This window comes from Mesoplodon mirus (assembly GCF_964341445.2).
Source record: "Mesoplodon mirus genome assembly, chromosome: 6".
Lineage (NCBI taxonomy): Eukaryota > Metazoa > Chordata > Mammalia > Artiodactyla > Ziphiidae > Mesoplodon > Mesoplodon mirus.
This window is the reverse complement of record NC_138982.1, coordinates 102,832,326-102,904,414: the sequence shown is the minus strand read 5'-3', so window position 1 is coordinate 102,904,414 and position 72,089 is coordinate 102,832,326.

Here is a 72,089-nt window from a genome sequence, read left to right as displayed (position 1 = left end):
AAGACCACTATTGCAAATATATCCTTAGGAGTGAGAAAATACCTGTTCTTCTTTCTAGTAATGACTTGAAATTTTTACATATATTGAAAGAGTTCTGTTAAGTTTCCATTGTCAGATCCAGAGTTTCTTAGCTGCATCTCTTTGATGCTCTACACAAGCTCTACACAAGCTCTCACCTGGCAGTTTGCTTTTTTTCTCCATCTGCTGGGCACCAGTGTTGGCTGTTCAGCAAAGGATCATCTGAGGGAATGGCTAGCAAAGATAAAAACAGTGGAGTACAGCAGCTATTAGGGAAACAAACAGACCAGCAAATCCCATAGTAGTGCCAAGATATTTTATTAGAAAAAGGTCTATGCCTTCTACCTTACTCCAGAATTTCCCTACAACATGCCCATAGATAAAATCCAAAATGAGTTTTGTAAGATAAATTAGAAATTCTTAATATAAATTAATATGAAATATAGCTGCATTCCACTCTTATTTTGGTGGGAAACATTTAAGTATATCAAAAACTTATGATGGAATAGAAGCAGTTAAAATGTGACTCAAACTTTTGTATACTGAATATGACTATCTTGTCTCTTGCAGCACACTTATGAAAGAAACATTAGTTTTCATAGCTGAAATAAAAAAGAGACATGAAAAAAAAGGAGTTTGATATTTGCAAGGGCAAATATTAGGAATAATAGTGATAACATCTAATATTTATAGAGCACTTCTATAAGACAGACTCTGTGCTAGATGCCTATCATATATTATTTAATGTAAACATGACGACAGCACCACAAAATAACATCTTAGTTTTCTAGAAATGCTGTAACAAGTTAGCACAAACTGGGTGGCTTGAAAAAATAGAAAATTATTGTCTCACAGTTCTGGAAGCAAGAAGTGCAAAATCATGGTGTCAGTATGGTCATTTCACCTGAAAATGTAAGGGGGAGTACTCCTTGCATCTTCCTAGCTTCTGGTAGTTTGCCAGCAATTCTTGATGCTACTTGGCTTACAGCTGCAGCATTTCCATCTCTGCTTTCATAGAGACATGGCATTTTCCCTGCATGCCCATCTTCACACAACATTTTCCTCTTTTTCTTAGGACACCAGTCATGTGGGATTAGGGATTCACACTACTCCAGTATGACCTCATCTTAACTAATTGCATCTGTAATGACCTTATTTACAAATGAAGTCACTTTCTGAGGTATTGGGGGTTATGACTTCGACATATCTTTTTAAGTGATGTAATTCAACCACAAGTATTAAAGTACTCCAGATTATCCATTTTCTAGATGAATGAACTGAGGCTTCAAATGGTTAATTTCTCCAAAATATTAGACCATGTTTTCAAACTCTGCAATTTTGTCAGTAATATATATGTGTTTGATCTCTGTTACATCCTGATTAAAGCCATGGCCCTAAAAACCATTAGGTTTCCATAGAAATCCACAATGCAAATGTAATCATACTTTCATGGTGGAAACCAGAGAGATTAGTGGGGATTGAGAGCAAGAGGACACATAGCACATTAAGAAATGGGTCCAAGAAGATAGATAGATAAAAGGCCAATCTGTTAGGAGACCACAGTGTGTAGTATATCTCCACATATGTGTAGCCAAGACTAGGACATCCAAGAAATAAGACCATGAAAATAATGGGACTCATATTATGTGGCTCAGAAATAATGACCTCCTTAATGGATTAGGGTAGAGTGGGAAGAGGTTGAAGAAGATAGGATCTGCAACAAGATGATCAAAGAAAACATAAAATCTTGAAAAGATATGTAAAGAAATATAATAATTGTGAGCTCCGATTAGTGAACCAAAAGGTCAGGGAGTACTGCAACAACTAGAGGATGAAGGAGATAACAAATCTTTACTTGCTATGGAAATACAAAATTCTAGAAGTAAATAATATTTTATAAATTAACATCAATAGGATAATAGCAGTAGAAACACAATAACACAGTAATTTAAACTACATTTGAGTAGTGCAGTAGGTTTCCTGCATGTACCTTTCTTCTAGTGATTTCTGTTATCAAATAATGTGTATCATTTTTGTAATACTTTAGGTGACACTATGCATTAGTCCAAGCAAAGTGACCAAACAGATTAGGGTGACCAGAAGCAGGAACAGCATGTTGTTTCTAATAATTAATAGCTAGAATATGTGCTACATTCCTTATTAGGGAGTTGGTGGTGGTTTAAAATAAACCATTATCTGTTAAAAGTCACAAATATGTTTTAAAATGTTTCAAATGATTCATTATTTAATCATAAATTTATGTTATATCTTCTAAAATATTTAACTTGTTTCTGAGGTCCTGAAATGATGAAATAGATTCACATATTATCAAAGTAGAAACATTAGAATGAAGAAAAACCCAAACCACCACCTTGTAATGATGAGTATTAGTAGGAATTAGCCAGGATTGGCAATGAAATCATTCATGACCAGGCTCTTGGTGGCTCCTGATAGTGTATTATCCCTAACATTTACCTTACTTTACCTAGGCATTTCTAATTGTTACTCCTGGAGTTGTATTTGCACATAAGTGTGATTTTCCAAACATTCTAATTTGATTCCTTTTTTCTTTTTTTGCATTTATTAGCAATGAGGCAGACTGGATAGATATATGCACTTAAAAATCCTATTAATAACCAAGAGAGTCTCTGATACTGGGCATGGCCACCTCCTCCCACCTCCTATCAGTTCCTCTCCTGCCCTAGGTTTGAAGTTTACTATTAGCTTACTGAAAGCATCAACAACAAGATCATCATGATTCTGCATCCTAGAGCAGAAAGATGGCTAGTTTGAAAGCCATAGAAAGTGAATATCTCCCTTTATTCTCAAATGTATGATGACACTTAATATGCTTTCAGTGTTTGGTAAGCTAGTTTACTAAACTGCTGCTATTCTAATCTATTCCATTGCTAGCTGGAACCTATTGATACCTATTGATTTCACTGAACATTTAAAGTAGTAAATGTTGTTATCAGGAGACCAAAAAGAAGATATAGAATGTACTAAAGAGTGTGATGAATAACACTTATTGGAATCTAGCTTTATTGTCATGCAAAGATTAAGGTTTTGGGGGGGAATATACCAGTCAAATATTAGTATAGTTGACATATCTAAGTTGAAGAATTTAGTGGGTAGCACAGTGCCTAATAATAAACATCATGTGAAGGTGACAGGTAGTGGCAAAAATTAAAATTCAAATACAGGCAATTAGTTTTGGAATTCTCATGCATAATGTATCATAGAAAAAGGACATAAATAGCATGTGAAAATTGAATAAAGGTAATTGGTTAAAGATACCATAAGGGAATTTCCATTTATGGATAAAAAGAGATGAGAGTGATCAGATTTACCTTCCTGCATGAAAAAAACAAACAAAACCCTGAAACAATATATAAAAACCTGGTTCTCATGGTATGGTACATCAGGCAACAAAAACCAGTGATTCATAAGGAACAAAAATAAATAAATAAATGAGCAGTATTATCACCCAAGACTACTCCCTCAAGAGAGGTTCCTGGTCATTTGCTGGAAGGGCAAACCAGGCAGAGCTCAGTTGTCTTCCTGAACTGTAAAGGTAGAGCTGGAAATATAAGGAGAACAAGGCAACTCAAATACAGTATACTAAAGAGGGAAAAAGGATGTCATCAAAAGAACACAGTCTCTTCAATAAGTGGTACTGAGAAAATTGGACAGGTACATGTAAAAGAATGAAATTAGAACACTCCCTAACACCATCACAAGAATAAACTCAAAATAGATTAAAGATCTAAATGTAAGGCTGGACACTATAAAGCTCTTAGAAGAAAATACAGGCAGAACACTCTCTGACAAAAATCGTAGCAAGATCTTTTTTGACCAACCTCCTAGAGTAATAAAAATTAAAAAATAAAATAAACAAATGGGACCTAATGAAATTTAAAAGATTTTGCACAGCAAAGGAAACCATAAACAAGATGAAAAGAGAATCCTCAGAATGGGAGAAAATATTTGCAAATGAAGCAACTGACAAGGGATTAATCTCCAAAATATACAAATAGCTTATGCAGCTCAATAGCAAAAAAACAAAAAACCCAATCAAAAAATGGGCAGAGACCTAAATAGACATTTCTCCAAAGAAAACACACAGATGGCCAATAAACACATGAAAAGATTCTCAACATTACTAATTATTAGAGAAATGCAAATCAAAACTACAATGAGGTATCAACTCACACTGGTCAGAATGACAATCCTCAAAAAATCTACAAACAATAAATGCTGGAGAGGGTGTGGAGAAAAGGGAACCCTCTTACACTGTTGGTGGAAATGTAAACTGATACAGCAACTATGGAGAACAGTATGAGGTTCCTTAAAAAACTAAAAATAGAAATACCATATGACCCAACAATCCCACTCCTGGGCATATACCCACAGAAAACCACAATTCAAAAAGATACATGCACCCCAATGGTCACTGCAGCACTATTTACAATAGCCAGGATATGGAAGCAACAGAGGAATGGATAAAGAAGATGTGGTACAAATATACAATGGAATATTACTCAGCCATAAAAGTGGGTCATTTGTAGAAATGTGGATGGATCTAGAGACTGTCATACAGAGTGAAGTAAGTTAGAAAGAGAAAAACAAATATCGTATATTAATGCATACATGTGGAATCCAGAAAAAATGGCATAGATGAACTTATTTGCAAAGCTGAAATAGAAACACAGATATAGAGAACAAACATATGGATACCAAGGGGGAAAGAGGATGGGGGGCTGGATTGGGAGATTGGGACTGACATATATACACTACTATGTATAAAATAGATAACTAATGAGAACAGACTGTATAGCACAGCACAGGGAACTCTACTCAATGCTCCGTGGTGACCTAAATGGGAAGGAAATCCAAGGAAGCGGGGATATATGTATACATGTGGCTGATTCACTTTGTTGTACAGCAGAAACACAACACTGTAAAGCAACTATACTGCAAAAAAAAAAAAAAGAAAAAAAGAAGAACACAAATAACAAATGTTCGTGAGGATAGTGGAGAAAAGAGAACACTTGTAGACTGCTGATGGGAACGTAAATTGGTACAGCCACTGTGAAAAACAGCTTGGAAGTTTCTCAAAAATTTAAAAATACAACTACCATGTGACCCAGCAATTCCACTTTTAGGTATGTATCTGAAAAAAACAAAAAAACTAATTCAAAAAGATATATGCACCCTAGTGTTCACAGCGGCATTATTTACAATTGCCAAGATATGGAAGCAACCTAAGCGTCCATCAACAGATGAATGGATAAAGAAGATGATATATATATATATATATATATATATATATATATATATATATATATATATATATACATATATATATATAGTGGAATACTACAGCAACATGGATGGACTTGGAGGGTATTATGCTAAGTGAAATATGTCACATAGAGAAAGACAAATACTGTATGACAGCACTTATACATGGAATCTGAAATATATAGCAGACTGGTGAATATAACGAAAAAGAAGCAGACCCACAGATACAGAGAACAAACTAGTGGTGGCCAGTGGGGAGAGGGAACTGGGGAGGGACAATATAGGGGTAGTGGATTAAGAGGTACAAACTATTAGGTATAAAACAAGCTACAAGGATATATTGGACAACATGGGGAATATAGCAAATATTGTATAATAACTATAAATAGAGTATAACCTTTAAAAATTGTGAATCACTATATTGTGAACTTGTAACATATAATATTGTATATCAACTATACTTAAATTAAATTTTTTTTTAAAAAGAGAGGGAAAGGGATAGATAGATGATAGATAGATGATAGACAGATAGATAGATAGATAGATAGGGAACCATGTATATATACAGAGAATCCTTGTTGAGTATACAGCAGAATAGCATCAGTGTATATGAAGAAACTACCTATGAGAGGGCAAAGAAATATCCACAAATATCTAGAGGAAATTGTACATGGCACTCACATAGAGGAAGAAATAGTGTTTGTCCCCACTAGACATATTAGAAAACCTAATAACTAACAGGGAATTGGGTAAAATAATGAGGAAGGCCTTGTCTCAGTAGTGGGGAACAGTAAGCCCTAGATAAACACCACTATGTTCTCACCTAACAAATTTTAAAAGAACTTAAATGATCAAAGTGTTCCCAATTAAGTACATCCAAAAACCAAGCTCAAGATTATTTATAAGAAAACAAGCATGTCCAACACCCAGTAACGTAAAATTAACAATGTCTAGAATCCAATCCAAGATTATCAAACATTCAAAGATGCAGAAAAATATAATTCTTAATGAGGAAAAAAGGTCAGTTAATTGAAACTGACTCATAGCTGGCAAAAATGATAGAATAAGCTGACAAGAATGATAACACAGTTATTATAATTGTATTCCCTATGCTCACAAATTTAAACGGATTCATGGAAAATATAAACAAAGACTCAAATTGAAATTTAAGTGATGAAAACTACAACATGTGAAATGAAAAATACACTGGTGGGTTTAAAAACAGATTAGACATTGTAGAAGAATATATTAGGGAACATGAACACATAGCACCAAAAAAACCCAAAATGAAGCACCGAGAGAGAGAAAAAAAGAAGTTAAAAAATGTAAAAGGATCACTGAGCTTTCGGACAACATCAAGAAGCGTCATATGCATATAATTGTTATCCCTGAAAGAAAGAAGACAAAAGGGTATCAGAAAAATATTTGAATAATAATGGCCGAATATTTTCCAAATTAGGTGGAAAATATAGTCACACAGATCCAAAAGCTCAGTAGTCCCAAGCACAAGATAAATGTAAATAAATAAATAAATAAACCAATACACACATACTCAAATAGTACAAAACCAGCTATAAAGAGAAAATCTTTAAAGGCGTCAAAGTAGAAAGCCATTAGATACAGAGAATCAAAATAATTATGACACATTTCTCTTCAAAAATACAGGAGGGGGCTTCCCTGGTGGCGCAGTGGTTGAGAGTCCGCCTGCCGATGCAGGGGACACGGGTTCGTGCCCCAGTCCAGGAAGATCCCACATACCACAGAGCGGCTAGGCCCGTAAGCCATGGCCGCTGAGCCTGCGCGTCTGGAGCCTGTGCTCCGCAACGGGAGAGACCACAACAGTGAGAGGCCCGCATACCACATTAAAAAAAAAAAAAATACAGGAGGAAGAGCATCTTTAACATACTGCTAAAAAACTTAAAGTGTCAATCTAGAATTCCATTACCAGAGAAAATATCTTCCAAAAATGTGCACTGAATAAAAATGATTTGAACATACAAAAAGGAAAAGAATGAATTATAAGAGGCCTGCACTATAAGATATGTTAAAGGAAGTTCTTCAAACATAGAAAAAGTACATCAGATAGAAATACAGGTTTGTACAAAAGAATGAAGGATACAAAAATGGTAAGTGCTTTGGTAATATATAACATATATATTAATATAATAATATAATATGTAATATACATATTATATAGCTTTTTTATTATTTAAGTATTTTAAAATATAATTGACTGCTAAAATAAATAGAATAATAATGTTTTTTGGAGTTCACAGTATATGTATAAATAAGATATATGGCAAAATGGCATAAGGCCTGGAAGGGAAATGCAATTATACTTTTTTATTCTTAATCTATATTCATTTTGATAAATATTTATTTGCTTAAAGTTAAACTTTGGTAAGTGAAAGAGGTATACTATATACCATAAACCCTAAAGTAACCACCAAAATAACAAAACAAGAAATACAGCTTATAAATCCACAAAGACAATAAAATGAAATTACAAAATTATTCAGTTAATCCAAAATTCTGTAGTGAAAGAGTTAAAAATTTTTAGAAAACGGTGGGACCAATAAAAAACAAGCAAGATCATATACTTAAATCTATATAAATAATCACATAATTACAAATGAGGGTTATATATATGTTCATTATCTTGATTGTGTTGGTATTTTCATAGCTGTATACATATATCAAATATATCAAATTATACACTAAATATAAGTGTGATTTATTGTATGTCATTTATAGCTCAATAATAAGGTGACCTAAATATTTTGCAGACATATCAATACTGGAAGAAGTCAATAAGGCAGTCCTGCAGCAAGAAATGTTAAATAAAAGTCTTCAAGAAAAAGGAAAAAGATACCAGATGTAAATGTGGATATATACAAAGGAATTAATAGTATCAAGAATGGTAACAATTTTGGTAAATATAAAGTCCATTTTTATTATTGAATTTACCTATAAAATTGACTTCTAAAGAAAAATGATAAAAATAAATTTGGGGAATATATAAACTATCAAAAAATGTTTGTTGATTATAGCACTATCAACAAATTTGACTTAATTGGCATCTACCGAAAAGCCTCAAATCAATTACCTTAGCTTACAACTTTAGAAACTAAGAAAAGAAAATAAACTGCTTTTTTCCTCATCTTTATTCATTCACTTTTCAACATTTATTGAACAACACAGTAGGTAGAATTCACTGGTGTTATGCCCTGTATAACCCACGCCACCTTGAGTGCGGGTGGAGCAAGTCCACTGAGTCTGAGTTAGTGAAAAGTGAGATAATCCTGATTGGGCATGACTTTAAGCAAGTGAAAACTTTAAAAGAGAGACAGGGTTCAGGTGGACTTGAAGGACCCAGCCACCATGAGTTCTACAACCATGAGAAAATGAATTCTACCAACAACCTGAATGTGACTGGAAGTCAAAAATTCCCTAGTTGAATCTCCAGATAAAAATGCATCACTCTTGGGCTTCCCTGGTGGCGCAGTGGTTGAGAGTCCGCCTGCCGATGCAGGGGACACGGGTTCGTGCCCCAGTCTGGGAAATCCCAAATGCCACGAAGTGGCTGGGCCCATGAGCCTGCGCATCCAGAGCCTGTGCTCCGCAAAAAAAAAAAAAAAAAAAAAAAGCATCACTCTTTATACACTGACTTCAGCCTTATCAGACCCTGAGCAAAGAATTCAGTTAAGCCATGCCTAGAGTTCTAATCTGCACAAACAGTGAGATAATAAATGGGTGTTGTCTAAACCAGTAAGTATTTTGATAATTTGTTACACAGAAATAGAAAACTAATACAAGAAAGTACTCTGCTTCTTGCACTGTATTCTAGAGTTTATGAAAACAAAAGTAATAAGGAAAATAACTGACGTTATCTAAGGGGTGAGCACAGACTGCTCCAGAGAGAAAAGAGAAGAGGACCAAACACATTAGACCCTGGGTCACTCCAACTTTAAGTAGAAGATCTAGGAACAGATAATTAGAACTAGGAGGAAGAGGAAGATCCACGAATAGTGGGTTAAAAGTAGGAGTTAGTGATGTCCTGAGAAAACAACTCTAACAGTTTCAGAATCTATAGACGAAGTTATGTTTTGTTAAAAAAAAAAAAAGAAGAGGAACAACTGTTTCAAATTCTACTGAGAGGTCAAGAAAAATGAGCAGTTTTGTAATATGGACATAATTAGTGACTAACAAGAGAACTTTCTAAATGAATTGATAGGGATTAAATCCTGATTGGATTGGATTCAAAACAGGATACAAGTGGGAGGAGTAGATAAGGAATATTAAAATTACTAGTAAGTGTTTCCATATATATTACATGCATTCATTCTAGTAAATTTTACTAGAAAGAATTATTGGAAAGTTTCTTCTTTTTCTGTCTTATGATGAATTCATTTCAAAGCTGTAACATGAGAAATCTGTTACCTCATAATTTTATATACACTTGATGTATTCTTCAAAAATGAAGGCAAACTAAAGAAAATTTCAGTTAAATAAAACTGAAAGAATTTATTGCCAGTAGATCTATGCTGCAAAAACATACTAAATCATGTTCTTAGCCCAAAGAAAAATGACAAAAAGATGGAAATTCAAGTCTTCAGGAAGTAATGAACAACAAAAATGAGAAATTTGAGAGCAAATACGACTGCTCATTTTTCTTCTCATATTTTTAAAGAACATAAAACTCTTGGCAAACAAAAATTGTAACACTATTTCAACATTTATAATGCATAAAGATTATATGATAATGACACCACAAAGGTCAGAAGTAGATGAATGAAACTATACTATTGCCAATTTTTCACATTTTATATGAAGTAGAATAATATTAACACTAAATACACTATAATAATTTAAGGGGACATAGTCAATTCTAGTACAAACACTATCACATTAAAACAATAAACAGCTAAAATATAATTAAGACAATATAATTACAAAAAAATACTGAAAAATGTTGTGATTAAAAAAATAAATACATGAAACTAAGGAGAAAGACAAAAAGCTGATGTCAGAATAAGCAGAAAAATAGTAGAAAAATAGACAAATCTAATCTTATCAATAATTATATTAACTATAAATTGACTCAAATGCAGATTGTCAGAAAGAACTTAAAAACAAGACGTTGCTATGGAATGTCTACAAAAGATACATTTATGGTACAAGAACACAGAAATTTTGAAAGTTAATATCAGGCTAGGTAAGTTCAAGACAAGTAGCATTACTGGAGGTAACAGAAAACATTTAATTATCATAAGAGTGTTCCACAAAATGATTTTAGAGAAATAAATGTTTTCTGAACAATTACTTCCCCGAACTTCTGCTGCCAGTGTCCTTGTCCCCGCAGTGAGACACAACTGCCCCCCTGCCTCTGCATGAGAGCCTCCAACTCTAACAGTCATCACGTAAAAATGCATTGTGAAACAAAAACCACATTCACAGAAAGATAGACAAGATGAAAAGGCAGAGGGCTATGTACCAGATGAAGGAACAAGATAAAACCCAGAAAAACAACGAAATGAAGTGGAGATAGGCAACCTTCCAGAAAAAGAATTCAGAATAATGATAGTGAAGATGATACAGGACCTTGGAAAAAGAATGGAGGCAAAGATCAAGAAGATGCAAGAAATGTTTGACAAAGACCTAGAAGAATTAAAGAACAAACAAACACATATGAACAATACAATAACTGAAATGAAAACTAGACTGGAAGGAATCAATAGCAGAATAACTGAGGCAGAAGAACGCATAAGTCACCTGGAAGACAGAATGGTGGAATTCAGTGCTGAGAAACAGAATAAAGAAAAAAGAATGAGAAGAAATGAAGACAGCCTAAGAGACCTCTGGGACAACATTAAGCACAACAACATTCGCTTTATAGGGGTCCCAGAAGGACAAGAGAGAGAGAAAGGACCTGAGAAAATACGTGAAGAGATTACAGTCAAAAACTTCCCTAACATGGGAAAGGAAATAGCCATCCAAGTGCAGAAAGTGCAGCGAGTCCCATACAGGATAAACCAAAGGAGAAACACACCGAGACACATAGTAATCAAATTGGCGAAAATTAAAGACAAAGAAAAATTATTGAAAGCAGCAAGGAAAAAATGACAAATAACATACAAGGGAACTCCCATAAGATTAACAGCTGATTTCGCAGCAGAAGCTCCACAAGCCATACTTAAAGTGATGAAAGGAAAGACCCTACAACCAAGATTACTCTCCCAGCAAGGATCTCATGCAGATCCGATGGAGAAATCAAAAGCTTTAAGGATAAGCAAAAGCTAAGAGGATTCAGCACCACCAAACCAGCTCTACAACAAATGCTAAAGGAACTTCTCTAAGTGGGAAACATAAGAGAAGAAAAGGACCTACAAAAACAAATCCAAAACAATTGAGAAAATGGTCATAGGAACATACATATCGATAATTACCTTAAACGTGAATGGATTAAATGCTACAACCAAAAGATACAGGCTTTCTGAATGGATACAAAAACAAGACCCATATATATGCCATCTACAAGAGACCCACTTCAGACCTAGGGACACATACAGACTGAAAGTGGGGGAATGGAAAAAGATATTCCATGCAAATGGAAATCAAAAGAATGCTGGAGTAGCAATACTCATATCAGATAAAACAGACTTTAAAATAAAGAATGTTACAATAGACAAGGAAGGACACTTGATCAAGGGATCAATCCAAGAAGAAGATCCAACAATTATAAATATATATGCACCCAACATAGGAGCACTTCAATACATAAGGCAACTGCTAACAGCTGTAAAAGAGGAAGTCGACAGTAACCCAATAATAGTGGGGGATGTTAACACCTCACTTACACCAATGGACAGATCATCGAAAATGAAAATAAATAAGGAAACAGAAGCTTTAAATGACACAATAGACCAGAGAGATTTAATTGATATTTATAGGACATTCCATTCAAAAACGGCAGATTACACTTTCTTCTCAAGTGTGCATGGAACATTCTCCAGGATAGATCATATCTTGGGTCACAAATCAAGACTCAGTACATTTTAGAAAACTGAAATCATATCAAGCTTCTTTTCGGACAACAACACTATGAGATTAGAAATGATTTACAGGGGAAAAAATGTAAAAAACACAAACACATGGAGGCTAAACACTATGTCACAAAATAACCAAGAGATCACTGAAGAAATCAAAGAGGAAATCAAAAAATACCTAGACACAAATGAAATGAAAACAAGACAATCCAAAAGCTATGGGATGCAGAAAAATCATTTCTAAGAGGGAAGTTTATAGCTATACAAGCCTACCTCAAGAAACAAGAAAAATCTCAAATAAAAAAATCTCACCTTACACCTAAAGGAACCAGAGAAAGAACAAACAAAACCCAAAGTTAGCAGAAGGAAAGAAATCATAAAGATCAGAGCAGAAATAAATGAAATAGAAACAAAGAAAACAATAGCAAAGATCAATAAAACTAAAAGCTAGCTCTTTGAGAAGATAAACAAAATTGATAAACCTTTAGCCAGACTCATCAAGAAAAAGAGGGAGAGGACTCAAATCAATAAAATTAGAAATGAAAAAGGAGAAGTTACAACAGACACTGCAGAAATACAAAGCATCCTAAGAGACTACTACAAGCAACGCTATGTCAATAAAATGGAAGAAATGGACAAATTCTTAGAAAGGTATAACCTTCCAAGACTGAACCAAGAAGAAATAGAAAATATGAACAGACCAGTCACAAGTAAGGAAATTAAAACTGTGATTAAAAATCTTCCAACAAACAAAAGTCCAGGACCAGAAGGCTTCACAGGTGAATTTTATCAAACATTTAGAGAAGAGCTAACACCCATCCTAATCAAACTCTTCCAAAAAATTGTGGAGGAAGGAACACTCCCAAACTCATTCTATGAGACCACCATCAGCCTGACACCAAAACCAGAGAAAGACATTACAAAAAAAGAAAATTTCAGACCAATATCACTGATGAATATAGATGCAAAAATCCTCAACAAAATAATAGCAAACAGAACCCAACAACACATTAAAAGGATCATACACCATGACCAAGTGGGATTTATCCCAAGGATGCAAGGATTCTTCAATCTACGCAAATCAATCAATGTGATACACCATATTAACAAATTGAAGAATGAAAACCAGATGATCATCTCAATAGATGCAGAAAAAGCTTTTGACAAAATACAACACCGATATATGATAAAAACTCTCCAGAAAGTGGGCATAGAGGGAACCTACATCAACATAATAAAGGCCATATATGACAAACCCACAACAAACATCATTCTCAATGGTGAAAAACTGAAAGCATTTCCTCTAAGACCAGGAACAAGGATGTCCATTCTCACCACTATTATTCAACATAGTTTTCGAAGTCCTAGCCACGGCAATGAGAGAAGAAAAAGAAATAAAAGGAATATAAATAGGAAAAGAAGAAGTAAAACTGTCACTGTTTGCAGATGACATGATACTATACATAGAGAATCCTAAAGATGCCACCGGGAAACTACTAGAGTTAATCAATGAATTTGGTAAAGTTGCAGGATACAAAATTAATGCACAGAAATCTCTTGCATTCCTATATACTAATGATGAAAAATCTGAAAGTGAAATCAAGAAAACACTCCCATTTACCACTGCAACAAAAAGAATAAAATACCTAGGAATAAACCTACCTAGGGGGACAAAAGACCCATATGCAGAAAACTATAAGACACTGATGAAAGAAATTAAAGATGATACCAACAGATGGAGAGATATACCATGCTCTTGGATTGGAAGAATCAATATTGTGAAAATGACTATATTACCCAAAGCAATCTACAGATTCAATGCAATCCCTATCAAATTACCAATGGCATTTTTTACGGAACTAGAACAAAAAATCTTAAAATTTGTATGGAGACACAAAAGACCCCAAATAGCCAAAGCAGTCTTGAGGGAAAAAAAAGGAGCTGGAGGAATCAGACGCCCTGACTTCAGACTATACTACAAAGCTACAGTAATCAAGACAATATGGTATTGGCACAAAAACAGAAATACAGATCACTGGAACAAGACAGAAAGCCCAGAGGTAAACCCATGCACCTATGGTCAACTAATCTATCACAAAGGAGGCAAGGATATACAATGGAGAAAAGACAGTCTCTTTAATAAGTGGTGCTTGGAGACATGGACAGCTACATGTAAAAGAATGAAATTACAACGCTCCCTAACACCATACACAAATATAAACTCAAAATGGATTAGAGACCTAAATGTAAGACCGTACACTATAAAACTCTTAGAGGAAAACATAGGAAGAACAGTCTTTGACATAAATTACAGCAAGATCTTTTTTGATCCATCTCCTAGAGTAATGGAAATAAAAAACAAAAATAAACAAATGGGACCTAATGAAACATAAAATCTTTTTCACAGCAAAGGAAACCATAAACCAGATGAAAAGACAACCCTCAGAATGGGAGAAAATATTTGCAAATGAATCAACAGACGAAGGATTAATCTCCAAAATATATAAATAGCTCATGCAGCTCTATATTAGAAAAACAAACAACCCAATCCAAAAATGGGCAGAAGACCTAAATATACATTTCTCCAAAGAAGACATACACATGGTGAAGAAGCACATGAAAAGCTGCTCAACATCACTAATTAGAGAAATGCAAATCAGAACTACAATGAGGTATCACCTCACACCAGTCAGAATGGGCTTCATCAGAAAAACTACAAACAACAAATGCTGGAGAGGGTGTGCCGAAAAGGCAACCCTCTAGCACTGTTGGTGGGAATGTAAATTGATGCAGCCACTATGGAGAACAGTATGGAGGTTCCTTAAAAAACTAAAAATAGAATTACAATATGATCCAGCAACCCCACTACTGGGCATATACCCAGAGAAAACCACAATTCAAAAAGACACATGCGGGCTTCCCTGGTGGCGCAGTGGTTGACAGTCCGCCTGCCAATGCAGGGGACACGGGTTCGTGCCCCTGTCTGGGAAGATCCCGCATGCCGCGGAGCGGCTAGGCCCGTGAGCCATGGCTGCTGAGCCTGTGCATCCGGAGCCTGTGTTCCGCAATGGGAGAGGCCACAACAGTGAGAGGCCCCCGTACCACAAAAAAAAAAAAAAAAGACACATGCACCCCAATGTTTACTGCAGCACTATTTACAATAGCCAGGTCATGGAAGCAACCTAAATGCCCATCGACAGACTAATGGATAAAGAAGTTGTGGTACATATATACAATGGAATATTACTCAGCCATAAAAAGGAATGAAATTGGGTCATTTGTTGAGACGTGGATGGATCTAGAGACTGTCATACAGAGTGAAGTAAGTCAGAAAGAGAAAAACAAATATCGTACATTAATGCATATATGTGGAACCTAGAAAAATGGTACAGATGATCCAGTTTACAGGGCAGAAATTGAGACACAGATGTAGAGATCAAACGTATGGACACCAAGGGGCGAAAGCTATGGGGGGGTGGTGGTGATCGTGTGATGAATTGGGCTATTGGGATTGACATGTATAAACTGATGTGTATAAAACTGATGACTAATAAGAACATGGTGTATAAAAAATAATAAAATAAAATTCAAAAATTATAAAAAAAGAAAAACATTTTCTTCTAATACTAGAGCTTTAAAATACAGGATGCAAACAGACATATATTTGGAAAGAAAGTGAATTTCAACTTTAATCTCATTTTATACAAAGATTGACTTGTAGACAATATTAAATCATAAACTTTAAAATTTGATGAGAACATGAAAGAAAATCAGGACTTATATAATAAATGAATATGAACATAAACATAAGCATTAAACATGAATATATTAATGTATAACATTATTATATCCATAATATTGTGAATATATATAATATAAATATAATATAGTTATAAAATACATTATACTCATATTGTATAATATAAATGATGTATGAATAACTCTTACCCCTCAATGATAAGACGACAAACCAATTAAATGGGTGATGCATTTAAAAAGATTTACAGAAGGAATTCAAATGTACAAAATATACATAAAAATTCTCAACTCTAGGCACAACAGAAATAAAAATTTAAGTCTACATGAAGTACTAACATATACCTATCAGAATGGTCAAAATTTTAAAGGACTGAAAATGCCGAATGTTGGCTAGTATGTGAAGCAGCTGAAACTCTAACACATGGCTGATAAGATTCAAAATGGAACAAACTTTCTGGAGAAGAGTTTGAGAAGGTTTATAGAGTTAATTACACACTTAAATTGTTATATTGGTATCTAATTATACACTTAGGTCTTTACCAAAGAGAATCAAAAACATATTCCTAGAAGAAGGCTTGCATATGAGTGTTTATAGTAGCTGAACTTGTAGCAGCCCAAACTGGGGAATTCCAAATGTCCAAGAGCAGATAATGGAAAAACAAATTGTGGTATGAAGAAAGTCATACTGATAGACAACATCATGAACTAATTAAGTATATATATATATACATGTATATAGTGAAAAAAAAGTATACACATACTCCATCATTCCATTTTTATAAAATTACAGAAAAAGCAAAACAAATGCATAATTAAAGAAAACAACACTTTGTGGCCTGGATTCAGTAGGTGTGAGTGTGATGGACAGAAAAGGGGAACATTTTATTATGTATAACTTATATAGCAATACATTTGATTTATGTACAAACTCTTGAAGGCAAAATAGACGGAAATTAGTGGAGGACTAGACAAACTCAATCACAGTTGGAGATTTTCATGAAACTTCCTCAATAAAGGATAGAAAATAAGCCGAAAAAATCCAGTAAAAACTTATACCAAGTGTACATCTCATTGACTACATTGATCTAATTGATATTTATACTACAACCAACAACTGTAAAATTCTTTTCAACTGTACAGGGACTATTATGAATACAATTTATTCTGGGTCATAAAACACATGTTAATAAATTAGAAAAGATTGAAATATTACAGAGGTTGCTCTCTGCTCACAAAATAATTAAACTTGTAAACAATAATTTTGAAATAATTTTTAAAAGTCAAAGTATGTGAAAAATGTGAAAATTTTATATCACACTTAGTAAAAAAAATGGGGCAAAGAAATACAAGAGAAATTAGGAAATATTTGGAACTGAGTGATTTTGAAAATTCAACCAATCAAAAATTGTGTAAAGAAGTTAAAACAGTGCTTGGAGATAAATTTACAGATAAATTTTAAGAGAAATCAGTGATATGCATTCGTTTTTTAGGAACAAAAATAATGAAGAACAAAAAACAAAAGCTGGTTTTAGTAAAGAAATAACACAGACAATAAAAGAATCAGTGAAATAGAAAATAAAATAGAAAACATTATGCTAAGTGAAATGTCAGATGCAGAACAAATACTGCATGAGCTTACTTATATGTGGATTCTAAAAAAGTCAAACTCATAAAATCAGATTGTAGTATGGTGGTTTCCAGGGTCTGGGGTGTGGGAGAAACTGAAAGATGTTGGGCAAAGCGTACAAAATTTCAGTTATATGGGATAAATGTTTTCTGGAGATCTTATGTACACTCTGGTAACTATCATAGTGGTGAATACATGAAATTTCCTAAGAGAACAAGTCTCAAATTAAAACTTCTGAACACAGAGAAACACACACAAGAGGGTAACTATGTAGAGGTGATGGATAACTTATTTAGGTTGATTATGGTGATTCTTTCACAAGGTATACATATACACAAAAACATCAAGTTGTACATTTTAAATGTATGCAATTTCTCTTTGTCAGATATATCTCAATAAAATGATTTTAAAAAGAAAATAAGTCTAAAATGTGTTTCTTTGAAAATATAATTCAAACTAATAAAATCAAATCAGACTTATAAAGGATGAAAGCTTACAAACACAACAGCAATATAAGAAAAGAAAGAAGAGAAAATGTGGACCCTGTAGATGTTAAACATTAATAAGGAAATATAATGAACAACTAGTTACCAATAGACTAAGACGTAGAAGAAATTGACAAATTCTTTGAAAAGCTTAACTTACCAAAAGGGACATAATATGACATAGAAAACCCAAACAACCCTTAACTCTGATGCAGACAGTATTTTAAGAAAAGTTTCACACACACACGTACATACATACAACTAAAAAAAAAACAAGCCAGGTAATTTTACACAGAAATTGAATCAACATATGAAAAAGAAATAATACCAATGTTACATATAGTCTTTGAGAACAAGCATTTAGTATCATTAACTATCATTAAAATCCCAGTGAGATTCTGCTATAAGTCTATCAGAATGGCTAAAATTAGAAAGACTATTCAAATCTCGTGTTAGCAAGGATATGGAACATCAAGAACTTTCTTATATTGTTGGTGATACTGTAAAATGTTACAACCACTTTGGAAAAATACTTAGAAATGTCTCATAGACAAGCATAGACCTATTCTATGATCAAATAATTGTATGCCTAAATATTTACCCTAGTAACTTAAAACGTGTGCCCATAAAAAGCTTGTATCATAATGATTACGGCAGCTTTATTTATAACAGTCCAAAACAGGAAACAACTAAAATGCTCATGAAGAGAAGAATGAGTAAAGAAATTGGCATATATTAATTAAATAAAATACTATTTAGCAATACAAAGAAATGATTTACTGATATGTGCATGATACCGTATCAATTTATCTTTAAGCAAAGAAACCAGACACAGAAGTGTACCTACTGTATTATTCCAGTTAAATGAAATTCCATAATGGGAAAGACTAATTTATCAGGAAAAATCAGAAAAAAACTGCCTCTGTGTGGAGAGTATTTACTGAAAAGGCATGAAGAAATTTTCTAGGGTGATAGAAAATCCTATATCTTGACTATACACCAAGCTCATCCTTATCAAACTCATCAAAGTACACATTTATAATGTGTGCAGTTCACTATATGTAAAGTTAAAAAAATAACTGTATTGAACGTAAAAACCCTGGGGGTCCCTAGAGTTTTAAGGAAAATCAGAGAGAAAGTTTGTACTCAGTAAATTGATATAGTCACTTTTTCTTTCTCTACACACACACACAGAGTGGAAATACTTAAACCCAATATTTTCACTAGGTTGACCACTGGAACTGAATCAACAATTGAATTCTAGGAAGTCCTTATTAATATATTAGGTGATTATCAGATTTTGAAATTGTCAATATTGAAAATATCCATATATTTTTTTGAAATTCGTTGCAAACCTGCTGCATTATGGCATTGGGCAGTGACATTTAATATAGGAAACTCTAGAACAGTGCTATATAGTAAACGAGTGGTTATTAAAATAGTAACTTGAATTTTCCAATTTTTCAAAACTCTAATATTGACTAAGATTTAAAATGTTTAAATTCCAGAAATGTTCAAAGACTGTACCTTAAATATCCCCTGAGAATTATTACAAGGAAATAATAGAGAAATGTTGGTGGAAGTAGAGGGAAGCTTCTATTTAAAAAACCTGTGAATGTTTATTAGGAAGAAAGTAATAAATACATCCAGGGTCACAGGACCATTGTATAGAACAGTGGGATAATAATGCTGAAATGATTCACAGAAACTAGCAATAATGAGCCACAAAATTAAGCCCAGTGGAATTAACCATAAAATCCAATCAATGGCTCACTCACTGAGGGTTAATGAAGAGTTTCGTACAGTTTCAGGTTAAGTCTGAGAGATTTATATCATATAGGGTGCACATATATGTAAGAGAAAATTCCAACAAACAAAAGCAGGGATTGTGGTAAAAATTACAGACAAAAAAAATTAGTGGATTGGATTGACATCATATTGGGAAATGGCATGCCACAATAAAGATATAATAGTCATTACTTTTTTTCCATTCACATATGATATTATTTTACTATTTTTTGAACAATTGCTTTTTAAAAATACATTACTACATCTCATAAGAAACGTGATAAATAACAATTTTGAAGATCAATTTTGAACATATATTTAGGAAATGCTTTTGATTAAATTCCTTGAAATGAAAACTTAATAGTAGAAACAAAATAATAAAAAATGACCTCAACTTAATTATGTAGTAATACATAGTTGTATAGTTATGTGATAAAAACTATGTAATAAAATTTCCTAAATGGAAATACCTAACCATATCAATACTCTATAGATTGTAAACTAGCATATTAACAGAAAAAATATGACATGCTCTTCAATATTTTTCATAGATGAACTCATCCCTATCTAGGTAAATTTTTAGATACCAATTTATAATAATTCATATTGTAATTTAGATTTAAAATATTTAATATATAAAAACAAAGGTATAATATTAGTAGATAAACCATATTAGTGCATAATATAAAGTTTTATGAACAGAGAAATCTCATCGTACATTCAAAGACAACTATAAACATAATGAAAGCAACAGTGTAACTATGATTACATTCTAAATGAACTGTACATGGTGGTACATTCAATTAGACACAGTCTATCATATAAATTCCATTTGCTCATTAACTTTATCCTTTAATGCTAAATTACCCCATTTAAGATCAGCAGGGAAAACCTGTATATAGGAAACTATTGACCTAGTAGAACAAGTAGAATATTGTGTCTTAAATTTTATTGTCAGTTACCTGCTAGTTTTAAAAATATGTCATTTATGTGATATATTTTGTCCCACCGAGTTTTCGCCTTTGTGAAATTCTTCTATCCTTTCACTAAAATCAAAATCATCCCGTTGATTCATACTTAGTAGGAAACTTGAATTAAGTTCAGTAAAAGTTTCCATACAGCTATTATACACTGTCTATTCCATTTGGAAAAACAAGGCAGATACAAATTCATGAACTTTTCTCCCTTTTTTAATTCCACTATGCAGTGAGTTGTGTTTATTTTACTTATTGTAAAGGACTCTAAGTAAACCTGGTTATGTTGGCCTTATTAACTTTAAAAGTGTATCGTCGGGCCTCCTTGGTGGCACAGTGGTTAAGAGTCTGCCTGCCGATGCACGGGACACGGGTTCGTGCCCCGGTCCGGGAGGATCCCACATGCCGCAGAGTGGCTGGGCCCGTGAGCCATGGCCGCTGAGCCTGCGCGTCCGGAGTCTGTGCTCCGCAATGGGAGAGGCCACAACAGTGAGAGGCCCGCGTACCGCAAAAAAAAAAAAAGTGTGTATTGTCAATCTCACTGCTCTGCTGGATTAGTCATAGCTAGCTGACAATACTCCACCACCCATCTTTTAAAATTCATATGTTGCTGAATTTAGCGTTGTTTTGAATTATGCATGATATATTAAATAATTTTGGAGTGGATCTCCTTGTCCTGATAGTAGCAGCTATTCTATCAGGAAATTACTCTTAAAGTTGTATACCAGTTATTTTTCTTAAAAAGCTTATCACTATGGGCTTCCCTGATGGCGCAGTGGTTGAGAGTCCGCCTGCCGATGCAGGGGACACGGGTTCGTGCCCCGGTCCGGGAAGATCCCACATGCCGTGGAGCGGCTGGGCCCGTGAGCCATGGCTGCTGAGCCTACGCATCCGGTGCCTGTGCTCCACAACGGGAGAGGCTACAACAGTGAGAGGCCCGCGTACCGCAAAAAAAAAAAAAGCTTATCACTAGCTTGATTCACAGCAAATTTTTCCTCCTTGAGGGTTTCTTTGAATCTGCTCTCATGTCTTGTGTGAATTCCTTATTTCTTCTTACTGTTATAACACTGTAGCCAAATTTTGACAGGGGAGGTTATTACTAAGCATTCTGTCAATTTATAAAGTAATTTCATTACTATAAAAATAATATGATTTAAAAAGTAGTTTTCTTTTTTGACCCAGCATTTCCACACATATTGGGATATAATGAGATACCTCCCATAGCAAGTAGCTCCCTACTATAAGTTAAGTGAGATAACTTCGTTCTTATGTTTTTTTTTTCAAATGTCAATTATTTGGAGCAGCTTTAGATTTACAACAAAATTAAGAAGAAAGTACAGAGATTTCCCATATACTCCTTACCCTCACACAGGCATAGTGGCCCTATTACCAACATTATTAACCATAATGATACTTTTTTTTTTTTTTTTTTACCAAGGATGAACCTACATTGACACATCCAGTGTTTTGGATTTGAGACATTCTAAGAGGTGTGCAATGATATCTAATTATAGTTTTAATTTTCATTTTCCTGATGATATAAGATGTGGAGCATATCATCATATGCTTTTTGCATCTTTATATCTTTGGTGAGCTGTCTGTCAAGGTCTTTGGCCCATTTTTTTATTGGTTTGTTTTTTATTTATTGTTGAGTCATAACAGTTCTTTATCTAGTTTAAATAACACTCTTTTATCAGATGTGTCTTATACAAATATTTTCTCCCAGCCTATGGCTTGTCCTCTCATTCACTTAATATTATTTATAAAATATTAGAAAAGATAATCTTCACTTAGGACTGTTGATATTCTTAGAAGTAACTATGATTTATATAAGAAGAAACTTACAGAATTAAATAAAAACTAATAAACATGAAAGAATTATGTTATATGGTCAACTTCAAAGATTAGAAGAAACAGAAAATTGTATGTGACCAGAACTATAACCAATCTGATATTGCAAGGTGAAATATAACTTTCAAATTAATAACCAGAATTTTAAAATATAAACTCTGTAGAATTAAACATAAATTAAAGCAGAATTGGAAAAAGTTCTTTATACATATAGTTCTAGGCATGTATGTAATTCTATATAGAAAGAGAAATTTAAAACTTACCTGCAAAGACATTTACTTGAGTAAATGGTAAATGGAAAGAAATACTAGGATACTGCACTTTGCTGTTTGGAAAGAATTAATGTACAGTTGACCCTTGAACAACTCAGGAATTGTAGTCTGCCCTTTGAATCCTTGGTTCCTTCACATCTTTGGATTCAATCAATGACAACAGACTGAGGAGTAGTGTAAAAATTTACTAATAGAAAATGTCTGTATATAAGTGGACCCGTACATTTCAAACCAGCTTTGTTCAAGGGTCAACTATAACATATATATGTCAGTTCTGCTAAAATTAATTTGTAAATTTAATTCAGTACTACTAGTTTCCAATTGCAGTTTTACTCTATTTTTAAATTCTTATTTTAAAATAACTTTAAATTCAAAAGAAATGGCAAAAATAGTATAGAGAATTTATTTGTACATTTTACCTATCTTCCCCTAATAGTATCATCTTAAAACATTGCATTGTCAAGATCAGGAATTTGACATTTTTAAAACTATTAACAAAGCTAGGAACGTTATACAGATTTTACCAGGTTTACTTGCAATCTTTTTCCTTTCTAGTTATATGAAATTTCATTACATGTATAGATTCCTGTACAGTCAGATTACAAAACTATTTAATAATCACAAATAAACTCCTCTTTGCTACCCTTTGTCACAACCTTCCCTAAATTTAAGCTCTGTCAAACACTAATCTGTTCTCTATGACTACTATTGTGTCACATTGAAGAAGTTATATAAAAGGAACCAAATTGGTATTTTTGCTCAGAATAATGCCCTTGAGATTCACAAAATTGTCTGAATCAATATTTTGTTCCTTTTTACTGCTGAGTTCTATTCCATTATATGTATATACCACAGTATGTCTATTTACCTGTTAAGGGAAATGTATGTTCTTTTTGTTTGTTTGTTTTTGACTATTAGAAATAAAATGGCTATGAACATTTGTACACAGATTTGTGTTAAATATAGGTTTTGATTTCTTTAGGAAAAAAACCTGAGTGTAACTTTTGTGTAGTATGGTAAATATAGCTTTAACTTTATAAGAATCTGCCAAACTATTTTCCAGAGTGACTATGCTATTTTACATTTCCACCATCACTATATGAGAGATACAGTCCTTCTATATCCCCATTATACTTTGTATTCAATGCTACGCTTTTGACATATGTCCATAAACTGCATATGTTACTGCTTCTAGCCAAATACCATAGTATCCTACGGTAACAACTATTATGTTTTACTTATCTGTTCTCAATGTTCTCTTAACTTTGCCCTGTCTTCTCATTACTAAAAAATTACTGCAAATTAATGCTGTATAAAATATGTATATGTAAACTTCACTTGTATATAGCCTAGTAATGAGATCACAGGATAAGTATAATCTTAATAAATAGTGCCAGATTTCTTTCCAAAATAGCTGTACCTGTGTACTTCACTAGATTGAATTTCTATTTCCCATCTCCTAACCAAAACTTTCACTGTCTAATTTTTATCATACTGATTTCTATAAATTAGTATTTTTTTGTTTTTGTTTTAATTTGAGCACCTCTGACTGCTAGTGAGTTTGAGCGTTTCTTTATAACTGCTGCACTTCAGATGTCCCCTTCAGTGAATTGTGTGTTGACTCATACACTGACTATATTTCTCCTGGGTTTTGTAACTTTTTCTTATTTTAAAGGACTTCTTGGAATACTCTATCATCCCCTTGTTTCTTCTAGATATTGCAAGAATTTTCTTCCAGTATGCCACTTTGCTACAATTTCCGTTGCAAACAAATTCCTTAATTTGTATTTAATGAATTTCCATTATTTTATACACCGAAAAAAGAACATTTTGGATATCATTCAGTAAGGTGTTCTACATCTTAATTACAAAACATTCTGTCTGCATAGTTGGGGCTTATATAAAAGGAACATATTTAATGACTGAGAATTATTTTGTGGAACTCTAAGCCTTTTCAATACTGTAAGTTCTGCCTTTGGAAGAATTAAAAACTAGTTACCTGCCAGTTTAAAATATTTTGACACATATTTTTCATTACAATGTTTTCCATTCTCAATCATTTTTGTAGGAGTATTGAAATTACATTTTCTTACTTTTATTTTCATGTCTGATTTTAAAGTGTGAAACAGCACTCTTGAAACTTTACATCACACATCTCATATTGTGAAAAGTTGAATTGATATCAACGAGAAAAATTGTTATTTCTTTCCTCTTAGAAAATAGCCTTTGGGCTTCCCTGGTGACACAGTGGTTAAGAATCCGCCTGCCAATGCAGGGGACATGGGTTCGAGCCCTGGTCCAGGAAGATCCCACATGCCGTGGAGTAACTAAAAGTCCATGCGTCACAACTACTGAGCCTGCGCTCTAGAGCGCACGAGCCACAAATACTGAACCAATATGCCACAACTACTGAAGCCTGCACACCTAAAGCCCGTGCTCTGCAACAAGAGAAGCCACTGCAATGAGAAGCCCGTGCACCGTAAGCAAGAGTAGCCCCCCCTCGCCACGAGAGGAAGCCCACACACAGCAACGAAGACACAACACAGCCAAAAGTAAATAAATAAAATAAATTTATAAAAAAGAAAAATATCCTTTCCTCATAGAGATCCTGACCCAAGATGACACACAGCGTGGAATGCTGTGTTACAAGAGCAAAGCTGCCTGTAATTTAAAATACAATACTGAGACTCACTTCTCTCAAAGAGGGTTTCGCAATCACTGATGAGACTTAACTTAGAGAGATAGGAAGGAAAATAAATAGGTAGATAGGTAAAAAAGCAAGACTTTTATTTTGTCTTTCAAAAACTAATGTGGAAAATAAAAGTCTACTCTACACAGTAGTATCCCTAAGCTATGGTATATTTGAGGGAGGAAAACAAAAGTAGAAAGTGACCTACCATATGTAGTGTTCAGGATTTTTTCACCATTCAATCAGACTTACTTTATATTTGATCTGGATGTTAGGTCTTTGTACATACAACCAAGGTTATATCAACTTTAAGAGTACTCTCTGAAAGCTGACTTTATTTGAGTAGATCAAATTATCATTAGGTATTAAGGATGGGAAGCTTAGAAGCAGTCTATAAGAAATAGGGAAGGAAAATAAGACTGAGAATGAAAATTAACCCCCCAAATAAGAATGTGAGAAACAACAGAACCAGTGGTAACTTATGTTAAACAATAAGGGAGGAGAAAGTTTCACAAAGTATAGTGCTCTTATAGAGAAGTATGTTGGTAAGAATGTTGAGTGGCTATTGAAGAAGTCTGAAGATGATAATACAAGTGCAGCATTTCTTGAGTTGTATTCTATCCCAAATTATGTGCATATGTGTTTAAATATAAAAAATATTTTACTAATATTATGGGATTTTCCTCAAACTTTCATATAAAACTAATAATTCTGGACCATATTTATTTTGTGGCTCAGAAAGTTAAACTCACCCTAACATGGTGGTTCTGGAGAATGGGGGTTCTCAATCTCCAGTTTTGGAAATATGACTACTCAGCAAAAAAGGAAAATAAAGCTAAAATAGAAATGCATGGTGCTCACTGGGCTTAGAAAGTTAAATCAATGAATACTTAATTTGCACCAAAGTATACACGTTATTTAGCTAAAGTCATTGCAGGAACACAACACAGAATGGCTAAGCTTTATGCTAAAGTAATTTAATATCTAGCTTAATACCTAGTTGGTTAGACAAAATAAATATGTAAAAATTAAATTTCAATACAAGCTGGAAATGTTAAACTCAGTGCTAGTTGGGATAGGGGTAAGTGAGTTATGAAAGGTCAAATAACAATTATGTACAAAAAATTCTCAGAGAATTGTTGACTATTCAGGATAGGCCAGATTACTGATACGTCAGCTTGGACAGGAAAAATAATCTGCTTTATAGATTTGTAATATAATTTTCAATTCAATTACTTTCCTTAAAGCATCAGAGAGAATACCTTGCATGTTGGCAGCACTGGAAACACATGAATGAGTAAACACATTACATATAATGTGTAGAGCAGGCATTAGAAGAATGATAATTTAATTTTTGTGTCAGCAGAATAATAACTTTTATATCTACTACTGATCATTAAAGCAATCTACCCTTCTGATACCCTGGAAGCTGAAGCAAAATTTACCAGCACAACAATAACTGGTACTGTTCTCACATTTCCATGGGTTTTGGTGTTAATACATATTTACGGTAAGGAAGACCCAAATGGTATGTTCTTTTCAACAGATTTTTTTTCCTTTGCAAACAGTGAAAAATGTAATGAATGAAAAACCTTTGTCTCCTAGAGTAGTGTGGAAAAGCATACAAATAATTCATTCTACTCAATATGTAATTGACTTGAAAACCAAAATAGCACAATTAGATGACTATCTACTTGATTATATCAATTAATTAAAACAGACATTTTTTCCCCAAATAGTCTTTTTGTTCTACAATTGCTTCTCTGTTATGTATAAATATATATAAGGTTGAAAATGTAAAATTGATTTACTTAATTCTAAATTAAATTATACTAATTGAGCATTTTTAGGTATAAGTCACATTTCATTTTAATCTGAAGCTTGAAAAAATATAAGATTATCTTGTACTAGCATAAAAATGATAAAAAAGGATCAAATTCAGAATAATAGTACAGTGAGCAATTCACTTTAAATAATGCATGAAACATAGTCTTAAAGTCAATTGATTATACATTGGGAAGTTATAATAAGAAGGAAATCCTCCTTTTGCTTGTGCTTGAGTAACAACTTCAGTTGAACAATGGAATGAAAAAAAATAAAAATTTTTCTAAATTTTTGATATTAGATACCACAAGCTACTGCAATATCCATTATTCCAAATAACTGGTAAAAATATATATAAGATAAAATGGCAGAATCCATTTTATCTAATAATATTTAGATTTCAATCATGAAATGTTCTGGAAAAATAGTCATACCACCACTGAAATTTAAGAAGATATTACAATGTGTATTTCTTACATAGTTGCAAAACACATGAGGAAGAGAAAAAATAAAAGTGTTTCCTAGTCAAATAATTTTAAGCAAGATGTGTGTCATAATTCTGACTGAGAGATTCCTAAAACATAGTAGATATTAAAGGTGAGGACAAGTCCTGTAGTAAATCACTTGCTTAGTCTTTTTCCAAACCTAATTGATCAAAAGTGAGAAAGAGAGCTTCCCTGGTGGCGCAGTGGTTGAGACTCAGCCTGCCGATGCAGGGGACATGGGTTCGTGCCCCGGTCCGGGAAGATCCCACATGCCGCGGAGCGGCTACGCCCGTGAGCCATGGCCGTTGAGCCTGCGCGTCCGGAGCCTGTGCTCCGCGACAGGAGAGGTCACAACAGTGAGAGGCCCGTGTACCGAAAAAAAAAAAAAAAAGTGAGAAAGAGAGAGAAAGAGCAAGAGAGAGACAAAAGTTTCTTTGAAGACTTTTAATTATTACAGAGCAAGTTTTCCCTATGCACACTTGGGAAACTTAATGGCTTCAAACAAACAAACAAAAAATGTTCTTTTACAGTTCTTGAGTTCTGAAGCTCAGAAGTCTAAAATGTTCTCTTACTGGATAAAATCAAAGTTGTTAAAACAGCTACAATCCCTCTGGAGGTTCTAGGGGGAGAAATGAGCTCCTTGATTTTTCTATCCTCTAGAGGCTGCCTAGAATTCTTGGCTTGTGGCCCCATCTCCCATCTTTAACTCGAGAAGCATAGTATCTTCAAATCCCCATCCTCTCTGACCTCTGTCTCCATTGTTTCCTTCTCTGATTCTGACACTCCTGCCTCCCTCTTATCAGGACTCTTGATCACACTGGGCTCACCCAAATAATTCAGTATGATCTCCCTGTATTGAGTCTTAATCACATCTCCAGTCTCTTTTTCTACATAAGGTAACAAATTCACAGATTCTTGGGATTAGGACATGAACGTATCCTGGAGGCCATTATTCTACCTACCACAGTATACCTATTGACTGCCCCCCAATCACATCCATCCCACATGGAAAATACATTTATCCTATCTCAACATCTGCAAAAGTCTCAATCCATTACAACATAAACTCAAAAGTCCCAAAGCTCATCTAAATCTCAACAACTCAAAAGATCCACATTTTATCTTCTAGATTATCTAAATCAGATATGGGTGACAATAATAATTTCAAGGTAAACATTTTTTTCCAGCTTAATGAAGACTAACTGACAAATAAAAATTTTATACATTTACCATGTATAAATGATTACTACAATCAAGGTAGTTAACATATAGTTATTATTTTTGTGTACAGTGAGAAGATTTAAGATCGTCTCTCTTAGCAGCTTTCAAGTATACAATACAGCAGTATTAACTATAGTCACCATACTACACATTAGCTTTCCAGAATTATTCATCATTCATAACTGAAACTTTGTACCTTTGACAAACTTCTCTCCATTGCCTCCATTCCCCAGCCCCTAGAAACCACCATTCTATTCTCTGCTTCTATGAGTTCAACTTTTTTAGATTACACATATAAGTAAGATCATGCAGTATTTGTCTTTCTGTGACTGGCTTATTTCACTTAGCATAATGTCTTTTAGATACATCCATGTTGTTACAAATAATAAGATTTCATTCCTTTTAAAGGTTGAAATAAATATATATATGTATATATATATATATATTTATATCACATTTTCTTTATCCATTCACCCATCCATTGACACTAAGGCTGATTCCATTTCTTCACTATTGTGAGTCATGCAGGGCAGATATCTATTTGAGAGAATGATTTCATTTCCTTTGGATATCCAGAACTGGGATTGCTAGATCATATGGTAGTTCTATTTTTAATTTATTAAGAAACCTCCATACTATTTTCCATAATGGCTATACCAATTTACATTCCCACTAACATTGTACAGACTTCCTTTTTCTCCACACTATCAACATTTATAGATTGTCTTTTTGATAACAGCCAATTCTAAAAGGTGTGCAATGACACCTCATTGTGGTTTTGATTTGCATTTCCCTGATGATTAGTGATGTTGCTCATTTTTTCATATACCGTTGGATATTTGTATGTCTTTTTTTTCTTTTGAGAAATGGGTATTCAGGCCCTTTGCCCATTTTAAAATCAGGTTATTTGTTTTCTTGCTATTGAGCTATTTGTGTATATATATTGTACATTATCCCCTTATTAGATGTATGATTTGAAAATATTTTCTCCCAATCCATAGGTTACTTTCACATTTTGCTGATTTTTTTTCCTTTTCTGTCCAGAAACTTTTTAGTTTGATGCCAATCCCATTTGTCTATTTTTGCTCTTGTGGCCATACTCTCAATATTGTATGCAAAACAGCATTGCTCAGACCATTGCTAAAAAGTTTTTTTTCTGTTTCTTTCTACAGTTCAGGTCTTATGTTTAAGTCTTTAGTCAATGTTGAGTTGATTTTTGTAAATGGTGTGAGATGAAAGTCCAATTTCATTCTTCTGTATGTAAATATTTACTTTCCCCAACATCATTTACTGAAGAGACTGTCTTTGTCTAAGATCAATTGATCATAAATATATGGATGTATTTCTGGGCTCTATTCTGTTCCATTGGTCTATATGTCTTTTTTTATGCCAGTGCCATGCTGTTTTCATAACTATAGCTTTGTAGTGTATTTTGAAATCAGGTAGTGTAATACTTCCAACTTTGTTCTTTTTTTGCCCAAGATTATTTTGACTGAGTACTTCTGTGGTTCCTTATGAATTTTAGGACTGTTTTTCTATTTTTGTAAAAAATGCCATTGGAATTTTGATAAAAATTGCACTGAATCTGTAGGTCACTTTGGGCAGCATGAACAACTTAACAGTATTAATTCTTACACCTCATGAACATGGTATACCTTTCCACTTATTTGTGTCTTCCTCAATTCCTTTTATCAATGTTTTACAGGTTTCAGTGTACAGACCTTTCACCTCCCTGTTTAAATTTATTTCCAAGTATCTTATGCTATTATAAATGTGATTGTTTACTCAATTTATTTTTCAGATAGTTCATTGTTAGTGTATGGAAATTCTACTTATTTTTGTATGTGGATTTTATTTACTTCAACTTTACTAAATTACTTTATTAGTTCTAACAGCTTTTGGTGGAGTCTTTGGGACTTTCTATACATAACATCATGTCATCTCCAAACAAAGACAATTTTACTTCTTTTCTGATTGCTCTAACTAAGATTTCCAATACTATGTTAAATAGAACAGGCAAGACTGTGCATACTTGTCTTGTTCCTGATCTTAGAGATTTCCATATGTTAAACAAAATTACTTTCCTAGCATAAACCCATCTTGGTCTTGACGTATTATCATTTTTATATACAGTTAGGTATTAATACGTTTTGTTAAGAAATGTTTCAACTATGTCCATGAGGGTTTTTGGTCAAAAGTTATGTCCTCTTGTAATGTCTTTGGTTTTAATACCAGGGCAAAGCTTGTCTTATAGAGAGAATTGTGGAAAATTGGCTCCTTTTCAATTTTCTTCAAGAGTTCTTATGGAATTGATATTATTTCTTCTTAAACGTTTATAGAATTCATAGTCAATCCACTTGATCAATTTTCTTTGTGGAGAAGTTTTTAACTAAAATTCAGTTTTTTTAAACAAGTATATTCAGGTTATCTATTACTTCTCAGTGAGCTGTGGTAGTTGTGTCTTCAAGAAGTTTATCCATTTCATCCATGTTGGTGAATTTAGTAGCATAAGATTGGTCATAATAATCATTTACTAACCTTTCACTATCTGTAGACTACAGTGATGCCATGGATCTTATTTCTGATATTAGTAATTTGTGTTTTTTCTTTCTTTTTTTACAGATTAGTCTAGAAAGAATTATATCGTTTTTTAGCTTCTTAAAGATCAATTTTGGTTTCGTTAATCTTCCTTACTTATTTTGTGTTTTCTAATTTATTGATTTCTACTCAGGTATTGATTTTTCCTCTATTCTTATTTTGTGTTTAATTTGTTCTTTTCTTATGAGCTTCTTAAGGTGGAAAATAAGGTCATTGATTGAGAGATTTGTGCACTTTTTTAAATCTATGCATTTAGTGCTATAAATATCTACATCCTATTAAGCAGAATTCCACAAATTTTATTATATTTTGAATTTAGTTTAGTTCAATTTAAAATAATTTTCTAGTTTTATGTATTATTTAACCCATAGGTTATTAAGAAATGTGTGTTTAGATTTTAATATTGGGAGATTTTCCAGGTATCATTCTGTTGTTGATTTCAAATTGAATTTCTGTATTGACAGAGAACACACTTTTTATGAATTGAATAATTTTAAATTTATTGGAAATTGTTTTATAGCCTAGAATATGATCTATTTTGGCAAATCTTTTGTGTGCCCAGGAGTGTTTATTCTGCCATTGTGAAGTACATTGATTTGTAAATATCAGTTAGGCCAAGATGGCTAATAGTGTTGTTCATTCTTCGATATACTGATTGGTTTTCTGTCAAATTCTTATATCAGTGTTTTTGAGAGAGCAGTATTGGACCCTCAAGCAATAATTGAGGATTTGTCTGTATCTGCTTACAGCCCACTCAATTTTTTCATGTACATTTAAACTCATATAAAGTATATAAATATTTACAATTGTTTTTGTTTTTTGTTTTTTGTTTTTTTGCGGTAAGCGGGCCTCTCACTGTTGTGGCCTCTCCCATTGTGGAGCACAGGCTCCGGATGCACAGGCTCAGCGGCCATGGCTCACGGGTCCAGCCGCTCCGCGGCATGTGGGATCTTCCCGGACCGGGGCACGAACCCATGTCCCCTGCATTGGCAGGCAGACTCTCAACCACTGCGCCACCAGGGAAGCCGAATATTTACAATTGTTCATCCTTTTAGTGATTTGATCTCCGTATCATTAAGAAGTAAACTCCTGTATTTTTGGTAATATTTTTTTCCTCAGATATCAGCTTTGCCTGTTATTGATATAGGCACTCCATCTTTTGCATTATATATCTTTTTTTTTTTTTTTTTTTTTTTTTTTTGCGGTACGCGGGCCTCTCACTGCTGTGGCCTCTCCCGTTGCGGAGCACAGGCTCTGGATGCGCAGGCTCAGCGGCCATGGCTCACGGGCCCAGCCGCTCTGCGGCATGTGGGATCCTCCTGGACCGGGGCACGAACCTGTGTCCCCTGCATCGGCAGGCTGACTCTCAACCACTGCGTCACCAGGGAAGCCCCTTTTCCATACTTTTGTTTTTAATCAATGAATGTTTTTTATATTTAAACGGTTTCTTGTAGTCATCATCTAGATCTAGGGTTTTTTTTTTTAACTTGTGTTTGTTAATCCAATCTGATAATATCTATCTTTTAATTGTTGCATTTATATAATTTACATTTAATGATTATTGATGTTGTTTTGTTTAAATCAACCATGCTGCTTTTGATTTCTATTTGTCTTACCTGTGCTTTTTCCCCATTGTCTTTTTCTCTGCCTATTTTGGATTCAATAATTTTAAGTTTCCTAGTGTATCTCCTTTACTGTGGTTTTTAATTTTTTGTTGTGTGAAAACACATAACATAAAATTTATCATCTTAACCATTTTTAAACATACAGGTCAATAGTGTTATGCTTTGCTTGTTTTTTAACTACAAAGGTTTGACAGGGGGCTATTTTAGTGGGTAATTTAGGTTTATAATATATGTGATGGTTAATTATATGTGTTAATTTGGCTGGGCCATAGTGCCCAGATATTTAGTCAAACATTATTTTGACTATGTCTCAGATAGAGTTTTTTGGATGAGATTAACATTTAAATCAGTGAACACTGAGTAATGCTGATTTCTCTCCATAATGTGAGTGGCCCTCAACCAATCAGCTGAAGGCCTTAATGGAATAAAGACTAAATTTTCCTGAGTAAGAAGGAATTCTGCCAGAAGACTGCCTTTAGATTTGAACTGCAACTTTTCCCTGGTCTCCAGCCTGCTGGCCTACTCTGCAGATTTTGGACTTACCAAGCTTCCAAAATTTTATGAGCCAATTCTTTAAAATAAAACTCTCTCTTTCCTTCTCCCTCTCTCTCAATCTCTCACTATATACATATACACACAGCCTGTTGGTTCTGTTTCTCAGGAGAACCCTCAGTAATACAGTGTAGTCTTTAACTTATCACCATCCATGTTCAAATAATAACATATCACTTCATATATAGTATAAAATCCTTATAACAGTATACTTTCCTTATTCACCACCCAGCCTTTCTGCAGTTGTTATAAATTTTACTTCTACATGTGTTATAAACCCCACCCTGCATTTATATTATTAGTTACAGAGTCAATTATACGTAAAGAAGGTTAAATGTAAAGAAAGCAATCTTACGTATTTACTTACGTAGTTACAATTTCTGATTCTCTTCATTTCTTTGTGTTAATTTATATTTCTCTTCAGTATAATATTTCTTCGTTTGAAGGTATCCTTTAACATTTCTTGTGGTGTAGGCTGTTGGTGATGTAGTCTTTCAGTTTTTCCAAGTCTGAAAGAGGCTCAGTTTTGTCTTAGGTTTCGAAATTTTTTAGGCTTGTTATGGAATTTTAAGTTGACCGTTGGTTTTCCATCTTCATACTTAAAAATATTGCTCCACTCTCTCTGAAACTGTTTTCATTTTTCTCACAAAAAACTAAAATCATCATTATCTTTTATCCTGTGGATGTAACATGACTTTTTTTTTCTGGTTGCTTTTAAGATTTTCTTTTTATACCTGATTTTGAGTAATTTAATCGTCATAGGTCTTGGCATAATTTCTTTCATCTTTCTAGGAATTAGGTTTCATTAAGCTTCTTGAATCTGTGTTTTAGAGTTTACATAATATTTAGAAAAAACTGGGAATTAATTCTTCAAGTATTTATTCATTCCTACTTCTCTCCTCTACTTGTGGACTCAATTTACACACCTCACTGATTATTTCTTTATTAATTTTTAGTGGGGTTTTTTTCTATCAGTGTTTCATTTGGGTCATTTCTATCAATAGAGCTTTAAGATCACTAATGTCTTACTACGCAGTATTTCATATGCCATTTCATTGCTATTGTTTTCATCTTTAGAAATTTGATATGGACTGTTTTAATATCTTACATATTTCTAAATAATATATTCAAATTTTCATTTTTTTAACAATTGAAATAGTTATAATGTCTTTTACTGTTTTATATATTTTGTTCATTTTTTAAAATTGTTTCACATGTGAGGACAAGCCCACTCCTTTTTACTACATCTTGATAGAAATCTTTATAAGCATCATTTTGTGAGCGAGTTTGTTTATCATGGACTTGCTCTACAGTAGGTCCTATTATTACCATATTATTATTGTTATTGCATTCATATACTCTAAGCTCACCTCTCTTTGAGTTATGGACTTCTAAAGATGAAGCACAGACTATGGCTTACAAGGCATCCACTGTGATAATATGATGAATCCCTGTCCTGGAGACATCCAGCTATCTTGCTGTGTGTATTTATATTTATTTTTTGTAGTCTTCTGACATCAGCAGGTATCACTTTCCAGTGTGTTAAATGTTTACAATGAAAAATAGAATTAACACTAAGGATTGCTTTGTATTTCCAATTCTTCTTTATTCTAAAATAATATTTCTACTTTACTGGGTAAGATTTTAAGTCACTTATTTAAATCACAGTAGCCAGAATCTTATACGTTTTGGAGATGGTGATCTCTTTAATGTACGTTTCAGTAATTTGTTATTTGACTTTCTAGGTTTGTTCACCATTCAACTGTTCATACACACTATAATCTTTTTATCACAGCTGTATCTAATCCCAAATGGAGACAGCATTGTTATGTTGGCAATGTTTTGTTGTTGCTATTGTTGTTGCTGATGTTGTTATTGTTGTTAAGCATTGTTAACTATAGTAGAAACATCTTAAGGGAAACTGTTACTAAAAATAGTGACAATAATAGATGATGGATACACACAAAACATTTTTTGAGTTAGAAATCCATTTTATGCTTGAGAATTTAGTGAAATCATGGGAGAAGTGTTAATAAATAGAATTGGAGCAAAAGCTAAACACTGGTATGTAAGTTTATGCTTGGGTATGAATCCTAAAACAAATTTAAAAGCTGAGGATTCCATTTCTTTCCAATTTAAAATGCATATTCATCAAAAATACTTTTATGGAAAATTAATAGCTTTCTGATTTAACAAAGTCACATGAAAATACTAGTTTAAGTAATCTAGATTACCAGGTTTTAATGAACTGTGGAGACCACAGGCACACATTTTGGAATTACAGTTTAAATTAATATATCTTCAGCTACAGAACTAAGAATTAGTTTGCCTATGTTCCTACTCAGGGAGAAGTTACTACGTAGGGAGAAGAGTTAATTAAAGACAACATTCAAACTGATCTAGCTTTACAGAATGGAGATTTTTTTTTCTCAGTGAAAGATAAAAACAAAATGACAGAAATGTATAGTTATCAGAATCTGTATAGAAGATAACTTTTAACATTCTGTGGATATTTATATCTTCTTAATACCTGGAGAAGTCCACCAAATTTTTGAGTACTCAAGATTAATATCCTAACAATATGTCATTTCAAGTCTTACAAGATTTCTCCATGACCAGTTCAACCTTATCTAAGCTAGAACCTCAGAACACACGTTGAAAGTATCCAAGAATCAAGAGGTGCCAAAATGTCTGCCTGGCATTTGTTCGTTTTAAGAATTCTTATCGTCTCATATAAGTGTGTTTCCAGTTTCCTCTTTTAAAGAGAAACTTACATCTTAGCTCATCATAGTGCTTCCAGTGTGAACAATTTGGGGGTTGGAGATGTGTCTCAATTATATTCATGGAGCACAAGAGAGAAATCCTACATACATTAAACAAATGAGTAAGTATTCAGGAATGTTAGCATTCTTCTCTTCACAAGAAGTTCACACCAACTTCTATCATTTTACAGCTACTCCTTCCTACCTTGTCTACATTCTATACTATTAGTACTAGTCTTCTGAAATAAGCAATAAAAGCAGAACCATTTCCTTCAAAATCCACTGTCAAGATGCCACAATATTATTTAGAGCATAACTGCACATTCACAAGTATAAAGAAGGACATTGACAGTGCAATAAGCCCTCAATTTTGAATCAGTTGTGGAAGTTTTAGCCCTGATTTTTCTAACCTGATGTATGACCATAGGTATTTAATTTAAAATCTATGAATCTGATGTTTGACTGTTTTTAAATGGAGGAAATAACACCTGATCAACATAATTCATGAAGACACAGTTGTAATTCTAATTAGTGAATGATTTTAAAACTTTTTTAACTATATAAAAGTATAACTATCAAACATTGTTTGTGTTATGTCTATCTTAAGTGATGATTAATTAATTTCTTAAAATAAGAAATAACTACTTTTCAACATTTAAACTATTTTGATCCATTCATGTACTCATTCAATCATAAAGTAAATAGGTATTTACTGTCTACCTTCTATGTGCCAGGAATTTTTCTATTCACTGAGATTTCAATAAACATGAGAAAAGAGCCTCACCTCCCTCTTTTCTCTCTCTCTCTCTCTCTTCCCTCTCTTTGTATATTCGATTGAAAGAACTGAATTTAGCATATAACTAAAAACAAGAACATCAGATAACGAAAAGGGTTATGAGGAAAACTGAAAGGAGCTTTATGTTAGACAATGATTTCTACTTTTGTTATTTTATGAAAAATCTGTCTTAAGAGGTGACAATTAAACTGAAATTTTAAGAAAAGAGAAAGTATTGCAAAATCAAAACCACTGTGAAGAGTTTTAATGCAGAGTAAATGGTGTCAAGGTAGGAACAGGCTTGAATTGAAAAACTGAAAAAATGTCTATGGTATCTTTGTCTTGACCAGATGGGTAGGAGATATTAAAATAAAATCAAATGGAGACTAAAGTTGAAGATCCCTCAAGCAGACAAAACCATTTAAGCCACAGAAGCAAAACTTAGTTTACTCTTTTCATAAATGTAAGCAAAACTTAACTTGGGTTATTTTTTATAAATGCCTCTGATAATTCTAAAAGAAACTAAAGTCTCCTTCCTAAAATAGTATAAAATAATCACTTTTAACCAATCTTATGCCATATGAAAACCCTCACTGTAATAACCAATAACTGTAAAGGTTAAAGAGTATCCCCACTTTCACTTTTTAAGTCATCCTGTAACATCATGCCTTTGAATTTCATAACAGTTTCATGTTTGAGGTCTCCCAGTTCATTGTTTCTCATTCAATAAAATGTTCATTTCAAGGAAAGCTCTTTGAATTTTCTTTTGAAAGATATATACAAAAGTGTCCAGGAAGAGCCTGGTTAGGTGATGCAGACTTTTGTGCCCTGGCTATTATTGGCTGTACTGTGTTCCCCCAAATTCATATGTTGAAATCTTAATCCCAATACATCAGAATGTGACTGACTCTAATCTAGAATAATTCGTATCTTTAAAAGAAGAGGAAATTAGGACACAGACACACAGAGGGAGAACACCATGTGAACATGAAGAAGGCCACATACAAGCCAAGGAGAGAAGCCTCAGGAAAAAACCAACCCTGCTGACACCTTGCTCTCAGACTTCTAGCCTCCAGAACTGTAAGAAAATAAATGTCTGTTGTTTAAACCGCCCAGTAGTGTACTTTGTTGTATAGAAGCCCTAGCAAATCAGTACACTGGCTAAGGGGTTTTTATTTTATTCTAAGTGTGAAAGTCAATCACTGAGGTCTTTCAACAAGGGAATTTCACAATCTATCTGATTAATATTCTTCTAAGAACATTCTGGACACTGTGTACAATTAATTTCTGTAAGGTGGTAGAGGGGATAGTAAAGAAACCACAGAGAAAGCCTTCTGCAGACCAGCAGGATACATACATACTTGTGTGTTTGTGTATGTGCATATATAAATTATTTAATACCTGTACATAAATTTTAGCTGCATATGTAACCACAGTCCTTCATTGTATGTATTTATTTTGGCAGATTTGTTATAACTCACAATGAAGACTTGTTTTAAGATTAAATTTCATAGATAAATCTGGATGTTTAGCTAACTGGCCATATATATCACTGCCCTACTAATGACAGATCAATTTTTGTCAATTTTGTTTTGCTACTGTTTTATGGTAAACAGTTTTCTCTCTCCCCAAAACAGAGAAAAAGAGCACACTTTCATATATACATATATATATATATACATATATACACGCATATATAATTCAAATAAAAATTAAGTTATTAATATATGAAAGAAAACCGACAAGTTAGGAGAGTTTAGCATATTGACAAATGCACAGTACTGGGAATGAAGGAACACATCCCTTAATTCCTTTACGGTATGAGGTAAACAATTTAATTAATAACTCAATTTCTATGAATCTATGTGCTAATAGAACCCATTAGAAATGTTGAATTGATGAAAAAGACAGTGATTTAATGGCAACCAAACAAAAACCAAGCAAATACTATAGATATTAAAATACTGATATAAATAAATTGCTTAATTAAAACCCCAGATATAAATAACAATTTTCCCTTTAAAATGAGATATTCCATTTTAAAGTACATTATTTGCATCTTATTTAATTTACAAAATTATATCATATTGGGATGTAAAGTCAGTGAACAGCATTCTTCATAGATATAAAGCATATGTTACTGGTAGCAGTTGCCTGATGAAGCTTCATTATTCAGCTCAAAATGGTTGAAGCTATAATCATTAAACATATGTCAAAGACACAGAAACATAACGGCTCTAGTATAAGAGAGAATTAAGATGGGAAAGAGAAATATAAAGATCTTTATAGAGGCACAGAGAGAACTGGAAATCTAGTTATAATCATGTTTTATTATAAGAGGTTCAGGATTGTCTTCACATCATTTAATTAGAACAAATGAATTATAGCCAGAGTCACTTTAAAAGGGTCATTTAAGATAATATTTTACAGGAAAGTTGGCGATTTATTCAAATGGCAGCTACTGCTTCCACCCAGAAACTGACAACAGTACCAGAAATAACATAGAGGATACACCTTTTAAGTTTTCCCTTTCTGTTTACAAATGTATGTAAAGGAAATGTCCAGTGGGTTCTCGGTAAGTAAACCCTGAGATGAAGATTGAGGTACCAAATATTTATTAGGGATCAACCTCTGTGAAAAGAAAATGTAAGAAGAAGGATGCAGAAGAGGAACAAGTCAAACTGTGATACATGTGGGACAAAGCCTCAGCCAGCCTGTGGAAGGGGCACTTGAGAGAGTGGCATCCATCAAAGTTTTACCTGATGGACAAAAATGGCCAAGCGTTTATACCCCTGCCTTGCTTAGTCATTGGATGCAGGCTTCCCTGAGAACGTGTGACTTCAAGGAAGGTCAGTTTCCACAGCTGAGGCAGACTCTGAAGAAGTTGATAGTTGGAGGCAACTATCTGCTGACCACACTCCTCAGGGCGAGGAAGCAAGCCCTGTCGTGAAGTTGGATCTGGGTGGCACATTGCACTGTCTACCTATTTCCACCACCTGTGCTGCTTGGATCCACTTCTCCATATACGTTGGTGGAGCACCTCCCTCAAAATTCCATTGAACGTTTCTTTCTGATAGGAGACCTAACAGAGGGATGTTAGTGTAATAGACCTCAGCCTCTGCAAATGCAATTGGTCTTGGTACTTCAATGGATACTCATTGTCACCATCCTCCACTGTTCATTCTAGATTCTCCTTGTCCTCAGTTTCTACCTCTTTTTGCCTTGATGTCTTACCCATTGGTGTGACCCAGAACTCCATCCCCAAGGTACTTGAGTCCCAGGTCACCATGACCTTCTTAAGCTGGAGTTACTGTACTTTTCCAATTATATTCGCTGTTGGGCAAGGAGTATCAAAAATCCCTTAAACTGATTATCTGTATCTTCCCTGAATTTACTGAGTAGCATATACCCCTTATTACCAGTGTCAATCACACTTGCAAAAAAACATTGACTTTTCTTCTTGCTTGCTCTTCCCTGGATAAAAAAGCCCAAAGTGCCCTGGCAACAGGTGTAGATAATAGTCCAATGGGACTCTTGCATTTCCTCTGACAAGTGTATGCCCCCTTTGGGCCTAGGACCTATAATCCTGCAATGCCCAGATGTGTAGACATTTCAATCATAAAATTTCCTGGTATATCATTAGAAGTGGTAATAACTGGGGATATTCTTGTTTCCATGCCTTGCTTCTCAGACCCATGTATTCTTCTTCTGGAGAAACAGTGCAAAATAAACATTTTTTCAATACATGCTATGCATCCTGGATGATGCATGCTATTCTTACAAAATATTTCCTTAGAGCTGTTATGTCTAATGTGTCTTCAGCAGGCCAGTGGCTTCTGAGTGGTGCAATATGTGACCAAAATATTAGATGTTGTGGAGGCCACTCCCACAGCATCTTTGATTTACATGTGCCCCCTGGTCTGATACAATATTCTGGGGGATCCCATGTCCAATGCCCTGTTGACAAGAAAGGCAAACCCATACTCAGAATACATGTCTATGCATGTGAGAACTCCTGACCTGACCAGAATGGAAGGGGCACAATATAATAAATTTGCCACCAAGTATTCAGTAGGTTCCCTCTAGAATGATGTAATTTGGGGTTTTATTGTTGGTGTCTATTGCTGGCTGTTTAGATCTTTGGTCAGTGTGAGTTCATTCTGTTAGACTTCTGTCTCTGCCACCACAGCCTCTTCTGTCATATCTTTTCATGCCAACGCTGGCTTGGCCATTGAAAGAGTCTGGCTGACACCAACTAGCCAGGTAGTTTTATTTACTTAACAGTTTAGTGCTTCTTCAATGGTGAAAACTCTCTGGTAAGCAATAATATGTGATAGAAAGCTCTGCAAATGTCATGCTTACTTCAATATGTCCATCTGCATGATTTCACCTCAGAATACTTTCCCCCCATTTTCCCATATTTTTTCTTCCAATTTCCTGACCAGCTGTCCAGGAGATTTGTCTCTAATCTTAAAACTATTTACATTCTAACCTTGATTCTTTGTTTTCCACAAAAGTGGAAAGTAGATGCACTGCCCAAATAATTTCCTTTGATACTATCTTTCATGTTCACCTGTGAGTGGGCTATAACTGCTGTCCATTTTTTTATGTGCACCTATACAAAGAAATGACCCATCTCTAAACTAAGCTCAGACGTTTTTCTCCTTATTCAGGTCATATGGAATTGCCCACCAGCCACAGGTGTGAGTTGAGGGAGGGGTACTGGTATAACCCTTGAGTGCCTTGAGAGTTGTGGGGTTTTGTAAGTGAAAATGTTACAACAACTTCACATTTACTTTGGACAGGATTTCTAAAACACTCCTGATGTACTTTATTTCCTAAATAGTTTTAGAATATGTCAGGTTCCTAAATCTTCAAAGGGTTTATGTCCCACCCTCTGGAGTGTAGGTGTCTTACCAAATCTTCCAGCATGTTAGTCATGTCATGCTCATAAAACTCAGTCAAAATAACATCATCAATGTAATAAATCACTGTGATGTTCTGCAGTATGTCCAAGGTATCCAGATATCCTCTGACTATATTGTGATGGAAAGCAGAATAATTGACATGACTATAAAACTAAATCAGTATATCTGTTCATGTCATGTGATTGCACAGTTTCTGACCTTCTTTTTTGATTGAAATAGAAAATAACACATTCACTAAATCAATGGCCAAATGTCATGCCCCTGAGCTATATTAATCTTCTCTAGCAAAAATACTACAGGGCTTCCCTGGTGGCACAGTGGTTGAGAGTCCGCCTGCCAAAGCAGGGGACATGGGTTCGTGCCCCGGTCCGGGAAGGTCCCACATGCCACGGAGCGGCTGAGCCCGTGAGCCATGGCCGCTGAGCCTGCGCGTCCGGAGCCTGTGCTCCGCAATGGGAGAGGCCACGACAGTGAGAGGCCCACGTATCGCAAAAAAAAAAAAAAAACCAAAACCCAAAAAACTACATTTGATTACTTGACTGTTTTTGCAATAGTCTATAGTTATCTTTCATGATCCATCTTATTTTTATAGGAGTTTAACTACTGAATTACACGAGGACACATAGGAGACTGATTACCACCTTTGAATCCTTTAGGTCTGTAAGGTGACACTAATCTCCTCATGATCCTGTATGAGATATTACCTTTTACATACTATCTTGGCTGGAGAGAGAGCCAGTTTCAGAGGCTTTCAGTTTACTTTTTCCACTTGATAGTTTCTATCCCACAGATCAAGAATGTAGGGGCTGTGCAAACTACCAACTATATCAATTCCCATTATATATTTAGGGATCAGGAAAATGTCAATAGTTGGGTTCAGAGACTGTATGTTCAAACAGTGTAAGCCAGACCCTAGCTAAGATTTAATTTATTATTTGTTTTTTTATGTGCTACTACATTAAGAGAATGGTCATGATGACGTTTCAGGTTTCTGGGTTTCGGTGACAATTGGGTACTGCTACCCAGCATCCCTAACAATGTTTAGGTATTCTCCATTCCCAGATGCAGTTACCCATATAAATTGCCTTAGGGTCCTTTGAGGAAGTACTGATGGATTCATTCCATATATAATTGACTTGGGATTGCAGAGTCCTTCTTCCTGAAAACGCAGCCACCTCTTCAGTCCTTGGATTTTGGGTCTGATCACATGATCAGTCTTAAAAACTGGGATGGAAATCATGAGTCTTTATTTGGGTGATTGACCTCAGGATTCTAGTTATCTATCCTTGATTTTTTTCTTGTGATACAACTATCCATTTATTTATTCCAAGGTTGCAGATGGTTCTATCAACCATCTCCATAACCATCTGTGAGTCAGATTTCCCCAGTCACTACCTGAACCTTGGTAGTTATTATAATTACAATCCTCTGGCTTGTGGCAATTAAATGCTGTAATCTGTTCTTTACTATTGAAGAAAACCACCACTGATTTAATTAGAGATGCTGGTGCCCTTTTCACCAGCACATTCTTCATAAACTTGTTAAATGGTATGCTTGTGGTCTGTTCTTTTCCTTAGAACAGTGGTCCCCAAGGTTTAGGGCACCAGGGACCGGTTTCGGGAAAGACAATTTTGCTGTGGACCGGGGGGATGGTTTTGGGATGATTCAAGCACATTACATTTATTGTGCATTTTATTTCTTTTATTATTACATTGTAATATATCATGAAATAATTATACAGCTCACCATAATGAAGAATCAGTGGGAGCCCTGAGCTTGTTTTCCTGCAACTGGAGGGTCTCATCTGGGGGTGATGGGAGACAGTGACACCCGAAGTGTGTTGCTTATGTCCAGTGGACTCCGTAATCTCGTTTTGGTTGCTGTCACTGCAGGAAACCCTGCCTTTACAAAGACAGGATATTGGAAACGGAAGAAGGCGTTTCAGTGCTTTTGTGGCAATCTCAGGATATTCTGCCTTGACTTTAATCCAGAATGCATGGGGATTTGAAGTTGTCTCAAACACACTCTTAAAGCCACCGTCATTTGCGATCTCAAGCAGTTGATCCTCTTCTAGCACGGACAAAGTCAATTCACCTGCCTTATTCACAAATGGGTCACAGATCCATTCCTTTCCAGTTCGGGGGTGTTTTGTGGTTGGGAAGTAATGCTCAAACTCTTTTGAAAGCTGAGATAGGTAATCATGCACCAGCTGGGAGAAAGAAGGCCCTGGCTCAGTCTCTTTCAAAATCTCTACTAATGTTTGAAACATGTCAAAAATCCCAATGTTCACTCCTCGCTCCCAAAATTCCAGTTTGACTTTTAATGCAGCCACTTTATCTGCCGACTTTGAACAGAGTTGTTGTTCTCCCCTGAAGTGACAGATTGAGTTCACTGAGCAGATTGATTATGTTACACAAGTAGGCAAAGTTTTGTGACCCATTCTGTGCCACTGAAATGTGCTGCCCGTGGTGACTGTTTTTCTAAAAGAAATCTCTGGAGCAGCTCTCATAACTCAAAAACTCTGGCCAGTGATCTACCTTTAGAAAGCCATCTCACTTCTGTGTATAAGAGAAGACGTGTGCTATGCATCCATCTCCTCATACAGCTGCACGAACAGATGTGAGTTACAGGCATGTACTTTAATGTGGTTGATAATTTTAGTCACATCCTGAAAAATGTTGTTAAGTTCAGGTGACATTTTTTGGCTAGCCAGCATTTCTCTATGGATGACACAGTGAGTAGACTCATATTCAGGAGCAACCTTTTTGACCCGAGTAGTGAAACCAGAAAGCCGTCCAGCCATCCTCTCCGTCCGTGCATATACTGACACAAAATTACCAATTCAGTTTTCCTCATATGGAATCATTCAAAGACTTGAATAATTCTGCAACTGTGGTGTTGGCTGGCAACGAAAGTACACATAACACATCCTCATGCACATCCTCCTGAAAAATATATTGCACAAAAACAAGCATTGTTGCCTTTTTGTCAACGTAGGTAGACTCATCAACCTGGATGAGTCACCACAGTGACTCATTAATCCTAACAGTTGTGCCTCAATATCCTTTGCTATTTTGTCAGTTCATCTAGCTATGGTGCTAGCTGAAAGAGGAATATGTGCCACCTTTTGAACTGCATCCTCCCCTAAAAGTTCATGACAAATGTCCTTAGCAGCAGGCAGGGTCAACTCTTCACCAATACTAAAGGGCTTCTTAGCTTTAGCAATGTGGTTAGCCACTAAAAATGATGCTCTCAGTTGCAGACACATTTGATGAAGTGGTGGCCTTCAATAATTGCTTCTGTTCTTCGTGTTCACATATTTTTCTTTTGAAAAACTCCAAAGGCTTGTCTTTTAATGCAGGGTGCTTGGTCTCCATGTGGTGAAGCAGGTTTGAAGGCTTCACGGCTTCACTGGATAGCCACATATTATACAAAGTGAGCTTGGAGGAGGTGAATCACCTGTTGCAATGAACCTGTAATTTAAGTAGGGCTCTTGGTATTTTCTTTTAAATATAGCCTTCTTTTTGTTGGCAGTCTTAGAGTCTTCTGCTGTCTCATCATTGGGTCTTTCCCCTTTTTCAAAGAAGCTGTCTAGCAATGTTTGTTTTTTATTCATTTTGGCTAGGGTTAGCTTGTGGGCTTAACAAAACTGTGACTGAGACCAGTGCACAGTGCAGGAAAGAGGCACGGATGGAAGTGGTAAATAAAATAATGGGCAGGCCACAGGCAGACTAAAGTAAGTGTTGGATTCTGACTTAAGGCCTGCCACCAGATGCAGCTGTACAATTGAAGTACATCAACTCACTTGCCACTCTAAAGCCTGCCACCGGATGCAGCTTAATTGTCACTTGCCACTCACTGAAAGGGTTTTGTTATGAGCCTCCAAGCAATTGATTTATTATGGTCTTTGTGCAGTCAAACCTCTCTGCTAATGATAATCTGTATTTGAAGCCACTCCCCAGCGCTAGAATCACTGCCTCAGATCCACCTCAGATCTTCAGGCATTAGATTCTCATAAGGAGCACACAACCTAGATCCCTCGCATGTGCAGTTCACAGTAGGGTTCATGCTCTTATGAGAATCTAATGCCGCTGCTGATCTGACAGGAGGCGGAGCTCAGACAGTAATGCAAGTGAAGGGGAGTGGCTGTAAATACGGATGAGGCTTTGCTAGCTTGCCAGCGCTCACCTCCTGCTGTGCGGCCTCATTCTTAACAGGCCACAGACTAGTACTGGTCCATGGCCCAGGGGTTGGGGATCCCTGCGTTAGCACACACTCTTCTGATGGGTCTTCCAATCATACATAGTATATCCATTCTAGGACACTGAATTTCCTGAGCATTATAATCCTTCTATCATTGTTTTCCCTGGAATTTCTAGCACTTCAACTTCCCGTAGCATGGAACATTATTTTTTTCAAGTTTAGGGTACCCATCTATTAATGACTTTGCTGCATATACTTGATCTGAGACCAGTGATGCACAAAGACCATATACCTTTCTGAAGTAATCTATTAATCCATATTTAAGTCCCACTGCAGAATAAATAATCATACCAGTAACAACATACAATTCATATATATACATGCATTATACATACATTTGGTGATATATATGTGTGTATGTTATATGTATGTACTAAAGCACATATATGTGTAGGTAGATAGATGAAGAGACTGATAATAATTCCTCTGCAAAAAATAGTTGAGTTGATGTGAACTTCCATATACTAATTTCTAAGAGTAAAAAAATAAAATATGTGTCTAGCAGTGGGCATTTGATTTATGTTGTTATTTTTATTTTCTTGAAATAAACTGTTTTATTAAGAGTTATTTTGTTATAAAAGAAGTACTGAATATTTATTTGCCTGTGAAAGTGCGGATCAAGAGAGCAATGAACAGAAACTATTGCTATCTATTTAGTCACAGCATTTTAAGTCAAATTCCTATGTGCTAAAATGATAAAGTTTAAAAAAAATTTTTTAATAAAATGATAAGGTGTTTGTTACATAAGAAATCCATCATATAAATATAGTTTTGATACAAGTTGGAGCAGGGAAATTATTAAGCTGTTGTAAGAAAGATTACTATCAAGTAAAACTAGGATGAAATATAAAACTACAAAGCAGTAGAATACAAATACATAAGAATATTCTTACCATACTGTTCAAGATGATTCAGAAAACAAATCTCAGTGCTAAAAAGTAAATCGTGATTTAAAGATTTGAATTGTGGGAGATAGGAAAATTTCTAAATTCTTAAAAAGACAAGGATGTTTCATTAATAAGAAAAAAACTCTCCTTTAATAATTGCATATCCTGTTACATTATACAAATATTAATTCAAACTACAAAGATGCATTTTTCTGATTGCTATCACTGCATAATAATTTGCCTCAAATTATTCACATAAAGTAACTGTTTGATTAGTTTCAAAAACTCTGTTGATCAAGAATTTGGACATCATACAGCATGGATGACATCTCTTGTGCATGATGTTTGTGGACTCAGATGAGAACCCTCAGTAACTGAGTTTGACTCAAACAGCTGAGGATTCCTCAAAAGGCTAGGGGCTGGGGGATGGAGGGCAGGATGAACTGGGAGATTGGGATTGACATATATACGCTAATATGTATTAAATAGATAACTAATAAAAACCTGCTGTATAGCACAGGGAACTCCACTTTGCTGTACAGTAGAAACTAACATAACATTGTAAAACAACTATACCCCAATTAAAACAAACAAACAAAAAAGCTAGGGGCTGGAAAAGCTGAGTACAAAGGCTTTTATTTCCAGATAGATTCTTATTTTGCGCATCCGCCTCTGGACTGAGAAGAGTGTGTGGTCTCTCCAATGGCTTGGTGTTCTCAGCATGATAACTAGGTTCCATGAGAAAGCTTTCTAAGAGGGTGATCATTCCAGAAGAACTAGGGAGAAGATACATGGTCTTTTCTGACCTTGCCTTAGATAGAAGTTATCATCTATTCTTCCATACTCTGTTACCTAAAACTACACAGTCTTGTCCAGATTCAAGGGGAGAGGATATAGACCTGATCTCTCAAGGGAAGGGTATCAAAAATATTTGTGCCATTTTTTTTTAAACTGCCACATGCAGAGGTAAAATAACAAGGACTGACTTTTGTGGTTTCAAGAATTAACCTAGATGAATAAAAAGGTAAGGTTGGGTCATTACTGAGTATTACAAGTAAAATGTATTATCATTTTCATTTGAGTTACTGGGAGATAGACGAAAAAAAAGTCATATCTTTCAATATACTCCAATACAATTTAATGGTTTCATGACTTCAAATAGTACTTCAAACTTAGTGTGGCTTTGTTACTTAACTAAAGTCAAATTAAACAGAGCTTTCAACATTTTGATATTCACATTATTCTGTAAGTTCCTACCAAATAATATTGTGACATTAAAAAAAATTAGAAATTATCTAATAGTAGCAAAGTCTCTCAATTCTGACTACAAAAAGATCATCTTTGTATAATGTTGAACAAATGTACCTTTACTTTATAATGTCTGGTTTTAAATACTGCTACTAATACCAGTCACTCTATAATATAAAGGTAAGGTCAAACCCAATACCATCTCCAGAATCACACGATTCGTTTTTTCAGATATCTGGATCCCACCTTACAAAGAAGAGGGCAATAGAAGGAATGGTCATGAGATAGAGCTAAATTTTATTAAGTAATGTGAACATTTTCTTTAAAAGATTTCAATAGAATTAATTAACAAGTTTCAATTGTCACACTCCCTCCCCATAAATACCTTACACACATACTACATAGTAGGATAGCAGCTCATGAGAAGCATACATATTTTATAAAATAAAATTTTACTCTTTTGCATTTCAGAATCATAATACTTAAAATATTAACTTTCCTATACTGGGCCACTCTAGAACTTTCAGAGATGATTTTACCCATGACTTAAACTTATCTAATGATGTGGACTCATTAACCACCTAAAAAGGAGAAAAAGGGGGGGGGCTCTTAAAAGATGCTTTCAGTTGTTTTAACATACTATAGAAAAGTAGGATTCATATGAAAGCAATTTTTTTTAATAAAAGTGTCTTAATGAATCTATTAATTATGCAAAGATACATTCAGAACATAGTTTGAAAGCAACAGGCTGAGACAATGAGACAGTAAGCAACTGTGAATAATAAAGAAAAATGGTTGTTGTGTGCTGGGCATAATAAAATCTCAGAGTTGTATTAAAGATCCTCAAAACTGATATTGATCCAACACAAAAGGCTTTGAACCTCTAACAGTTCCAACAGTCTATACATTATTTTTGGCTACAATGGTGAGAACACTATGTCAAATCTTTTATAGGACCAGCATTCCTGTTACTTAACTGAGTACAAGTTAATGGAGTACAGAGTTTCTCATTTTGTTTTATTCTGGTCCTTAACACAAAAACTTACCCAGTTGGTATTTAATCAATACGTATTGCAACATTTTTCTAAAAAAAAAAAAAAAAGAAATCTTCTAGGTCTTATAGTTCTGCCAAAAGAGTTAATTTAGCATAAAGTATAACATCTAAATACAATTTAACTCTTTGTGATAATGTCTGTCTATAGATTAGTGAAAAATATTTTAAAGTATATGTAACATGATTTAAGTAGGATATTAAATATCCATATATATGTAATACATTGTTTAAAAACCTATCATATTGATATTCATCTGCTATGAATGTGCATAAATGATTTATTATTTAACCATATTAAAAACCGGCCCATGGAAAGTTACCAAAAGTAAAAAACTAGTTACAAATAAACAGGAAGCATAGTGCAGAATTCTGATTATTATATGCTCATATTTTAAAACTCGAGTAAATTAGTATTCACAATCAAAAAGTATGGTTCAATTATTGTAATATAAATATGTTCTTATGAAAGATAACAACTTGTCCTCATCTTTGCTTTTATTCTTTTCACAACATGTTAGAAGTTATTTAGCACCTTTAAAGTTGATGTTCATATATACAATAGTAAAATAATGTAAAAAATGCTTTATAAGTCAGACAAGGCAGATTAATCAATGATTCGAAGGATATAAAAGGATATTATTTTGAAATGTGTTTTTGCTATTAATTTATTTAAATTTTAAATTATTCCTTTTCAGACTATATTAGACATAATATATATACTAGATATTTTTATAATTTGAAGAAAATATTCTATTACTAATGTGATACAATTGTAAAAATAATGATGAATGAAAGAGTGGGGAGAAGCAAAGACATAATAAGGGTAAAAAGGACAAGACAACAATGAAACTTTGAAAAAACATGTAAATGAATATTTAGAAAATATCTAAAAATACATACAAGATTGATTATTAAAGTTACCTCATCTGTTCAACCCTTTTGTATCCTTGTGCTACATTCCTTCTCCTTGATATTATAAGCTACTGTGTTTATATTATATTGCTATACTTCAAATAATCTACTTAATTTTTATGGTATGAATATATGTGTTTTTTACAGGTTTATTTTGTGTTCATTTCAGAAAGTTTTTCATGTGGTTTTAATTTCTTTGTATGTTATTATTATTATATTATTATTATATATTATATATATTATTATATTATTATATTATTCTAGCCATTTTTAGTTTTTTCCAACAGTTGGAACCTAAAGAGCTGCCTATTATATTTTTGTTTTGTTGTGGTTTTGCTTTTGTTTTTCCTTTGTTCATTGAGTTCTTGTCCATGTGAGTAGCGGTCATCCATTAAATGGTAGGAGATGCACAGAATCATCTGATAAGGGTCCAGTCCTCACTTCAGAGCACTGGTAGGAAAATTCTTTGCTCACCAGATTCCCACTAGCACTCACAATCTTAGGAGCAGGAAGGACTAGTCACATATTTTAGATTCACTTAGTTTGGGACAGCATTCTGTTCCAGCTTCCTCTCTGTACCCTGACTAGAGCCTGAGGCCTCCTGAGTCTAACATGTTCGGACGTTACTTGGCTGTTTGCCTCACTAAGGATTCAACACAGGAGATACAGATGATGGTTCAATGGGAACTGAGAGTGCAGAGACATAGAGATTAACACTGTCTACCATCTGCTACTATCTATTATCTAGAAATAACTCTTGATAGATTAATATTAAATATTACTTATTTATGCTGATTTTTATAGTATGCATAGAGTGAATTCTATTCTTCGCATTTTAATAGAACATCTATTAACAAACTTTTTTTAAAAAATAGGCGTAGAATATGAAAATGAATTGAAAGCATGTGTTATCACCCTCAAAATCCTGAATCTCAGGTGATATAGAGGATAGATATAAAAAAATAGAATTTTATAAGATAAAGATGCCAAGCATGAAATGAAAATGAATTTTTGTAAGAGACACAAACTCAAAGGACAAGAGTAGTATCCAGTGGAAAAATGGTCTTCACTCTAGAGTCTACATGTAAGGATGAGAAGAACATCAATGTGTATAGAGCATGAACCAGGTGGAATGAAAGACACATTCATTCCAAGGAAGCACCTGTTCAGTAGTACAGAAAATTAGGGGGAAAAACACATGATAAATGTGAGTAATAACTAGTTCTATGAGAATGAATTTTAGAATATCTGCAGAGGAATGTCAGTTGATAAGCCTTTAAATGCCTGAGAGTCAAATCTGAACAAGAGTAAGCATTTATTGGATATCACATGTCAAACAGCTCACTAGATTATTTATATGCATAAACCCAATTTATCCCTCACCCTAGGTGAAGGAGATTGCCGGTATTATTATGCCCTTTTGTTATAGAGTAAACTGAGGTGTAAAGGATCTAATTAACTTGGCTAAGGTCAAATTGTTGGTATGAATCCAAGTAACTACAAAGTCTGCCACTAATTTTAAGGAGTTGAGTAGATAAGAAAATAAATTGTGTCCCTCATTTCAGAATGTATATGCTAAGATATCATGATCTAATTAAAAAATTGGATCTTTCTTTATAGCACCAGGGGCTTCCTTGAAGCTACAGGCTAAATCATTAAACTCACAACAAATGCCTTCAAACTGTTATTTTGTAAATTGGTACATAAATCACAAACATTAAAATTCCCCAGCACAGTGTACATAATAGTTATTATTTAGTATAGTGCCAGTATTTTTCTGGTGAACAAAATGGAAACATATAGGACTGTAAACCTCTACTAATTAACTAATTATACCCCTTATTAATATAGCTCCAAAGTACATGAATGGTTTAGAGAATTATAGGTATTCTCTTTCATAAATTTCTATTAAGGAGCTTATTCGACAGAAAAAAATTTCAAATAATAAATAGCTCCAGTACTTTAGATTTTTGTTGAAACTATGCAGTATTACATAATATGAATAATCTGTTTACATCATGCTGATTTATAATAAAAGTCTCTTGAGATAGCAGCATTTATAACTATATAGAAAATTACAGTGTTTTGCTGGCATGCTGTGTAACCTTATACTAATTAAAAATTTAATTTTATCCCAGTGAGATCAGTGCATTTTAAGATGAGGAAAAGTCACACCATACTCAAAGATATTTTTAGCCAATTTCTATCTTTTATATTTGTACCTTAAAAGGCTTTGTAATTTTATAAATCATCTCTGAAAAGTGACAGGTTGTGACAACCTGTTTTCACAGGCTGTCAGGTTTTTCTCCAAATTTCCATAGTTTTGAAAAATATAATTTCAGAAGTCTGTAGATAGTATTCAACAACATCTCCATCTAAAATATTACCTAATTGTGGTATAATGCAAGCAGCAGAATGAAGACTTCAAAAATGAGTTTAAGGGATTTCCCTGGTGGTGCAGTGGTTAAGAATCAGCCTGCCAATGCAGGGGACACGGTTTCCATCCCTGGTCTGGGAAGATCCCACATGCTGTGGAGCGACTAAGTCCATGTGCCACAACTACTGAGCCTGCACTCTATAGAGCCTGTGAGCCACAACTACGGAGCCCACGTGCTGCAACTACTGAAGCCTGTGCACCTAGAACCATGCTCCGCAACAAGAGAAGCCACCACAAGGAGAAGCCCACACACCACAACAAGGAGTAGCCCCTGCTCGCTGCAACTAGAGAAAGCCAGCATGTAGAAATGAAGACCCAACACAGCCCCAAATTAATTAATTAATTTTTTAAAAAATGAGTTTAAAAAGTGATTTGCTAAAATAAAATTGCTCATTGTTTATCAAGGTTACTAGTAGTTATATTAGTGAAATGGTACTTATATTAGTGAATGGTATTTATATTATCACATTATTATATTATCATATAATATTCTAAATATGAGATATTTTGAATTATTTTTACTTTTCTTATCATTAAAGTCTTTTATAATTACTATACCATAACAAGTACTTTTGTTTCCATTTTGAAGATTATGTAACTGACAAGAGTTTGCATGTCTCAGAGCCAGTGTAGGTTTCAACTACCTTTGATTTTGTTTTTGTTTTAGCAATTGTTTTCTTAAACATTTTATAGCCTCAACATTATTTGCTATAACTATTGTATCATAGTAAATATGGTTGTTCTAAATATTACCTGGTTCTCTGCACATTTATATATTTCCAAATTTGTATCGTAGTCTTGGTTCTCCACTAGAAGTTTAATTTTACAGTACTATGTTAAGAAATGTAAAGAGTTTCCTTAAACTTATTTGAGCATTCATTTTCTGATTAAGTCACCCTCTGATGATTCACCAGCACATTGGATGTGAAGAATCTCAATAGTTACTGGAGTTCATGTGAGTATGTCTTTAACTATTTACTTTTACTGAAGTACAGAATTTACTCCTTACTCACCATGACCAAATAATTACACTGTACTGTTAAATTATAACAAATTACTATCATCAGAATTCCATAAATGTGAAGTTTAGTAGAATGGATTAACCACACAGAAAAAATGACTGATGGGCTTATTTAAATTGCAACTCAGAAGATAGGTCTGAGGGTTCTCATTATAAAGAAAAAAATAAATGCTGATTTGAGTTCAGTTGGGGTTGGGATGGTCAGTGAGTTAAACAAAACTAAAGTCCTGGAGAATGGGATAGGCATATTTTCCATATACTTTCCTCAAGGAAGAAGAATTGAGGAGATCACCTAGGAAGGAGCAGAAGAGAGTCTAGACAAATACCAATTGGAAAAGAAATAAATACTTGAAATGCATTTTTTTAATCATGAGAGCTCAACCTGTACATGTACTTATTTGATATCCGGAGTGTCAGAGACCAACTGAGATAAAAAAGACGAAATAGTGGGGGCTTTTGTGTGGTAAGGAGAAGTGAGAATGGCCTGACTGCTGGTTGGAGATGTGATCTCTAAGATGAAAACAGAGGGGTGGAAGACTCCGTGAGAAAAAGAAATCCAGGTCTACTAACTCTTATGTAGCATCCAGAGCTGCAGTGACTGTGTAGCCTCCTGATGACTGAATATTAAGGCCTAATTCGAGAGATGCAATGAATGTCCTGGTGACCAAGCATGGTGTGTAGGAGTTGGATTCTAACAGAAGAGTACTGCCCACCTTACTGGACCAGTCAAGTTTATATAGTGGAAACTATAAATATATCAGAGCTCTGTCTTCAATTTTTTCCAAAGGTCTTCAGTTTCTTCTGAAATCCCTGGGGTAAGTGCCCACATAAAATGACTGAGATTAGAATACCAAAATGAAAACTGTCAGAATCAGAATATTATTTAGAAATATCAAAAGTGTGATCTTTTATCCTACCTTTACTAAGCAACTGAAAAATACTCAAAAATATGAATGCCCAGTGATTAAACATATTTATTATAAAAAAAATCCTAAATCCCCTTTTAAGGGCTCACTTGATTACAGCAGGCCCACCCACAGTAATTTGCTTTTGATTAACTCATAGTCCACTGATAAGGGAAGTTAATCACACCTGCAAAATACCTTTTGCCATTTAAAGTAAACAAACAAAGGATGTGATATTCCATTATATCCACAAGTTCCATCCTTATTCAAAAAGAGGGGATTATACAGGGCATATATATCTGCGAGCAGGAACTTTGAGAGCCACTTTAGAATTCTGCACACTGCAATGAGAATTATTAAATGTGAGCCAGTTTGTTTATTAATAGATTGTTTCCAAGTATATTAGGGTATATTCAGAAAATAACACCACGAACAGATGGAAAAATTTTAAATAAGAAACTAGCTTCAAGTTTGTTGGCAGAGATGAAAAAGAAAAACGTTAAGTAAGTACAACAGGAAGCTGTAATAAACTTTAGGGCTGGATGAGCCAGAGGGAGACCGTGCTATGAGAGCACAGTACCATGAGATAGTTCCAGAACCAAGTCTTGCTGTGCAGAGGCATCAGGTAGGAGCTGGCACTGTGAAGAAAAAGTCATCTGGCTGGAGATAGAACTGAGGGTCCTCAAGAAAGTATAGAAACTTGGACCACCAAAAAGCACTACACAAGCATTATTTGGGACTTCAGAGAGAGAGAGGAAAGTCCTCTAGCCTCTCTTCCTCTTTCCTGCCAAATTCTCTCCAGTGATTTCCATTGGTTGAACTCAGAAGCCAGTGCACAAAGACTTCTGATAAATGTAACATGTGAAAGTCACCCCACCACTATAGAGTGCAGAGGAGGGGAAAGGAATCTGAGAACAGACAAGTGGCAATCAAACTAGACTTGGGTTTGATTGGTCCATTGGGAAAATATATTCTACTTGAGATTATGCAAAATGAGGGAGGTGAAGATAGACAACATTTTTTAACAGTAAGTGATTTTAGTAGATATTAAAGTGCTGAATACATTTATGTATGTATGCATTATATAAATGTGTGTATGTATACATATATATTCCATATATATGTGAGATTTTAAACATAAAATTTAGAAAAATATTTTAGAAAACAGTGAAAGTGAGCTACAAAGTAGAGAGATATTAAAATGAAGAAAGAATTTCAATTCCAGCAAAGTTGCTGTGTTGTGTGACTAAATGTCTGGTTAACCAAGAAAGCATAGCCATGGTTTATGCCTGCTGCCTCTGTCACTCTCAGAAACTTCTCTGGTTTAGACAAATTATATGTCAACCTACCTAGAGAAGAAAATGAACCAACTTGAGTGGAATAAACTACTAGAAACTCATTTACATCTTCCTGAAAGGAATAGGGAAATAGCAGATGAAAATTAAATACTTGAGGCATACCTCACTACTGCAGAAAAAAATTTGGTATTTTAAAAAATGCTATCCAATTAAATGTTCAGGCAGCATTCTCAGAATCACAACGCATAAGCATTGTTTTTAGCCAAGTTCTCAGAGGCCCAGGCTTCAGAAACATTAACAACAGCTTCATTTCAGCAAACTGCTATGGTTGATTGAAAAGTGGGAGGGACCTTGGATATTAGGGCTAAGTTTGCCCTGGAGAAACAATTTCTCAGGCCTAAGCAGTTCCAAAGAAGGAGTAATCATCTAGGAAATTCTTTCTCTCAAGGGAGTCTAGACTCCGTCTAGAACATTAGGGTTCAAAGAACAACATGAAAGGGAATACAGAACTTAAGAGGTTTGAATATGCTCAATCCAAAGTAAAAGCACCTCAAAAAATGATCCAGTGACTTGGGCTATCACAATTGCAAATGTTTCAACTTTGCAAGATGTCAAGAATATTTCCCAGTGTCTTTCTCTTAGCTTCTGGTGTTTACCAAGTCTTGGCATTCCTTTGCTTATAAACTCATCATTCCAATCTCTGCCTCCGTTGTCACATGATCTTCTCTCTGTGTGTCTCCTTGTCTCTCCTCCACTTCTTATATGGGCAACAGTCAAACTGGATATGGTCCATCCTAATCAACTATGACCTCATCCTAACTTGACTGCATCAGCAAGGACCTTATTTCCAAATAAGGTCGTATTAATGGATACCTTGTGAGCAGCATGGGTTGTTTAGAGTTCTTCTCTTCCCTTTTACAGAATTGTCAAGGATTTTATATATATATATGTATATTCATTCAGTTGAAGGTATTGTTGCCTCTCTGTATTTGGGTAGAGGTACAATACCAAATTTTAGCATAGGTGACCACAAAAATCTAAATTTTGTGTTGATAAAGATATATTTTGACCATTTACAGATGTTTTAATTAGCAGAGCACTCCAACAACCAAGTTTCTGACAGTAAGTTTCTGACTACAGACAAAATGTTGGAAATCAGGGGAAAAAAACCCAAAATTAACTTCTCCCTCTCCCTCTCTACCTCCCTCTCTTCCCAGCTTCTCTTCTCTTACTAAAAAAAATTGTATACAGTTGGCCCTTGAACAATGCAGGGATTAGGAGTGCTGATATTCCCTGCAATTAAAAATCCATGTATGATTTACAGTTGGCCCTCCATATCTGCAGTTCTGCACTCGCAGATTGAACAAATCTCAGATCGTGTAGTCGAGTAGTATGTATTTATTGAGAAAAATTCATGTGTAACTGGACCTGTGCAATTCAAACATGTGTTGTGCAAGGATCAGCTGTATATTTGCGGGGGACACAGTTAGACCCACAACAAATCATCATTTTATATTTCTCTTTATTATACAATTTCCACATCAGAAGTCTTCTAGAGACCAAAGATAATTTTGGGGGATATGTGATATTTTAAAATTATAAAGTTTTAAAGTTTTCCAGTTGTAGTTTTATTTTGTCACTAGGATAGTTAATAATTTGTCAAAATTTGACTTATAGAAATGTAAAATTTTGAGTTATTCTCAGTTGGGGATCGGGCAGAAGTGACCTGCTGTAAATCCAAATTGTGTATTATGAGAAAGATAATATTTTTTGTCATATCATAAAACAAAGATAGTTGATTGAGCCTTAAATCAGACAATTCTTTCCCAAAGAATCTTCCCTATGTTCTGGATGGTATACACAGATTGGTCAAATTAAAATACTAATCATATACATTGAAACAAATTTTCCCCATTATTGAAATAAATCAAATGAAAGGATTACATGGTTCCTATGCCTCCTGACTAAATTTTTAGATTAAAGAAATGTATCTAAGTAGAACAAAGCATTAGTAAGCTTCAGGCAAGTAGTGTGTATATTAAAGTTGATGCAGTTCGACAGCAGCTTGTTTCCTGATAGCCTTTAATAAAGGATATCTGTTTTATTAGGTTTTTCTCTAATTACCACAAAATTATATAATGGATCAATACACTTTAATAGTAAGTATTTGCATTATAGATCAGGTGGAGAATATCCTAAAGTTTTATGCAGCCAGGAGCATTCTGTAACTTTGTCTTTTTTCTATGTACTTATAGCTACTATGATAGGTTCACTTAAAGCACTGGACAAAATTATAACTTAGTAAAAACTATATCACTACATTTAGAAAACCCATAGACACAAATTTACATATGAAAACGATCTCAGTCTATCTCTGTATTTTATGTATGTTCTGTCAAATAGATAATTTTTTGACAATGTTCAAATTAGGGTGTGTCTATGAAAATCATATATGAATGCAATACTTTTATAGAATTTTATATCTAGATTACATTTGCATACCAATTTTTTGAAACTCAAGGAGATGGTACAGACAACATTCTAAATGTTGAACGAGTTCTAGTATTACAACTTTTCTTTCTTTTTCTTTTTTTCTTTCATATATTTTCTCTTGGCTTTAAAAGTAGGCAAAATTTCACAATTAAAATTATGGAACTATCACTGTAATGTAGTAATTAAACAGAACAGAGAATAGACTATATTGGTGTGACATTTTGTGTATGATTGCTGGCATTTGTGCAAGAGCATTTTTAAGTAGCGAAGGATTCAGTTTTGTGTTTTTCTTTCTGTAAACTCTCAAAGATATTCACAACTAAAACTACATTAGAGGTTCGTGGCTCTAGCAGTGTATTACTTTAAGTATACTTAAAGGTGAGGTTTCCCTTTTCTCCATATAATGTATGACATATATTAATAAATCCAATTGTTTAGGATAAGCTCTCAAAATGAGATTTTTAAAAACAAGACATAGGAAGATAAAGATATACATATGCATTAAAGAAAACCATTTAAGAAAATTAAAGAGCAGAAAAGAGGAATTCAGGAGCCAGGATGAGCTGGTGAGGAAGAGGCAATGTGAAGGGCTAGTCTCTACTTTTAGACACTGGAAAGCTCTGTAGGAGCAGGAGAACCAGTTATTGTTCAAGTGTGATAGCAGTGAGGGTGTCAGTATGTGAAAGTTCCTGGGATTAAAAATATTTCTAAAAGAAGAGATAATCTAAAACCACCTTCTCTGGGTACATTTGGAATATTTATTCACTTCTGTACTTGTAATTTTGTCTGTAAATAGATAACTTATTAATATTGTGGCACAAACAACCCTTGAAATATCATCTCCCAAATCTAATTCATAATAAAGAATCATAGCTCCCTCACTATAAAAATAATTATATCTAGCTAGATTTATTTTAGTAAACAGCACTTGGAGTGGCAAAATGCCTAGGGCTAAAACTGCAATTTTATAACTCTGATACTAATTAATACTGTAATATCAAATTAAATAAAGCTAAGATCATTTCTTAGAAAGCAACATTTTATGCTCAGAAATTTATTGCAGCTAATATCACTTTGTAATGACTTAGAACTTGAAATTAGCCAGAGTATTTTTCATTATGATAAATATATTTGCATTCTAATGAAATGGAGTTTGGACCCTTCCTGAGAATGACCATTATTCCTCATGCCATTGTGTTCTTTGAAGCCAAGGCCTTCTATAACACTAATTCTTTATTTTACTCAGCACGGAAGTTAATTTGGATTATTAATTTTCTTTACGTACTCAGTGTATAGCTTTATATAGTTCATTATGTTCTTACACTGATACTGGTTGAAGTATTAGTTCTATCCCAAGAGTTCCTTTGACTATCTGGATCTCTATTTGAGATTATTTATTTTCCCCATTTATTTTTAGTTCCTCCTGTCTATCCTTTTGTAGGGCCAAATAGGTATTGATTTTTAGGTACACTTGAGACTGCAGTACTGAGCAAGTTGAAATGCATTGTGCACAAGGAAAACAGTACTGCAAAAAAACCCACAATGAGCATTATATACACACACACACACACACACACACACACACACACATATATATTTGGTGGTGCTACATAAAAATTTTGAAGCTATAATACTGAATTATTAAATATATTTGCTGTCAGTTTGAAGTATAAAACATGGCACTTTTTAGGAGTTTTTTTTTCTTAACAGAAAATATTCACAACTTTTTGGATTGGCTTGCTCAACGTTTATTCAAATTTCCTTTTGAAGTGCCTTCCTGGATCTCACATGTAGAAAAACTAAAATCTGTATTTCCACAATCCTTTGAAAAAGCTAGGCATCCAAATATGATTTAGGTTCAGACAATCATATGTAGTGGTGGGAGACTAGAAATCAAAACCTGGATAAATAGGGCTTCCCTGGTGGCGCAGTGGTTGAGAGTTCGCCTGCCAATGCATGGGACATGGGTTCGTGCCCTGGTAGGGGAAGATCCCACATGCCGCAGAGTGGCTAGGCCCTTGAGTCATGGCCACTGGGCCTGCGCGTCCGGAGCCTGTGCTCCACAACGGGAGAGGCCACAACAGTGAGAGGCCCGCATACCGCCAAAAAAAAAAAAAAAAAAAATCCTGGATAAATGGTGAGAGAAACATCCATATGGACAGGTCATATACAAATGTCAGTAAAATACAAATCATTTGAATGAATCCATATATATATGTATATAGTCATAGTACTTCTAATCAAGCAAAATTTTTAGTATAAATGGTGGAAAGAATAGATAACATTATTATATACATGAAGGAATTCACATACCAAACTTACGTATTCAAGAAGAGGAAATGTTTCACTAAGAATCAGTACACAGAAAGCAAAAGAGAAAATAATGTCTAATAGAAAATTTAACTCAAAATCCTGGTTACGTTAGAAGGAAAGAAAATAAAAACAAGTATCACAAATATTTTTGAATTTATCCTTAACATCTGGAAAGGCATATTTTTGTCTCCAAACCCAAAGATTCCAGGTGAATCTCTTTGTCACTGACCATGAGTCCACTAGAAATGGAGTAAGTGTGGTCCTCAAAATGCTGCTCCGTAGACATATTACCAGTGCTCTTTTCAAAGTCTATCGTACTAAACTTACACCACTTTAAATTTGTAATAAATTTTAAATCTAAAATTTAATGAAATAATCTGTTAGCCTCTAATGAGCTGTGTAATTTATATAAAGAAAAAAATGCCTTTAAGAGGCATCCCTTATTTTTGTTGTGAATTTTGTGTTGTAGGATGGCATCATCAGGGTGTAATAGTTTATCCCCCCAATTTTATCTCTGTTACGTATCTTATCTTTAGTGCTAGATATTTCAAATGCAAATATTGCATTGGACTCATGCATTTTTAGGGTAAAAGTTATAGTATAAGCCAGCTCTAAATTTTATATGAGCATTTTAATATTTATTGTTTGAGTAGTTAAGAAGGTAAATATTGGTATTTCCCTTTCAATAATGCCCCATACATTAACCCATGTAATATATAATCTGCAAAACAACTTTGAGAGATGTGTATTGTCATTATTTCCATTTACCCTGGATTTTTGCCAGTGATTATATTTAAAAATGGGATGGAAGCAGAATTCTGTTTCTATACCCATTCTTGGAAGATGTTTAAATTAAAATTTATTAGCAATAAATAAAAACATTTACCCTTATATTGAAAAAAGTATGAGCAAATATAGAAAGGGGAAGGATTGACTCAATTTTTATTCTGAAAATATGAATATGTGGTTAACTTCCCATGTTGTTGGAAGAAAATGGTATAGAACTTCGTATTTTTAAAGACACTAACCATTTCCTTTGACCATCTTTGACTAATCTTCCATAGAATCCTTCTTGCTTTTCAGTCTTTCTGTTGAATTGGCCAAAAAGTTCATGCAGGTTTTTCCATAAGAATCAGATCCTTATTTATCTTAGACTGGGTATAAGTAGACTCTTTTATTTTCTTATTTTTGTCACCATGCTGTACATTATTATAGCCCTAGAACTTATTTTTCTTATAACAGGGCGTTTGTACCTTTTGACCACCTTCACCCATTTCACCCACCCTATCAACCCCCAACTCTGGGAACCACCAATCTGTTCTCCTTTCTATGAATTGTTTTTTAGATTTCAAACATAAGCAAAATCATACAGTATTTGTCTTTCTCTATAAACCCTTTAAAGTTCCTTGAGTTAGTGTTACCAAGGGACCCTTTCCTTCTAATTATATATGCTGCTTTTAAGATCACTATTTGGAAATATTATATATGTATACAGAAGAACTAATTATACATAACTCAGTTGGAAAGATGCAAATTCATAAAAACAAAATACCACTGAAGGCTCTATTTCAGACCTTAATTTTAGTTAATTCAAAACCTACTATATCAGTAATTTAATAATTGTTTTCTATTATTAAAACACACATAGCAACATGTTGTGAATGGCATTAATGCTAAAGGTAGTGAAAAACATCTTGTATTTTTAATTGTTAGAAGAGAAAAACCAGAAAAAAAGAACAGCTTGAGACTCAAAGTGGTAATGTTTTAAAGTTTCCATTTAAGCCCCAAATCTTATTATCCACTTAATAAAATGAAGGCTCAGAAGTCCAGTCTATTAAGATATAGTTCTAAGGTAAATGTTCCCTAGATGAACTTGATTAATCCTATATGCATTCTCATCCCTAGTCATAAGTCAGAGCTTTCTGAGACTACTCTTTCAGACCAGCAAGTACTATTTAGTGCACTGAAGCAGTAACTTAATACTATGCTGGTGACCTGTAACAGCTGATACAGTTTCCAAAGGCAGTTAACTTCCAAATAGGCAGTACTTTACTGACTATTTAATATGTACTGCTTCAGTAGACTAGATAATACCTTGATAGCCAAAAAGATCTAATGCTACTTCCAAAATTTGGTGGCGGGGGCGGTTGGTGGTAGACAGGAATACAGCAATAGTGTTTTCCTATACTATGTATGTTAGAAGGCATAACATACTTTTACCCTGATCACAGCAGCAAGAATATAAAATGCTTTGCAACAGTTTAAACTCATTTTATATGAACTAAGAGCATGATAATATCAATATGTTAGCTTTAGAAAAAATAAATGTTTATTAATTTAAAATGCAATATGAAACCTACATCCTATTTTAAAGATAAAGTTATAGGCTTCATGTTTCAATTCGGGGTGATGTATAATTTCTAAATTCATCCTTTTTCTCACTTCTGTGTTACCTAATATATGCTTTTCAGTTTTTACTAGTAATGTTTATTAACAAAGACAACTTTACAGTAACAGTGCTTGGAAAAGATTTTACTGTAGTTTTGTGTATTCAAACTAAGATCTAATGTACCTCAGTTAACCATGATTTACATTAATACTTGAAATAATTTTACAATTTTTAATAAAATAACTTTCTAACTAGTTTCTATACCTCAACTATACTTAAGCTTGAGGCCAGAAACTAATGCTCAAATTCATTAGGACTTCTTTCCTAATTCCTGCAGCAAGGTCTCAGATAGTCCCCTGAATCACTCTCCTTAAACCCAGTGAAAACTTCAATTTGTCTGTAAATATAGTTATGGTTTATTTTAGTTCTAAAGTCATACTGTTTCAATATATTTAATACTCTTCCTTTCTCCCATCCCTTGAAATACCTCTCCCATAGCCCTTCCAATCATATCTATTCAAATATAATTCTAAATATTTAAATATCTAGATATAAGAATCATGGGTCTCAGTGTTTGGGGAAATTGGGACTTTGCATGCAGGTATGAGTATTTTAGAAGCTGTCCATGAAGTGCTTGGGACCCCAAAGCAAGATAATTTTGTTTATTGTGATTCTTTCAATACCATCCTCCACAAATTTTTCAAAGGGGTCTTTACTTTTCAACACTTGCTCATTCCCATAGAGTAGCATTACCAGTGGTTCAATGGCAATTACAAAAGTAATGTACTAGAGAAAGATTCTGAAATAGGTTTCTTTACAGCAGTGATTTTACAACAGAAGTGGACAAGAGGTGGCGTATATTAGGGGCATTCAATTAGAGGCTATGGACTCTCTCTCTGCCAAAAAGAAATAGAGATGCACTTATAAACTCTGGTTCATAAACTAGTTCAAGTGATTTGTCAAATCCAAAACCAAATATGGATTTTCTAGGGGCTTCCCAGCCTTGTTTTAACCAATCTGTCTTACTCTCATCACTCTCTTTAGTCTGACAAATTAAGCTTGATTGAAAGAAAGGTTGCTCAAATATTTTAAACGGCTCAAAAGAGATCAATTCTCACTTTCCTTTAATTATATTTCCAACAGTTTACAACAAAAAGTCTTAAATCTTGTAGCAGTGTCCTGAAGAAAGTAGGAATTCAACCATTATTTTCTGAGTGAATAACAAATGACGAAATGGAATAAGCTATTTGATAATATCAAATTTCTTAAAGAATAAAAAAATGCTTTGTTTTATATATGTTTCGTTTCTTTTGCATGGCTATATAAAAGCAGATAAATTATTTTAAAATGAAAACTTCCTGGTTTGAAGGAAGAAGTAGGGAGTAACCAATAACTGACATGTTTATAAAATAAACTAGGAAAACTTGGTTCAACTTGTCACATATTAGCAACAATATTATAAATAAACCTCAAGTTCCTTGCTAAAAATTGTTCTTCCAAACTATCTATATGAAAAGTATATTAATAGCAGAAACAATCTATGATATCTCTTCCAGCTTTAAAGTAGTATGAAATAGATGTCAGATTCTCAGCATTAAATGGATGCTAATATATATATTTTAAGGGTGATTATTTTGATGCCCTTCCAAAGTACTGTCAACAGTCTTAAGTTGGCCATATTTTTTGCTATTCTAGCATCTGATAGCACAAAATGTCTGTTGAGATTGAAGGATGGAGTTCTGTGTGTGTGTATATATGAGTGTACAGTTCAACTCTGCATCTAAAATGCTGCCTCACATGTGTAGACAGTATGTACTTCAGAGCTTAACATTCCAAGAGGGCTTTTTGTAGTGTTAGAAGTTGTAGCATATCTTCTGCATGTGACCTTTCAAAATAAACGGGCTCGCTTATCAACCTTAACACAGAAGCTGAACAGCTTCCTGTTATTCACTCAGGTAATGAACCAACACAATAGGTAGTCCTCCCCTGGGCAGAGCTAGCCTTAGCCTTTTTTTCCTTAAACTTTAAAATATATTAAATCAGTTGCAATGCAGCAATATGAGCTTCTAACATATCCATAAATGAAATCTCCAGATCAGCCTCTCATAGGCAAATAAGCAGCCATAACATCTTGTAAATTCTCCCTCTGAAATCACAGAGAAGAAACTCGATATACTCACCAATGACCCTTATCAAATAGCAACTTTGTGGAATGCTCTTTGCCTTTATAGTCTCTCTGGAGGTTACTAACTCTAATGGGAAGGCAATGTACCATTGGCTATTATTCTTGCCAGCAGGGAAAGCTGAAGAAAGATGCATCCGTTAATTCTGTGTTCTCATTGCAGGGTATGAGATCCCAATGGAAGTATCTTTACTTCCCTTTGAAAATAATTGTAATTTTTGCTACTTATTTATAGCAGAGGGTTAGATCGCTGCTCCTAGACATTTTATGACTCTTAAATCATCAATGTGAATGATAGTTCATTATATTTTTTCTCCCAAAGTTAATCTTACAATATTCTTTAGATATTAATTTTATGAAAAATAGAGGCCTTATCAACTTTTCCTCAAATGGCAAGGCAGATTTCATATTGTTTCTGAAATCACCATGACTGGTAAAACGAATAATATTATGTTAAGGGGGTGAGAAGGAGAAGAGTTTTACTAAACAGTGTTTTGGGTAATAGTGGATAATAAATATGTTAAGCTTTTTGCCTATCAAGTGGAAAATTAATTAATGAGGCATCTTAGGCAATTCCAAGTAATAGAGACACGACTATATTGGAATAAACACAAAATGGTTTAATTTTCTTGTTTAATAAGAAGACTGAGGTAGGCAGTTGGTGATAGTGGTTTAGATGCTCAAAAATGCCAGGCTTGGGATCTTAAAAATCCTTATGTTCTTTTTCTCATAGTGTCAAAATTAATCCTAAATCCAGCCATCACAATCTATTCTAGATTGGCAGGAAAAGGAGAAAAAGACTAAGCTGATTCTCTTTAAGGAACTTTCCCTTAATCCCCATCCCAAAACTCTTCTTTGTATATTTCATGAATTATTTTAATTTGGAATGGAGTTGTCACTATGTAACTGAGTGGACGCTACACCACAAAATGTAGTTTTGTTAATAAGGAAGAAAAATAGAATGGATATTGGACAAGCAATTACAAGTCTATTCCAAAAGGACTAGATTTTTTCTACTAGATTAGAAGACACAAAATTGAATTTCTATTTTGACTACTTATAATAATAAGGAACATACCTAAAATGTGTTAAATATTATCTACTGGGCTTCCCTGGTGGCGCAGTGGTTGAGAGTCCGCCTGCCGATGCAGGGGACACGGGTTCGTGCCCCGGTGCGGGAAGATCCCACATGCCGCGGATCAGCTGGGCCTGTGAGCCATGGCCGCTGAGCCTGCGCATCCGGAGCCTGTGCTCCGCAATGGGAGAGGCCACAACAGTGAGAGGCCCGCATACCGCAGAAAAAAAATTAAAAAAAAAAAATTATCTACTTGAAAATAGGTAATACTCAGGTCAGAGAAATTATTTCATTTACTCTTTGTAACAATCCTGGGAACTAGGTATGTTGCAGATACAGAGCTTGGTTTCTCTGACTCACAGTTCTGTAGGGTAATTTTTTTTTTAATATTTAAGCATTTCTTTTTTTTTAACTTTTTATTTTATATTGGAGTACAGTTGATTAACAATGTTGTGTTAGTTTCAGGTGTACAACAAAGTGATTCAGTTATACATATACATGTATCTATTCTTTTTCAAATTCTTTTCCCAATTAGGTTGTTACAGAATATTGAGCAGAGTTCCCTGTGCTATACAGTAGGTCCTTGGGATTGACATGTACACACTGCTATATTTAAAATGGGTACATTTTGTATTATTTAAAAAAGTAATATTTGCCTTGTTTAACAAAATAATATTTCTAAACTAAAGATTCCTGTAAGTTGTATCATTAAAATACATATGTGCTGAGGACAAAATTGCATCTTATTGTCTTTTTTCCTAGTTATGGAAACAAATTAAAGCAGATTATGAGCCCAGTTATGCTTGTATTTTTGAGCCAGTGCCACAACAGTTAACCCCACTTCAGGTCTCCAGGATCAGCTCTTTGGATGAGGGACTGTTTCTCTGTGCTAATAATTTTTCTCAATTTCACCCATAGCCCTTGGAATGTTCCTAAAATGGTCACCCTATAATTTTTACATACAGAGAACCTTTCCTAGTGGTACAGACATACATTGTCCATTGGCTGCTCAAATGTGATTCATTATAATTGAATGGTTTTTCATGTTTCTATATGAAATCATTTTCATCTTTTGACATTTTTAATGTAAGATTATTTATTTGTTTATTATGTATCCCTCAAATACTTTTTAAAAGTGGGGTTCAAATTATAGTAAAATTTGCATACTGTAAATATACTATTTGAAATATGGAATTGGAATAAAAATTAAATTAAAACAAACTAAAAACTTAAGTTTTATTGCCATGACAAAAATGGAACCAAACAGTCTGAAGTAAAGGAAACATAATAATTCATTGTAAAGAAGAAAAAATAGTTTTAACTTCCTTGAAGCTAATATTTAAAGATTTTTCTAATCAATTTTTATAAAAGAGAAAACCATTATGGGCACGTCTTCAAGAAACATTTGACTGAAAATATGTATATAGACTCAAACAAATTACATTACTCTCTAAAATGTTCCATATGTCATGAACATGAATTGTGTACTTTTATTTGAATAGTGTATCATATTTGCGACTGGAGAATAAAACAACTGCCATTAAAAACTTACAAAATACCAATGAGAGTTAATATACTGATTTATAATGCTAACTTATATCTATTATTTTAATCTCTTAAAGTTGTACTATTTTTATTATTTTTTATAGATAGTCCTCTTTTCAGAACTGGTGGTAAAGAAATGTTATTTAAATAATATATTGACATGGAGGCTTGCTATTGAAAGAAGAGGACTATGTCACAAACTACTCAAAAGATGTAATTTTAAAAATATCATCATACTCTAATATAGATTTTTTTCTATAATGTGATATTAAATCCTAGCGAGGAAAAAGAATAATACATTCTATTATGATGGGGAGGGAAGTATTTTGATCTATTTGAATACTGTTATTTCATTTCAGTTTTGTATGAACAGGTTGATCCACGATATTACAATATTATCAAACATAACTTTGAATAAAAAGGGTTTGTAGCTAAAATGTGGATTATTTATTATTATTGTACATCTATATTCAAAGTTATGTTTATGTGTGCTGTGAGTTCTCAAAATTTTTGTAATTTTTTCCTAAAAAAGTGATTTATAAGCTGACATATACACACTTCAAGGAAGGGTTTTTTTTCTTCCAATGCATTGAATATACAGTAAAATATTATAATATTTTCCCAAAGCACTTTGCAAATAAATTGTAAGCAGAAAACATTATTAAATTGGAAAAGATGTATGCTTGTGCATTAAGCTAGATGTATTATCTTTCATTTTAGAACCTTATAAACAGTTTCATATTGTAAGAGTACATAATGAATTATGCAAGTTGCACTCTTTCTGACAGGTATTCTTAAATTTAAATGTCTTATAAAATTGCTTAAACTTTCTCTTATTATCTTCTATATACTGCTTCCTGAACAAGTATTTTTTTTTTCTGTTTGTATTCACTAAAGCTATCTATAGTCTCTTTGTGGACTGAGAACTTGTAGTCATAGCACTTCATAGTCTAAGCCAGTTATTTGTTATGTGACCTTTAAAATCCATTCATATTCCATGTATTTAGGACCCTCCATCAAATATGGATATTGATATGTTCCCATTTATAGGCAATGTTGAGTAATTATAGATATTTATAATAATTTATTCATTTATGCATTCAGCAGTTTATTAAGCACTAATACCAAACGCCATACATCTAGTCACTGTAATACGCACGTATAAAACACTTGTCCAATGCCAAGTTAAAGCTCATGTTCACACCTAATGCAAAAAAACAGCAAAGAAGGGCTTCCCTGGTGGCGCAGTGGTTGAGAGTCTGCCTGCCGATGCAGGGGACACGGGTTCGTGCCCCGGTCCGGGAAGATGCCACATGCTGCGGAGCGGCTGGGCCCGTGAGCCATGGCCGCTGAGCCTGCGCGTCTGGAGCCTGTGCTCCGCAACGGGAGAGGCCACAACAGTGAGAGGCCCGCGTACCGCAAAAGAAAAAAAAAATTGATTGTATTGCTTATCAGAGGAAAAAAATGGGTCCAGTCACATGAAGAAGATGGTTGTTTTAGACATATTTTTATTTCCAAGTGGAGTAATGTAATAAGAATTATGAGATGCACTTTTATAGTTTAGAAACTGATCAGGATTAAAAACAGGGTTAAAAGTAATTTCCATAAAATAGTAATTAAAAATCAAGATGAAATGTTGGTTTTTAATGCATAAATTGACTTCAACTTTATATCTATCTTTTCTGCTTCAGATTAATCTTGTTTTCCCTATGAAAAGCAGTCTATCTGTTAGAGAGAAGAAGAGAGAGAAGACAAATCTTTACCTTTCTCCACCCACTGTGGAGCACTGTGCTCCCAAGAAGGAATCTTGTCTCCACACCAACCTGGAAGCGCATAGGCAGCCAAGTAGAGCCCTGGAATAAACTAGTCATAGTCACTGAGTGCTGGATGTCATATACATCTGCTGTTTATGAATACTTAGCTTCCACTCACCCAACTTCTGAAACCAGGACCGTTTTTACTTTGGAAAAACACCCCCCTCTGAGTTTCAGTCCATGAGACTTCAATCTACCAGATACCTCTGCTCAACTTGTTCACACATAACTCAGGCCAGACCAATTAATGCAATTTATTTTTCAGTCACAATGACTAATCCACACAAAAAATACTCTCTTAAGATTCTAGAAGAGAATCCATTCCACACTTCATTCAGCTTCTGAAAACTGCCAGCATTCTGTGGCTTGTGGCTGCCTCCCTCTAATCCCTGCCTCTGTGGTCTCATTGCCTCCTTTCCCACTTATATTTCCCTCTACCTCCCCCTTATAGGGATATTTATGAATTCATTTAGGACCCATCTACATTATCCAGGATAATCTTCATATTTCATAATCCTTAATCATATCATATAAAGTAACGTTCACAAATTCCAGAGATTAGAACATGCACATTTGGGGACACCATTATTCAGACTATCACAATGACCATTTTCCAGGATTTTACATTAAAATGTTTGGATCGTTGGGTCATTTTTGTGTATGTGCTTGGAATGATTGAAAGACAGAATGAAGCTTTATTGCTTATATCTAACCTGCCACTGCCAGAAGAGAGAAAAGGAACACAATCTATCTATTAAATGAGGGAAAGGAGAGACCAAGCCTGAAACCTGGTAACATCATTTTAGTACCTACACTCAGTCCTGCCTAATGTAAACTCTACTCTCTGGACTTTTCAGGCTAAGATTCCCTGAATTCCTTAGACTGTTATTGTTGCCACTGTTGTTGTTTAGACCAGTTTCAATTGGAACTTAAACACAGATGTCTCACTACTCTTTCTCTGTTTTCAAACAAATGTTCCCAGGTTTTATTTTCTGAGGATCAGTGTATTTAACCTACACTTAATGTAATATAAAAAGAATGTTATATCTACATTTATACTTCCAAACCATAAATAATTTAAAATGTTGCCTTTTCTTCCCACTTGTCTCTCTTTAGTAGTCGACTGGCATAACTGGAAACAAAACAAATATGGCTTAATATATTTTTATTATCTGCTGACTCCTATGCTTAGAAACAAACAAACATACCGATATTTGCTCTTTACTAAATTCAAGATGCGTGAACCCACAGTCCCAGTTCCGAACAATGCAGGCTGCTTGGCTTCACAGCAGGGTCATGCTGTTGAAAAACCATCATGTATAATACTTCATCCTTCTCTACGTTTATACACACTGCTCTACTGCTTAATTTTTGAAAATTTTTCAACTTTTGAAGAGTACATCTTTGTATGACTACTATGACTTATTGATAAGTTGTTAACAGCTGAGTCCCTTGGTACCTCTGGTACCCAGAAAAATAGCCCCCAAAGATGTCCACATCCTAATTCCCAGAATCTGTTTATGTTACCTTATGTAACAAAAGGGACTTTGTGGATGTGATTAAGTTTTTTGACATGGAGAGTTATTCTGTGTTATCCATGTGAACCCAATGTAATCACAAAGGTCCTCATAAGAAGGAGGCAGGAGAATCAGATTCAGAGAGAGACTGGA